Source organism: Primulina eburnea, chromosome 5 (assembly GCF_022965805.1).
Source record: "Primulina eburnea isolate SZY01 chromosome 5, ASM2296580v1, whole genome shotgun sequence".
Taxonomy (NCBI): Eukaryota; Viridiplantae; Streptophyta; class Magnoliopsida; order Lamiales; family Gesneriaceae; genus Primulina; species Primulina eburnea.
Window position 1 is genome coordinate 10,035,292 of NC_133105.1, and position 57,380 is coordinate 10,092,671.

General features: G+C 34.3%; 3 protein-coding genes and 1 long non-coding RNA gene across 6 annotated transcripts; 3 read left to right on the plus strand and 1 right to left on the minus strand.

Annotated features, from left to right (window-relative positions):
- Positions 1–17,050: 17,050 nt before the first annotated feature.
- On the minus strand, positions 17,051–20,439 carry LOC140832968 (uncharacterized). Of its 2 annotated transcripts, none has more exons than XM_073197303.1 (9): positions 20,175–20,439; positions 19,648–19,805; positions 19,170–19,342; positions 18,646–18,739; positions 18,337–18,448; positions 18,144–18,232; positions 17,931–18,016; positions 17,773–17,837; positions 17,051–17,392 (listed from the first exon to the last, which is right to left on the minus strand). In XM_073197303.1, exons 1-9 carry the CDS (start codon positions 20,362–20,364, stop codon positions 17,286–17,288), a joined length of 1,074 nt encoding a protein of 357 aa, XP_073053404.1. In that variant the 5' UTR covers positions 20,365–20,439; the 3' UTR covers positions 17,051–17,285. The 2 variants fall into 2 exon arrangements, with proteins under 2 accessions (XP_073053404.1, XP_073053405.1); XM_073197304.1 differs by having other exon boundaries at positions 19,693–19,805; positions 20,175–20,433.
- Positions 20,440–23,730: 3,291 nt separating this feature from the next.
- LOC140831745 (uncharacterized) lies at positions 23,731–25,398 on the plus strand. The gene is made up of 3 exons (XR_012117923.1): positions 23,731–24,057; positions 24,150–24,173; positions 25,155–25,398. It is a non-coding gene; the product is annotated as an uncharacterized lncRNA (long non-coding RNA).
- An 8,642-nt stretch (positions 25,399–34,040) lies between these two features.
- On the plus strand, positions 34,041–38,579 carry LOC140832969 (probable serine/threonine-protein kinase At1g54610). The gene is made up of 7 exons (XM_073197305.1): positions 34,041–35,107; positions 35,224–35,508; positions 35,632–35,949; positions 36,301–36,528; positions 36,655–36,755; positions 36,963–37,077; positions 37,983–38,579. Exons 1-7 carry the CDS (start codon positions 34,706–34,708, stop codon positions 38,250–38,252), a joined length of 1,719 nt encoding a protein of 572 aa, XP_073053406.1. The 5' UTR covers positions 34,041–34,705; the 3' UTR covers positions 38,253–38,579.
- Positions 38,580–42,098: 3,519 nt separating this feature from the next.
- LOC140832970 (sodium/hydrogen exchanger 1) lies at positions 42,099–48,516 on the plus strand. Of its 2 annotated transcripts, none has more exons than XM_073197307.1 (15): positions 42,099–42,466; positions 42,936–43,238; positions 43,341–43,459; positions 44,539–44,636; positions 44,822–44,878; positions 44,981–45,027; positions 45,106–45,300; positions 45,401–45,447; positions 45,952–46,018; positions 46,140–46,240; positions 46,361–46,462; positions 46,608–46,746; positions 46,833–46,895; positions 47,146–47,229; positions 47,906–48,516. In XM_073197307.1, exons 2-15 carry the CDS (start codon positions 43,065–43,067, stop codon positions 48,257–48,259), a joined length of 1,647 nt encoding a protein of 548 aa, XP_073053408.1. In that variant the 5' UTR covers positions 42,099–42,466; positions 42,936–43,064; the 3' UTR covers positions 48,260–48,516. The 2 variants fall into 2 exon arrangements, with proteins under 2 accessions (XP_073053408.1, XP_073053407.1); XM_073197306.1 differs by having other exon boundaries at positions 42,099–42,397.
- The last annotated feature ends 8,864 nt before the right edge of the window (positions 48,517–57,380 follow it).

The window sequence follows — 57,380 nt, forward strand, 5'->3', positions numbered from 1 at the left end:
GTGCTTATCATGCACCTTCGATCATGATTTCTGCTTTCTTAATCCATTTGCATAAGATTAAGAATCGTTTTGAGAAATTTCATCCTGCTGTTTAATGTAATTATTCCTCTAATTCTTTGGGAAAGATTCTTTGTTTCATTGTATAATTCCAACTCTTGAATCAATATAAGCAGCAAAGTACTCTATTTTATTTTGTTCGTATACCATCTCCACTTGGATGTATATCGAGAATGGACTCGTGGTAATTGTATTTTTCACATTCAATATTCTACCATGAATTTCATTTCGTTCTCGAGTCGTTTCCAAGGTTTGTGTTCCTCGAAAAACTCTAATCCAAGAACCAATTGATCGGGTTCTTTTCCTGAAATTCATTTGATATGATTCTCAAAATCTCTGATGTTTATAATTCATTGGTGGGTTCATATCATTTGTTGTTTCAAATGGTATATGTTATCAAAAAGGAATTGATTTATTTGTCTTATAAAGTCATATAATATTTCGATTTCTCTCTATTTTTCTGAACATCTAATCTTTCCTATTGTTGAAAAGTTGTTTTTTGTCAGTTGGGTTTTCTGGGCATGTGTTTTTCCCCACCCCTGGATTTTTATTCTATCTCCAAGAAAATATAGTCCTTTTTATTTCATTATAAGACTCTGATTTTTTGTAAAATATGTTTGTCTTGGTTCGATATATGTTTTTTATATTAAGATAAACTTGATTTTTTCTAGATAAATTGTTAGAGCAAATTTTTCAAATATTTATGGTATTTCAATAAACTCGTTTATAATAAAAAAAAATTTAATGTGTGTATTATAAAGAGCTTATGAAACCTGATAGATAACAGAATATGTTCTATTACCATATTTCATCGACATTTTTTCTGTTAAGTTTTTATGCGTCGAGTCTCGACTGAAATATTGATCTACTAGGTAGTAAGCGATTCTTGGAAAAATTATTCCTACAATTCTTTATACACAAATATTCTCTGAGATAGTTCCAATATCGAATCTTGGAGATTATCCATTCATTTACTACATATAGCAATACCAATGGATTAATCTATTTCTTCTTTAAAATTAATTTTTATTATAACCTGGAATACTTCAATATGAATTCATGATATGGTTTGTGATACTTTTGGCTTGAGTTTATGTAATTCTTCTTTTTTTTCAAAAGAAATTAATTGCGTCTCCATTCCGTTTTCCGTAAGTTCCATTGGATTGTTATTTCCTTTCTGAAACCCTATAGACTAGATGATACTTTTTTGCTTCTTAGGCCAAGATTTTCTAAGAGCGTATCTACATGTCCCGGAGAGAATCTTTTATGTCTATGTAGGCTATGATTTTCTCTCATGATCTTTTGTATCATGTTATGAGATATAATTGCATGAATAAAGAAACCAGACATATATTTATGTGTTTCACGTCAAAACATTTCGTCTTCAGTAAGATTTTGATTTTGTTTTTCCATCTGACTCTTTTTGACTCAAGATTTCTTCTTCATCTTCATATATACCTCTATATTAGGGAATATCTTCAAACTGATCTACTTGAATCATATATTGATAATAATCGCTTCTTTAATATCTGGAGTTGATACGAAACACCTTCTATAGTTTTATGAGCAGTTGGTTGAAATATAACGTCTTGATCTTGACGACAGTTACAATCTTCAAAACTTTAATTAGTTCTGATGTGAGATCATATGAATTTTTTTTTTGTTGGTGTTCGTCCTGTGATTCGAGATGAATTTGATGCCTGAGATGACATATTATTTCGTGATGATCCATTTCTTTGTCCAGATTTTTAACATCAGAAATTTTTTTATACAATAATTTTATTGTTTTCCAACAAATTTCTTCCATTCTTACCATTTATGGCATAATGATAAGAATTAAGGCTCTTCATTTTCTGCCTGTTTGATTTACTTCTAATAATTGTTAGAAGATTATTTTCTTTAAAATATAAGGAGTAAATTGTTAATACCCCTCAATATTTTGTAGTTTTTTTTTGTAATGTTACCAGATGACACAATTATGCCCTTTTTCTTTAAGAAAATAGGCTCTTCTGACCAGAGTATCTGGATTGTCAGAGACGTATTATTTATTAGCAATTATCATATTGACTTGGCATTTTGGCGAAAAAAGTTATATTGATGTGATTTATTCGATTCCTAGATTTCATTTATATTTAGTGAATAACATAGTATATTCATCTACTAAACATATGTCATGTAATTCAAGACTATATTTTCATTTTTTCTTTTTATCTTGACTATTGAAATAATATATCCATATAACTTGCGTTTTAAACAATGTAGACATTATCCAACTATCTCGCTAATGGATTCTCCGGCTAGGACCGAGTCTTTGGTCTTTGCCGAAGTCATGTTCCTGGCGATTTTAACTGATCTCATAAGACTTATTTCTAAAATTTAACGAATCATTCTTTGTTGAGATCAAGTGTTCCTACTACGATTCTCATAGTCGATGTCAAATCATCTATCAGATTTTTTTTGTTTTTATGTCTAGTACACCAAAATTAATCATATCCCCGTAAGAATGTATCGGTTCTAAAACATTTTTCCCATAGGGTGTTTGTTGCAAAAGAATTTGATTTATTCTTGACCTTTTTCTTGTTGGATGTGCTTCTCCACCAACGTAAAATTCTCTTTGGGTCATCTCATATTTGTATCATAGGATCTCACACTTTTCCTCAGTGGTTTCTTAGAAGGTATCATATTAACTATGAATTGTTCACCATAGTTTTGTTTATTTTCATATCCACGACCTTGATGTATGCAAAAGACTCTGTAAGGTCGTGAAGATCATTGATACCAATACTTTATATGTTTGTCATCAAATTTTTTTTGAGACATTTTGATATGACTAATCATTTTCTAGTCGTTTTTAAATATTTTTGCACCACTTTGACCTTCACCATTTGATGTAACAAGGGTTAAGTACCAAACAAAGGTAGTAACCTTCCTCCCACAATTTTGTTGCTAGAACTGGGTTGGTGTTCTAGGCTTTGGATCCTTGTTTGAATTTCATTCAAGAATTTATTATTGTGTCTTACGGATATCTTTAATTTGTTATGATACATAAGTTGATTATCATAATTCTGTAGAGTATTTTGGATTTATCTCCCTAGTAGGTGGAAAATGTTGCCGAAAGAGGGCGGTCTCGAGCGTTTAGAGGAATCCGAAACTATTTTTAATTATATAGTATTTTGAATCATATTTTACCTTAGTAATCTGTTTTGCCCCTAATTGTTCTTGATATCTAACATTGATTACGTTTCATTTTTTAAAATATTCCGAAACATTGTAATAAAACATAAGAATAATAAATATCGAACGTATATTTGAATCCATAATTTGATAAATATCTTATCCACAGCAAGATAAGTTACTTAATAATAATATTTTATACGCCTGAAATAAAAAAAACTTATGTTTCGATACAATTTTTGTATTGCCCGATTACTCGTACAAATGATTAATATGTTTATGTCATTTGTTATCCGCTTATCGAGTCATTATGACTTATATGAATAATGCCACTAGTGCTCCTTGTATTATGCATATGAACGATACCTATTGACATTGATTGGAGATATTGAAATTGAGATTGAATATGGTTTCTATATTTTATATGGTGTATTGAGAATGAATATGTGTCTAAATAGTGATAGTAAGATGTGTAGATAAAGAAATGAAATAGAAGTTGGTATTCAAATACAGGAAATGAGATGAAAAAAATATGGCAGTTCATACGGTTTTTTGCATAATTTTTTGACTATGAATCACATTGATAGCATGCCAAGTTCATTAGAAATACAAGGAGTAGATATACAACTTTTATGTTTTGAGTTTTGTTCAAATCATTGTGGAAGACAAGCCAAAAGCGCCCCGAAGTGTGTCGTGCGTATCGTCAATTCTTACACTGACACATTTTGGTAGAATGAGCAAAACTCTTTACTTCAATATTCAAATGACCTGAGGCCAATTGGAGATGCAAGCTAAGACATAGGGATACAAATTTTATGTTGACCACTTTTGGAAATTCGGAAGGGAAAAATGAGTTTTCAGGCAGAGAAAGTGGTGCTCAAACGGTACATTAAGATTTGACCGCCCGAAATCCACTGAAGTGTTCCTTTATTCTCGAGCAAAATGGTTAGCGCTCGAGTGGTAAGATGTTACCGCTCGAGCGCCCCATGGCAAAAGTGTGAGTTACATGATTTTTGTGATTGAAATGGATAATGATTGATTGTTTCATCCATTTTCAACATTTCACCATAAAAAATAAAGGAGAAAACAAGGGTTTGTCAAGTTCTTCATTCAATTGTCTTCCACCTCTTCTTCTTCCTCAAATTGAATCTATAATTGAATTATCCACCACAAGAGCATACTAGGGTTGTAAGTATTCATTTATTGAATGTTGATTTTCATATATAGAGGACCATATAGGGTGATTTTCAACCATATGCTTAAGTATAAAGGTAGTGATTGAATTATTGATGTATTTTACAATATAGGACCAATGAACTATATTCCACTTGTGTTCTTACGCTTGAAAAGTAAGTTGGCATGTTCTTGAAGTAAAACATGTGTGATATAATGAGTTTCAAATGTTTCCTATTGATTATTGTTATATGTACTTTGTTAGTACGTTTATGGATGAAAACATAGCATCACATGTCTTTGTTATTTATTATAGATGAAATATAATGAATGTTTAAGAGGTGTGCTATGTCATGAACATGAAAATGGTACGAAATGAATGCAACAGGTTATTATATGATATATGAGCTCGTTGACATCATGGATGGTTTTAAGTCCACCAACCATATTGGCCAATATATGTTCATGGATCGTGGTCTTGTCACTGGGCACCCGGACGGTCATCACATTAGTAGCTATGTAATAAATCAAACACGATAGTAAAGGTCAACTAATGGAGCTCAAGTACAAAAAAGAACATGTTTACATGTTATAGATGGAATTTATGGTATGAAATGATTTAAGAAGTCATTGTTGATCACGACTTTGATATGTATGATCCTTCTATGCATACGTATAAGTGCCAACTTGCTGAGTTTATAAACTCAAGTAGCTCATGTATTATAGGATCATGTAATGAAGATGAGTACAACGCCGGTTCGCCAATGGATGCCTGTGAAGTGTCTTACCTCGACAAGAACCTGGACATGCTATTGTCATGGCTTCCGCATATCTGTATTAAAGTTGATTTTACATTAGAGTTTGAAATAAGCTTTACGTTGTCTATGCATATATGTATAACGGTGAAGGTGTATGTTCGTATATAGAATGGATTGAGAAAAACTATAGACAAAATATTTGTCTTGTGATCATGTTGATGTAGATGTGTTTATGTTTATATAAGCAAGATGTGAAATATATGTTATATGAATTTAATTATTGCTTGGATTATTGGATCCTCCGAAATATAGGGACATCATGTCAAAATTTTTATGAACCATCAAATTATTACCCATAGGTGGGATTGTTCATGATATAAGTATATCTATCAAACTCTATTTTAATTATGAGCGTTATTATCATTGATCACGTCAAGCATAGAAGAAAGGTGTTACAATTTTCAATACATTTTGTTGGGATTTTCTACTAATAATCAAACCAAGGTTATTTTTGGCCTTTTCTTTTTTTTTTTTATCAATGTTTATGCTTTGAAGAGTAAAATGGACAAATCTTTTGAAAGGTAAAGGACTAACTTAGGAACGTCCAAAGTAAAAAGATCGAATTGAGATTTTGTTAAATATTAGAGATTAAATTGATTTTTACCCTGACTTTGTAAGAAAAACATGACACATATTAAAAGAAGTAGCGTGTACAAATTGAAATTGGCGACGACCAAGAAAATTTAGATGCGTACATGACTCTTCCTTTGAAAATAAGGCTCCCATAATAAACTCGTTGATGGCATGAGTTTGCCTATAAACACCATAGATCAATTGAGGTCCCTAAGCATACACACATCATAAAGAAATATTCACCATCTATCGAGAGGGTGGAGTGCTTAGAAGGCGTCAACCGAGAAGAAAATCAGAGAAATCAAAATTTTCAATGGCCGGAGGTAACACTCGATTTAAGCTTCCGCATATTATATCATGTTTATATATACGTGAAAACATGATTTTGAGAAAAATCTCTAACATTTAGTATCAGAGCATTGATACCTCTGCCTTGAAATTTTTTTTATTTGCGTAAAAAGCTTGAAGTTTGGATATGGATTTTAAGAAAGTTTACGTACCTGAAAATTTCTTCGGAAAATTTCTTCACGTTGCACTTCGAAGTTCTCGGATGAGATCTTGAAAATTGTATAAAGTTTCTAAATTTGAAAATTAAAAGAAATTTTTTGAGAGCAAATTTTGAGAAATCCTTCGAAGACGAAGAAGACTTCGAATGCTTGTGATTATCTGTAATGGAATTGAAGCTATATGAAATCAATAATTTCGTGCATGGAATTATTACAAAACAAGACCCACACATTAATTTTCATTATATCAGGCTTTCATTCTTTAAGGCTTTGTCGGGAAAATAATTGATTTGAAATCAAATTGGTGGGTCCCGCAACATTAATAATAACTATTATTATTTTTAAAATAATAATAATAATAATAATTAATTAATTAATGTGTAATTAAGTTATATGTATAATTCGCTATACATATAGCATTTGGTTAAATAATTTGTACACATTGAAATAATTCCAAGTTCAACGTAATTTCTAATACAAGTTTAGAAATTATTTTTGCATGTTAGATAAAATGTCAAATATTATGGATAAGTATTTGATGTGTACATGCAAATTTAATATTAGACTTGCATTTATTTTTGAAGTTTTTTTAATGCAAATTGTATTAAAAAATATTTTGGAAAACCAATATTCACATTGTGTTCATATTAAATTATATTAAGTTGTTTATAATTAAAATGAACACATCAAGTAAGATGTGAATATAATAAAATATTTCAGATATTCACAAATGAACAAATAATCCTCACTTTATCACTACTCTGATAAAAGAGAAAAACTGATGAGGAACCCACATTTTTATGTAAATGTGATCCTCACTTTATCACTACTCTGATTGAAGAGAAAAACTGATGGGAACGTATTTGTTCATATTAAGTAAAAATGTGAATATAAAGTTATTTAATAAAAAAAATTTGGCTTATAAAGATTCACATAAATGTGGATAATTAAGTTGAATAATAATTATAAGGTGACGTAAGAAAACATGATCTGGTGGAGTTCTTCATAGATCGGTTTAAACTGCCTTGACTAGCCACTGGTCTCCCTGATGAACATTGCTCTGTCTAGGAGTTGGGTATTTAAAGGGCCTTAGCACTACCTATCTTTCCTGGGAGCACTCCTGGAAATTGTTGATTGTGTTACTAAATATTATTATATGAATATTTAAGTAAAGCCAAAATTTTTGTCTAGTGATCAGTATGATTTTAAATAATTAAGGTTTAGCCACAACACCCTTAATTATGAGAAATTATACATTAAGTCAGTTAAAGATCACATAAAGGACATTTATAAAATCAAATTTTGTCCAGTGAACCGTATAATTTTAAATTATTAAGGTTTAGCCACAGCACCCTTAATTATGAGAAATTATACATTAAGTCGGTTAAGGATCACATAAAAGACATTATAAAATCAAAATTTATGTCTAGTGAACCGTCTAATTTTAAATAATTAAGGTTTGGCCACAGCACCCTTAATTATGCAAAATTATATATTAAATGGGCTGGGGATCACATGAAATACATATATCAAGAGCATAAATATTTAAAAATTTTGTAATTTAATGTCTTAGTGATTCGTATAATTTTAATTTATTAAAGAATATCTATAGAATCTTTAATTGAATTGAAATTATACATTAATTTTTAATCACATTTAGTTATAACGGACATAAATTACATAAAACTATCATTTTGATAATACTTTGAGATGAATAATTATGAAGAATAAATATTTTATGCATAAAAAATTTAATATTCTAGTGATTCGTATGATTTTAATTAATTGAAGAGTAGGCACAACATCTTTGATTGAATTAAAATTATACATAAATTATGAGAATCACATTTGGTTATAAAGGATATAAATTGTAATTAATTATATTTGAAGATTGAAATTTATCTCACAAGAAATTTCGTTATGTTAAATATAATTAATTAAGATACAATATTGAATTATTTTCTTAATTTATCCACATGAATTAAGAATTGAATATAATTCAATAGTTATATCATTAAGTTGTATGAATCTAATTGAATTAAAAATTCAGTCCACAGACAATTTTTATGTCAGTGATTCATATGTAAATCATGATTTACATGGGTAAAACATGATATATGGTTTATTGTTTCATTTAATAATATTAGCATGTATTCATTAAATTTGCATCATATTGCTATTACTCTGATATTAATTTCTTGAGAATGACTTGATTAGTGGGAGCGATCAAATTCAGAATATTGATCATTATGATTCTCATTCATCCACACAAGTTATATGTATTGATTGCTATTCACAACATCCTTCAATTAAAAAGTGTGTTGTAAAACCAATCATATAAATTCCATAAAAAGTTGGTTCAATTGCCATTCATTTTTAAATGAGTCTTCAAACAAATAAAAGTATCATTAGGCAACATCGAACAACATAAAGAATTATTCTCTAGCGATGATGAATATTTAATATTTCAAGATTAAGAAAACGATATGGATTGAAACATGTCTCACATTAGTGGTATTTCAGTTTTTACAATGTTATCTCTTCATTAAGTTTTGTTGAGAATATTGTGGACCATTATGAATACCAGAAGGTTAGTTAGTGAGAGCATAGTTATTATCAAAGTAATATAAATATTTGACCACTAAAAAGCTGCAAAATGTTTTGGGATACCTTTATGGTATTAAAGTTTTACATGCTTATGTGAGACGAATTGACAATTTAGAAAGTGATTTGCTACTTCCACTATTGAGTCAAAATTCGTCGTTGAAGCACTATTGTGTGGTGTATTTTAAGGAGTTTCATTATGGGCTTAGAATTATGGATTCTATGTCTAAGCCATTAAGATTATATAAGTACAATTCAGTTATGGTTTTTGTGACTAGAGCGGTGGTCGAATTAAGTATATCGACATAATGTATTTTAAACCGTTGGAGAACGTGTTAATAAAGTGGTCATTAAACACGTTAGCACTGAATTGATGATCTTTTAACCTAAAGGCATGCAAATTTCAGATGTTAATGGATCATATGGTACTTACCGATGGATTTGATTTCATAATAAATTTATATTATATACATTTGGTTTTGATAATGAAACACATTCAGTTATGATATTTCTCATATTCAGTTATGTACATATTCAGTTATCTTGAGAAAAATATCAATAAAGTTGGACCTCGAATAAACATTGGATTTATTCATTAAGTTATACAGATTTGAGAGACATAATACATTGTAATACATGGAAGATAATATTCGTTTTAAGATGACTTATCGCCATGATTCATGTATTTTGTTTTCTCCTATGGTAAATGAGATATATGTGTCAAGTGGGAGAATGTAAGAAAAACATGACACATATTAAAAGAAGTAGCGTGTGCAAATTGAAATTGGCGACGACCAAGAAAATTTAGATGCGTACACGACTTTTCCTTTGACAATAAGGCTCCCATAATAAACTCGTTGATGGTATGAGTTTGCCTATAAATACCATAGAGCAATTGAGGTCCCTAAGCATACACACCTCATAAAGAAATATACACCATCTCTCGAGAGGGTGGAGTGCTTAGAAGGCATCAACCGAGAAGAAAATTAGAGAAATCAAAATTTTCAATGGCCGGAGGTAACACTCGATTTAAGCTTCCGCATATTATATCATGTTTATATATACGTGAAAACATGATTTTGAGAAAAATCTCTGACAGACTTTAGATTTAATTGATTCAAGTGGAGACTCTTTGATGAAAAAGGGTTAAGATTACATACTAAGTTGCACCAGCTGCAACACTTTCATCGGATCCCCTCGATGGGAGTTCGCCTCACGTGATCGGAGTAGGGGTGCAATCGAACCGAATCGAGCCGAATAATACAAGAATATTAATATTCGAGCTCGAGCTCGAAACATATATGTAATATTCGTATTCGATTCGAAGTTCGAAAAAATGAAAATTTTTTGTTCGAGCTCGATTCGAAATAAAGTTCGGGCTCGAGTTTGATTCGAATTATTCGAATTTTGATTCGAATAGAATCGAACTGTAGTTCGAAATATCTCCGATTCGAGCTCGATTCGAAATATTCGAGCCATTATTTTGTAATTTGTAATTTTTAACCAATTAATGACAAACACTGTAATGAAAAATAGGTAACTCTATATTTTGGAATCTAAACTTTGGCATTTCAAAGATGAAATGAAAAATTCATCAAACATGCAAAAAGAAAGTAGACAAATTAATTAAAATAACATCATGCAAAAACAAAGTAGACAAATTAATTAAAATAACATCAACTTATGCTGAAATATGCAATTCATAGCAAAAAAGTCAAGTAAATGGTTAAACTATTTTCATATGGAATCCAAATCCACATCATACTCCTAGCAAAAAATCAAGTAACTGGTTAAACAAACTGTATAGAGTTGAGCCACATGTCCCAAGCCAACTCTCAAGTCAAGTACTAGTTTCTTTTACATACCAAAATATACAAAAGTTGTAGAATGATTAAACTACTTTCATATGGAATCCAAATCCAAACCCTATACAGTTGAGCTGCACAGCTTGTCCCAAGCTATCTCCAAGTCAAGTCTGTTGCTTTTATATACCAAAACATACCAAAGTTCTAGGAAATCTAAAAGAAAAGTTCCACATTTCCAAATATTAAAACCTATGCAAAAATCAAAATAGTCATTTTCATGAGCATGACTCTAATCTGCAGCACAAAAACATAAGATGTAAGTAGGGGTGCAATCGAACCGAATCGAGCCGAATAATACAAGAATATTAATATTCGAGCTCGAGCTCGAAACATATGTGTAATATTCGTATTCGATTCAAAGTTCGAAAAAATGAAAATTTTTTGTTCGAGCTCGATTCGAAATAAAGTTCGGGCTCGAGTTTGATTCGAATTATTCGAATTTTGATTCGAATAGAATCGAACTTTAGTTCGAAATATCTCCGATTCGAGCTCGATTCGAAATATTCGAGCCATTATTTTGTAATTTGTAATTTGTAATTTTTAACCAATTAATGACAAACACTGTAATGAAAAATAGGTAACTCTATATTTTGGAATCTAAACTTTGGCATTTCAAAGATGAAATGAAAAATTCATCAAACATGCAAAAAGAAAGTAGACAAATTAATTAAAATAACATCATGCAAAAACAAAGTAGACAAATTAATTAAAATAACATCAACTTATGCTGAAATATGCAATTCATAGTAAAAAAGTCAAGTAAATGGTTAAACTATTTTCATATGGAATCCAAATCCACATCATACTCCTAGCAAAAAATCAAGTAACTGGTTAAACAAACTGTATAGAGTTGAGCCACATGTCCCAAGCCAACTCTCAAGTCAAGTACTAGTTTCTTTTACATACCAAAATATACAAAAGTTGTAGAATGGTTAAACTACTTTCATATGGAATCCAAATCCAAACCCTATACAGTTGAGCTGCACAGCTTGTCCCAAGCTATCTCCAAGTCAAGTCTGTTGCTTTTATATACCAAAACATACCAAAGTTCTAGGAAATCTAAAAGAAAAGTTCCACATTTCCAAATATTAAAACCTATGCAAAAATCAAAATAGTCATTTTCATGAGCATGGCTCTAATCTGCAACACAAAAACATAAGATGTAAGCATATAATGCTTCTTTTGATATCTGAAATCTGCAGCATTTTCAAATACACATGTTAGTAAACTAAAATAATTTAAATTAAGTTAAAACTAATTATAATTTAGACATACAATAGTTTACCTTCCAAAAGTAACTTGTTTTTAAAGCTGTCCATCAACTTAATCCATAGGAAGATTGATTGTCAAAGCTTGCTTTTCAGCCTGCAATAATAATGACAAAGGCATCATTTACCAACTTATTGTAAAAAAAAAAAGAGCATTAGCAAAACTTTATCTCATTACCTTAGTTTTTTTAGTCACCCCATGTCGTTTTCGACACCAATCTCCGCCACACATCAGCATTTCTACTGTTGTAGGAGCTAAAGAAGAACGGTACTTGTCTATCACACGACTCCCGGCACTATATGTTGCCTCTGAAGCTACTGTGGTAATTGGTATTGATAATATATCTCTAGCCATTGTCGACAACACCGGAAATTTGTATGTATTGAGCTTCCACCAACCGAGAGCATCAAATTGCTTATTAGGATGCCTGTGACATCCTTCTTCTAAATACACAGCTAACTCAGATTTTTTAGGTTGTACCATTTCAATTTCGTTTAAATAAGAAGAGAATTCAGACCATCCCTTAGAAAAACTAGGAATTTCCTCACTAATTTGAGTTGACCTACTGCTACTTCCTTGAGATTCAGAATTGGTTCTTGTTCCTTGAAGTTTTTCAGTAGATGCATCTGAATATTCTTTATAAATTGCATACAGAAGCCTCTCAACCTCTTTAATATTACTCTCTGCTTCAAATGAGGTATAAAGTTTAGGAAAACTGAATTCAAGTGCACGCATTTTGCACCTAGGATCTAAAACACAACCAACAACCATTAACAAATTGTATTCACCCCAATATTTATCAAACTTTGCCTTCATTTTTTGCACCATGTTTCTGATAAACTCCTCTTCATCACAAGATCTCTCATCCAAGACTACTTTCACTCGAAAGACTTCATTTAAAAAAAATTGGCAGTAGGATACTCACTTCCAGAAATTATGTTTGTTGCATCATAAAATACTTTCAAGATTGAAAATACTTTAAGCAATTTATCCCAATCATCTTCAGTTGGACAATGAATGTAGCTTGGTTCCCGATCTTTAAATCTTGGAAAAACCTCTTTGAAAGCAATTGCTATTCCCAGCATCTCATAAGTTGAATTCCACCTTGTCTTACAATCATCAACCAATCTTCTTTCATTTAATTTCAATTGCTTCACAATTTCAGCAAATTGAATGAGTCTAGCATCTGTTCTTCTAATGAAATCCACACTCTGACGAATTACATGAACAATCCCCTTGATTTCATTGAGTCCATCTTGAGCTATAAGATTTAAAATATGCGCACAACATCGTACATGAAATAATTTCCCCCCACAAACCAGCTTTTTATTTATTCTCAAGAAATCTTTCTTCATATATTTAATTGCAGCATCATTAGCACTTGCATTATCAACAGAAACTGTAAAAACCTTATTTTCAATTCCCCACTGTCTTGCACATTTTAGAAGAGTATCTGAAATTTGAGGACCACCACGAGGGGGAGGAATATGAAAGAAATTGAGAATACGCTTATTCAATTTCCAAGACGAGTCAATCCAATGACCAGTGATGACCATGTACTCTAATTCTGATTTTTTGATTTCCATAAATCTGTTGTGAGGCTAATCTTTTCTATATTTTTCAGCAAACCATGCAATTTTTTTTTCTCGGCTTCGTATATCACTGAACAACTCTTTTTTGCTGTTGTTCGTGATATACGAGTCCACTCAGGCATTCCACGTCTGCAAAACATATTAAAACCTTCTTCTTCTATTAATGTAAATGGATGTTCATGCATTAGTATCCATGTGGCAGCTGCTTCTTTCATGCGTTCCATGCAAAACTTTCCATCAAGTAACAAAGGTGATATAGTTGTATCTATACTTTCGAAGCCTAACAATAATTGTTGTTGTTTGAGTTTATCATCATGTTTTTTTTTAGACTCCAAGTGACGGACACAACTTTCTAAATGACGTCGTTAGTGTGATGTAGTACCTGACCCTATTTTTGCGAGGAGTTGATGGCAATGTTTGCACTTGTACTTGAACTTATTCTCGCCACCTTTTGGGTCTTCAACCTCAATCATCTCTGACCATACTTCAGATCTCTTTTGTCTCTTTGGCTTATGAAGTTGATCATCATCATCATCATCAATTAGCACATCCTCTTTATCTATTATCTGTTCTTGTGTCTCATTTGAAGCTAACGAAACTTGTACATTAACTGAATTTACTGCTGGAACAGATTCAGTCATACCTGAAAAAGATACAAAATTACAAACAAATTAATTAAGAGAGTATACAAGTAAATTATCATATTTTTCACTGTATTAATTAAGGCGTTATATTTTCCTCCAGCAAAAGTTACAGTTGTTTTCATTCTTCAGAATCTTGGACTATTGAAAAGTAAGAAACAAATAAAATATGGCTTTATGGATAATTTCATACAGAGTTGACATTTTTGATATTGTTTTAAAATGATTTCTCTGTAAAATAATAAAAAAAATTGAAATAACTTTCGGAATCACTATACAAGCATAATTGGGAGTTGGGAATTTCTCACCTGACTGGATTTGTGTAATAAAGATTTTGAATAATAATAATAATAATAATAATAATAATATATTTGAAAATTTTGGTTGTATTATCATACGAGGGCAAAATTAATAATTTTAGCATATAAGGGATTTTAGATACTTTTCCAGCAGACAAGGGATTTTATCAAAATTTAAACATGGGATCTTATACCAATTTTTGGTTTCTTGATATGTGAAGCAGTGAAGGGAAAATTGAGCATGTGAACAAGAATCCTTCAAGTAGGTGTAGAGAAAGAGTTTAAAAAGATTTACAAAATCAAGAGTTGAAAGCAATAACCTTCGAGTACCTTCAATTATAGCTTTTCTTTTGTACCATTCTTTGCTCTTTCTCACACAGAGAAATAAAAAACTCAAACCTTGAAAGGAACAACCAACCATAAAAGTTAAACGAAAAAAAAAAGAAACCAAACCTCAACGAAATCTCGGAAACGTGGAAAACCCGAATCGGTGGACGAACAACGATAGCAAGAACAGAAGAACAAATGAGATCGTAGGAGCTGTCAAGATGAAAGAAAGAAGAGCTGTCAACAAACAACAAACCATCAAAAAATCAACAAGCCCGAAAAAAAAAACACACTTGTTGCAGTTGGTAAGGTGACAAAAACAACATAATGCAAAAAAACCACTCAAGAACTAACAATACCAACGTAAAATAAAACAATAGCAACGAAAAAAAGCAAGAAAAAAGTGCATAACCACAAGAGGCAGGAACACCGGGACAACCGATAGTAGCTGGAAGCTTTGTAAACCGAAGAAACAATCCAGTACACGGGAGTGCGGGACGCCGAGATCTGCGAAGAAGGTAGAACTGAAGAGGTAGAACGAAAAAATCTTTGAAAACGAAGAAGACAACGGATTTGCGAAGAAGATGTGGAATGGAAGACGCTCTGTAGAGGACTAGATGGAGAAAGAACAGAAAACCCTATTCCCCATTCCCCAAGCACGGTACAAACAAAGTCCAAAGTTCAAACTTCAAACTTCAGATTTTTTAGAGACTAACCGGTTCAAGCCCATGGGATGTACGGATATCATCACTGTGGAGTTTTGCATGTCACACACGTGTGTTCCTTTTGACTTGCTAACGGCTCAAATTTTCCACATATTTATTGGGGCTTTCAGTAGATATATTTAATATTAAATAAAGGTTCGCATAATTATTGGGAGTTGGGACTTTCAGTGTATATATATATATCATAATTTTTGGGGATTTGAGTATATATATATATATATATATATATATATATATATATATATATATATATATATATATATATATATATATATATTAAATAAAGGTTCGGGAACTATTCGCGAACTATCGAATATATTAGTTTAGGCTCGAGTTCGGCTCGAAAAAAAATTCGAACATGTTCGAGTTCGGCTCGAGTTCGATAAGTTCGAATACAAATCGAATATTTATCGAACATGCTCGAAAAGCTCGCGAACATGTTCGGTTCGTTTGCACCCCTAGATCGGAGGGCTGTGATACACCGCATATCATGGACCGGGTTTAAGTGGAACGACTGGAAAAGAAAAGGGATGAGCCATTCACTCAATCAACAATCACTTGACAACTTCAGCAAATATTATACGGAAAAGTTTAAAAATTTTCGTATCCTTCGGTTTTATTTTTGTTCTTTTTAATTGTAAAAATGTTTATTTTTTTTTTAGAGATATAATCGAGTGTTCACGTCATTTGAAGAATTTTATTTTTCATCCTGATTATTTTCATCCTTAAGTTCTGATTAACTTGACTTTTTACAATCGAACTATAACTTATGGTCAAATCGAGAAAAACCCGTATCTATAAGTTAGATTAATTTAGTTGTTTTACAATCATTCTTGTTTCGTACATGATACGCTCATACTAAGTAAGAAAATTAATTATACAGTCATATGAAATTTATCTTGATTTCCAAGAAAATGTTTCAATTGCAAATGGACATAAAAGCAGTTTTTTCAACAATTCATTTCTTATTCAAAGTCCAAGACTAGAAAGAAAGAAGCAGAGAGTATTGAGATGTTATTCTGGAAAATTTCAATTATAATACACAAATTCTCAGAGAAACAGAACAAAATGGTACAACATGGAGCCAATGCAAAAATCAATAAATTTAGCACATTCTTGGGTGCTGTAACAATAATCCTTCGGGTAATGGCATTCGCAATTCTTGCGAAAAGTCAAGCACGAAACAACCTATGTAAAATCAACAATATTTTCCCTTTGTTTTTAAATCGTAGGCACATCTGTGATGTAAGAGTATAGAGTTTTAAAGACAGTTGATTTTGTTTACGGAGCTTCTTGCAATTTTGATTTTTTTTCACCAAAACTGTGAATACAATTTGACCAACAATATTCATCTGCAATATGTCTGTATATTGCCGGACCTGATTTCGCTGAACACCCTGGAATGCTTATATTCATGTACAGAGAGGTGGAGAAATTCAATCACATTCCCAATCATTTGGTATATATCAAAGATGCTAAAATGCTTATATTCATGTACATCGAGGTCAGAAATTTAAACAGTTTCTTAAAAATTTGCATGAAAAAAGCAAGTACAATAACAAAAAGTGATATACATGTATGCATTGTCTGGTACAATCAGATCTTTAAGCAATGCTAACTCTAGAAAAATCTCCAAGCAATGAGATTGATGGAAATAGTTACTCAGAGGCTCTCAAGAAACTGTGCAAAGCTGAGATATTTTGGCTCCCATCCTAGCTCAGCACGAGTTTTCGAGTTGTTTAGTTTCTTTCCAAGAGGATCATTTGTTCCTGCAAAATAACAATTGTTACCAAAAGTTGCCACTTTCAGAAAATGAAATTATTCGACATGGGAGATTTTTACCTCGTAAATAAAATTCTGATCATCATAAAACCAATTTTTTAATATTTATTTTAAAAGAAATTACATTTCTCTTCCATGATGCATGCCCATATTACATTTTTAGGGGTATAAACGAAGACATTTTGATGTAATCGTGCATAAAGAGTGAGTGAAAGGCTTGCCTGTTTGTATCTTAGTGGGAATTAAATACAATCGCCGTTTTAAGCTTTGTAGGGCGATTTACATTATTGGGTTGTATGTTATGTGTGTTAAGTCTAATTTTCTTCAAATTTAAACTAGTGACACAATACTAAGAATAAGAGCTTGCCTGTAAAAGCATCAAACTTCTTACTAAACTTCCCACTCTTATTGACCAATTCCATCACTTCCTGCCTGAAAGAAAACAACGCATTTGTAAGGATATCGAGATTTTTTAAATGTTTAAATTCCAGGCATGTACACAAACTCAGGATATAACGAGATAACCTTGATAAAGGGTGATTATCACAGCCAAGAAAAATTCTGCCTCGAAGATTCTTTTTCAAGATGGCAATTGAAAGTGATGCAGCATCCTACAAAAAATACATGAACCGTCACATTCGATTATGTTTCCATACAATTGAAGCATATTACAAACCATAAGTCATATTTATCTAAATGGAAAAGGATGTAAGCGAACATAGCAGCCTGGAATTTCACCGTGTAATGTATTAGATTGAGAATGTGGTCTGGACGAACATCAAGAATCCCTTTTTCCAACCAATATGAATGAGCGCCTCTATCTGCTTTGTGATGCAAGTTAAGGACTTTTTTTTGGCAGCTTGAATCGACGTTTAAAGGTTGAAAACATCTCTTAGACATAACAACAATTACACAAAATCCAAAAAGGATATGTAAAGTCCAGCCAATCTAACAACACATCCTCCTGCCTCCAACACTTCTTTCTCTGCCTTGAGTAAAGTATCAGTTCTCGGGCTCCTCCCTATTGGTACCACTGGAGTATCCTATGAAGTGTAGAGCAAGGAAAAACTATTGAAATATTTCGTAGCACAACATGCATATTTAATGTTGAAAATAATAATACACATTTTAAGAACCTTGTTTTTACTTGTTTGGTGGCTGATTTTTCAACAGAGTAGCTTTTTAAGAAACCGAATTCAAGTGTTACCAGTAGAAAGTTATCATGTGTCAGATTAGATACCTCATCACAAGATCCATTATCACTGCAATCATAAGGAGCAGAGCTTGAAGTAAATACAAAAGATCCTTCACCATTCCAATTTAGAGTCGCTTCCCTGTTTATATGGTGACACAAGGAATCAGATTGTCATCTAGCTTCAATTCTTCCAATGATATAAGGTAGTTCGAGAGCGGATTGTTACAACAGTAAATATATTAAGATTTCTTCTGACGGGTTTAAAAAGTTCCAAACCAAGATAGTTAAAGATTTATAATTAAGTTTTGGAGATGATTTTTCAGGCCATGGAACAGGAGTAATCGAAGTCTAAATTGTGTTATTCCATCGTCTGATCTACAATAACAGACTTCCCACATGCATGAGAAAAATTGGTTCTGATCAAAGAACATCCAAATGATTTGCATGTGTCAAAAACATGCACGAGCCACAAAATTTTCAATTCAAAAGAAAAAAAATTCAAATAGCAAATAGCTTACTGGGCGACAAACTGAAAAATGTGTGCTATGTAAATATGTTTTTACAAGCACCTGACATCACCAGGGTAATCTAGATTTTGATATGGAGGAGCACAGTAAATCACATAAGGGAACTTATGAGCCACTTGGGTTCCCTTCAGAGATGGACTGATCCCCATTTGAATTAACTCGTCGTGATGGTCACTTGTTCTGGTCAGCCCATAAATTTGAGAACCCGGATGTTCCTAACACAATTAAACATTCAGTCATCTGTTAGGTATGCACAGCACATCAATTAGATGACAAATACATCTCAAATACAAATACCACATTAACACTAAAGAGCTTTCAAGGAATGCCGCACCAATATTTTACAAAACATATGTCACCGCAAAATCTTTCATTCAAGACCATCTCCAAAACCAACATCTCTCAGAAAAGAATACCAAAATCTTAGACAAATGATGCAACATCTACTTAAAGATGTGTATTATGAAAACTAGATGTGTACCAACCAAGTTAAATCAAGTTTTAAGGAAATGAAACTAACTCGGCCAAGAGAGCACTCCATATTGTATGTTTTTTCATAAAATACCTTTCGCCATTGCTCGGCCACAATGCGTCCTAGCACACCTGGCCCAACAATCAACAAGTCATTAGCCCCAACCATTCCTGAAGATGAAGCTTCCAATTCTTCGCTTCGTGCACCTTCAACATAGTTGGCACATAAATTAAAATCACATAACGCTACATCATCCACATTCAACTAGATGGCTATACTAACATCTGTACAGCACAATCGTATAACTCCAAAATAAAAAACATGTGTACAAAAAGAATGGATGTATTGAATACCAATGTTCTTAAATATCATATCAGCAACTGAAAATCATCAATCACATAAAGTTTAATATGATACACACGTTATTTTCTTAACCAATTATCCACACTCAGTCCGTGTTACATAAAAACAAGAATCCAAACTTCCAATAACAACTAAAAGCTCGATCGATAACGCAGCAAAGAACCACAGCATCAATTCACCACAAACTGTAAACACAAGCAGGTAGCTCATACCGACGGAGGAAAAGGCGTGGACTTTCACTGAAGGACGAGGGGCCAGCGTAAACGAAGCCGTAGAGTGGGTGACGGGCCCGAAGAAAGGGGAGTTAAAACTTCTGGAACACACAGAATTCTTCCTCCTAGGATTTCGGGTGAGACCCACGATTCCTATGCTACTTAGAATGCACAATTTGGCTGTACCCATCCCCCAAGATCAGATTATTGGTGAGGTTCATTGATGAGATAGCGATTATTTTACTGGTAATTGTTAAGAACCGTAGGTAGCGTAGCAGCAGAGGAGTAGACGTTCAGATAACCAATCGTAGATATCCACGTTGATGGGACTCCAAAAGGACGTTTATACTTTTTTACAACTAGTTATATATATATTTTTTATCATGATCGATCGAGTAAAATGAAATTTGATAGATTATGGAGTGATTAAATTGATATTTAAATTATTGAAATAAAAAAAATAAATATAAAAATGTGTATTCAAATTTAAAAAAAAAAACAAAAATATGATATTAGTATCATATAAGAATAAAATTAGGAGAAAATTTTTATTCCATTCCTGAGTTATTACTATTATATCTTCAATTTTAATGAAATATAATAAATAATGATAATTAATTTTGAAACAAACGTTGTTACCATTGCTAAATAACATATCAAATTATATATATATATATATAATTTTTTATTTATTTTAAATATGTATTAGATTAACATGGATTGTGGAAATAAATATATGATATTGTCTCACAATAGATCTTATTTTATTTACACTTTAGTGATCAAGATATTATTTATGTTTAAAAGACTAGGCAAAAACTTGTGTGAGACGGTCTCACGGGTTATATTTGTGAGACGGATCTCTTATTTGGGTCATCAATGAAAAAGTATTACTTTTTATGCTAAAAGTATTACTTTTTATTGTGAATATGGGTAGGGTTGACCCGTCTCACGGATTAAGATCCGTAAGACGGTCTCACATGAGACCTACTCAAAAGACTAAAGATATGAATAAATTGGTGAAATATATATTATATTTGTAAGGTTTGAAATTAATACACTGTAATTCAAATACATGCGAATTTAGGTAAAATGAAAAATAGCTAATTAATGATTGTAATTGCTAAATTCATTATGTTTGATATGTTTATATGACTTTAAAGTAGTTTTCTACTTAAATGCTTGAAAATGTACTTTTAAAGGTTATTCGAGCTGCGATCGAGGAACAGAGACAGAGTGCTGAAAAATAGAAAATATTTTTATTAAATAATTGTTTTTAATTATATAAAATAAAGTTGATGCTTTTTGTTGTTTTTGAAAATAAGGAATTTTGAGGTGATTTTATGCGCCGAGACGTAATTTTTATCAGTATTCGATTTTCAACAAAAATAAGAAATTTTGACATCTCAGCTAATAATTTCACGAACTTTCCTAAAAGAATTTTTTAAAAATGCACTATTAGGTTTATTTGGCCTATTGTACCATGATAATGGGCCTAGGCTTGCACAATTATTAATTAAGCAAATAAATAAGCCTAAACCCCACCCCATTAAGCTAAAAACTCATGCCTCCCTCACCCATAACCTCACAAGACTCCAAGCACCATCAAACAACATGCACACATGATTATTTTCAAGGGCAAGGCTTCGGTTTTGTGGAGGAAAATTCAGCATAGGGTTCTCATCGATGTTCTTCGCATCATTAACGTATTTTCGTGCGTTATATACACAAAGACACACCATAATTTGTCTTTTCTTATCTATCACGCCCTAATATGTATTTATTTATGATTTTCATGAAAAACAAGAACCCCTTTTTCATTATTTTCGTTTTATGCATAAACATGTGTTTAAAGTTTGATTTTTGTCCAAAAATATGATATATGTTTACCGGAAAGGGATGCCATGATTAAGGATCAATATGGAATGTTTTTACACGAGTTAGGGGTCCTAGGATGCATGTTGATAGGCTTCACATGAATTTAAAACCAGCTGGAACCAAAATAATGTGTTTTGATGTCTTAAAGCTCAGTTGAGGGAACCACGGTGTATGGCTCGACCAGGGTTGGGTTGGGTTGGGACGTGGTTAGGTCAGTAGAGGAGTCCTAGCCACGCTAGGACTCGAGCACAGTGGCTGGGAAGGAGTCCTAGCAAGCTAGGACTCTTCCAAAGGCCTATCGCGTGTTGCAGCTATGGGCTTGGGCTAGTGGCTCGGCCAGGGTGGTTAGGGCTGGGCTAGGCTAGGTCTCTAGGTCTTGAGAGGGTTCACGAGGGGCGAGGCTCAGGGTTGGCTCGAGGGCAACGGTCTTAGTCGAGTTGCAAGAGTCTTAATGCTACAAGGGTTCTCGGCCACAGCTTGCTTCTGGTGTAGGTGGCTTCGACTCGAGCTAGGGTCGAGTCCTAGGGGTCTAGTGGGTCCGATAGGGTTCATAGAAGGTTTGGTAAAGGCTTGGCTCGGTGCGGCTCAAGAGAAAAGGGAGATGGTTCGAGGGTTTGGTTTATGGTTCGAACTTAGGGTTTAAATGGATAAGGTTTGAAACGTGCTTCAACGGGGGCCGAATCATGGTTCACGAGGGTAAATTAAATATAAAAAGTCTATGTTAAAAGTTTGGGAATTTTATATTAAAGTTCGAATTTAATTCGGGATTAAAACACATTACGAACTTAAAATTAAAGAATAAATTAAAATCCATGAATTTAAGCTAAATAAAAATATGAGAAATGTAATTTAAGCTTAAATAATTATTTGGGATGGTCTAAAGTCAACGAAAATAAGAAAAGTTAAAATTTTGAAATTTTACGTCTAGGAGTAAAACAGTCATTTTACACCTGAAAAATAGTAAACATCACAGCAGTCTCCTGAATGCTGTACTATATGTTAATATTATTATTTTAAATGTTTATGAAATTTTATGATGAAATGTTAACGTTAAAAGATATGTTGCATGTTTGGTTTAAAAGAAAAACGATTTATGTATGTTTAATTTTTATAAAGTGATGAGAATATGAAATGTTGAAGGAAGTGAAGTAATTGTGACTAATATGATGATACGATAATACGTAAGCCCAAGGCTCAGTTGATGTGTGAGAGTATCGTAGATATCCACGTCGCCCAGTACTGTGGTTATATGTAGATGGATCCATCGACCCCTATCACGAAAATCACAATTAACGATATGAATTCAATGAAAGTGTTGGGTGGAATAATTGTCCTTGCTTAGTAGAGCGATCGAACCGTGATACTTGAGCTGCTGTGCGGTTTAAAAGATTTGAGTTGCACCAATACTACTAGCTATATCTTTTGGTAAAACGGCTAGCCTGCGGTCCTACAATTGGTATCAGAGCCAAGGTCACAGTTCGATTCTTATTGATGGCAAGGAGTGTAATTATTGGGAGGGATACTGTTGGTGCAATAATTGTCCTTGTACTTGAGCTGCTGTGAGGTTTAAAAGATTTGAGTTGCACCATTACTGTGAGAGCCCAACCCAAATGTGAGAGCCCAGCCCAAGTTATAACACCCAAGCCCAGCCCATTTGTTTTATTAATTAATGAAATAATATAAAATAATGTACAGAAGGTAAAAGAAAGAATCAGAAACTATTTTTATCTCCCGTAACTTCTGTCCGTAAAAGTCAAACGATTTCTTCCACCTTTGACCGCCCGTAACTCCACCGTCTGTCAGCGATTTTCGAAAGTAAATACATATTTGGAATCCTCTCGACAAGGGCTATCCAGTGATACCCATTTTGCAAGGTTTTATCGTGATCTCGTTCGAACCCGTGAACCTTGGCTCGTTCGAATTTTTCTCTTTTGCCTTTATTTCGTGTTATTTCTTGCTTGGACAGCTGATTGTATAGCTGAACTCGAAATTTGAAGCGTTTGAGGTAAAAATTCGGATTTTAGGATTTCGAATTTTGGGTATTTTGATTTATTTGAGTTCCAACAAATAAAATATATGTTGTATTATTGATTTTAGGTGCTATATCGGAGCTAATTAGAGGTATCTAACAGATTTTTGGAATTTATTTGGATTAATTTCGAAAATTCAGATTTAATTATTTGGGAATTTATGAGTTTTGAGATGTTAAATTGTTATTAGGATGCGTTTATAGCATTAGAAATAGAAAATGAAAATTTTGGAAATTCCTAGAAAATATCGAATATTTCAGATTCGGTACGATTGAATTTTTGAAATTTCAAGTTGTCCGGTATTGAGAGATTTAAGTTAAATAAATCGCTATATTTGACTTTGCGATGAGTTTTAGGAATTTTAAAGCCTAAATTATGGATTTTTTGAATTTTAGGCTAAATTAGTGAATATTGGAAAAATAAATTGAACTTGATATGAAATGTATTATTTGCCAAAGGATTGGATTATTCGAGAAATCCTTAAAAAATTTCAGTGGTAAATTAAGGGTTCAGTTGAGGTACGCATGAACTATTTTATTATGACGTCTATAGCGATGTGGAATGACGTTAAGTATTTTGTAATGAGTTGTGGCGTGTTTTATGTGCTTCTGTGAATACGTGATTGTATTCATGCATTTATTTGAGTTGATACTATTGGTGCATAGCATTTCGAGCCTTGACTCCTTTGATTGCTATTGATATTGATCTATCGAGTTGTTGCGTCATCGATGGAGCAGGTGGGTAGGATTAGCATTCCTGATGACTTGCATGAGGGCTGAGCGGGTAGCTCCCGTACCCTCGATGGTACGTGCATGGATGAGTGGCGACTTAATATTGCGTTGCGACGTTCCTGGCACGGGTGGCCACTGTTCTTGTTACTGATGAGTTTCATTTGAACTCCGCTTGGTATCCATTATTTTGTTGTTGCCGACACACATCGTATTGCATTTCATTGCATTTTACTTGATTTTATTTCATGTCAGTTATATTTGTCGTAATATTACTAGTTCGTCGTACTGGGGTCCGACTCTCGTTTCTTTTTATGTTGTGGTTGTTTTTGATGCCATAACAGGTTATCCAGGAGGATTTGACGCGTCAGGTGGAGCGTCAGATAGTGGTGCCCAGTCATCGAGTCATGGTTGAGAGTTCCCAGATATATATATATATATATATATATATATATATATATATATATATATATATATATATACTATATTATGGAGTCATACATTTACCGGGGAGATGCCCCGTGTAGCTGTACTGTTATTTTTACGATGTTTTGAATTGATAGTTGTGTGATCGAGCCTTGCCGGCTCTGCATGAACAGTCATGACCAGTGCGGCTATATGTTGTGAATTGATGTTGTGACTTTATTTCGAGTATATAAATATTATTTGTGAAGTTTTGGATTTTTTTGGGATGTCCTATTTACGAATAGGTCATGCCGAAATTTCTGCAAGCCCAAAATGGAAAATTTTAATCGCTTTCGTTGTTTGCATTAATAAATCCTGGTTGTTTGGTCATTAAATATTAATCAGGTGCACGGGCCCCGACAATTACTACTAGCTATAGCTTGTTGTAAAGCGGCAAGCGCTCGGTCCTACAGAAAGGAATACGTATATTTATATGATGAAAATGAATATGTTATGATGCTATGAAAAATATTTATTTTATGCATGATTATGAAAATGTTATTGTACGTAAAAGTATTTTCACTGCTACATGTGATTGTATACGTATTATTTGTTATCAAGATTATGGTTTGCCGAGTATTTAGACTCATTAGGTGTGATCGATACAGATGAGCATGATGTTGATGTTAGTGGAGGTATTGATGGTTGATCTTGATAGACTAGAGGTGCACATAGCCCAAGGATCAACGCTAGTTTTCCGCATTTATGATTTTAAGTTTACGTTAAAGATTTTTACGTATTTTATTATGCTTTTGAGCGGTTTTGAGAGGTTGTTAGTTTTAGTTTTATTGCTAAGTTAGGATTTGAAAACATTTGACGATTTTATATTGGGACTATTACTTTTGTTTTTTTAAATGTGGTTGGATGTTTTGTTTTAAAACGATGTCAAGATATTTTATATATATGTATTGCATTCGGCCGAAATAAATAGAAGATATATATATATATATATATATATATATATATATATATATATATATATATATATATATATATATATATATATATATAAATATTCTAGTGTATTTTAAAGAAAACGAGTAGTTGATGTTTCAATATTATGTTGTATTTTATTCATAAATTTATGAATAAAAATATAACAAATGATTAATAAATTCTCATCCCAATAGTTAAATATGTGTTTAGTCTCTTTCATATCGATTTTTTTCTGCATTCCGTGAATAATACAATATGTTTTTGCACTCCCTGATACCACATATTTTCTCTCGAATGAAATTCGGTACAAAACATTGAAAATATGAAACAAATATATTATTTCATAATTAAAAGTTTTAGATCTCACACTGATATGATTTTTGAATACCTAAACATGTATAAAAAATTTTGATATTAATGACACGTCTTTTCGGATGAAAATTCGGTACAAACTATTATTTGTATATGATATATTAGTATTAAATATTTCAGACAAGAAACTAATATATGATTTTTGAGTATCTAAACATGTATAGAAAATTTTGATATTAATGACATGTATTTTTTTGGATGAAAATGGATACATAACATTGAAAAGGTTATATTAATATATGTTATTTCAATATAAAGTCTATCAGATCGGGTATTAATAAATCATATTTTAGCACACAAACAAGTGTACAAAGTATCGATTTTAATATAGTTGTTCCAATTTTATACTCAAAATTCATCTTTTGTATCAGATCTAAAACAATTTGTTCTGCAATATTATATATATGTTTCAGTTTCAATGTTTTGTACCGAATTTTATCCAAAAAATTAATTGTGGGCCTAAGAAGTTTAGAAACAATTTTTTTTTGAATCAGAGATGATGTAACCGAGTAAAAATGAGTATGATATGTGTGGGCAATTTCACCGGATCAGATTATGAAAATGATGAGAGATGAGATCACGGCGAGATGCGTCCAAACCGAAGCTTTTTCTCCCGAGAAAAACTGGTCTTATCGTGCAAATACGAAGATAACCACATGAATGGGTGCCGGAGGAATGTCCGGCGTGGTAACTCCAATGCTAAAGTCTGTGTGAGGCTCATTTACTCAAATGACAATTAATTATCAAACAATAATTATTTGATTTAAAACTGCAGTGGAAAAGGGTTTAAATTACTTTAAAACGGAACTCGGGGACTAGAAAAATTTCGGCATGAACTCCCCGTAAGCAGGACATCCCAAAAAACTCAAGAAGCAGTTTAAAAAAAATACATTCCAAATAAAGTCCTTTAAAATAAAAACCGAAGTCAAAGAACCTATAGCCCATGACTAAGCAGAAATTAAAACTTACCAAATACTCACCAGATCATAAGAACCACGGAGTCGACTCAGAACATCACAAAATAACCAAATATCACTACAGATACACGGAGCATCTCTTCGACAAATAAAATACAACACAAGACTGAAACAAACTTCAAGACATACATATAGACTAATTGGGAGATTCCAATGAACAGAAGCAAGCAATCCAACCTCAATCCCGAGCTCCACTGGCGGAACCTCGGCTTGATGCTGCAAAAAGACCCGGGAGATCTACCATGGTGCCCAATAGCAAAAACAATAGCCCTCAGAAAACAACCGAGGTTAGGATTCTGATATGAAACAGTTCAACAATAGCAAAAATAAACATAAATCATGCATTATCATACAATAAAATGTAATATGCAATGTATGACCAACTCAATGATAATCAGGATAACATGAGCCAATAAACGGTACGATAACAATTGGCATAATGCTCGAGCAACAACACACAGAGAAGCTACATCGTCATCTGGCTAAACCGCCCTTCCAAGTATGCGAGGTATACCAGGCTGTGCTGAATAACACCCCTGACTCTGCCTCCATACAGCTGATAGGACACAACAAGATGACACAATAGAAAAAACTTAGATAACACAATCACAGCGCTCACCACAAAAGGATACATTAACCACGGGATTGTTCAATCACATCTATGGTCTCATGTGTATAGGCATATCAGCCACACCATAATCCCGAGATAAATAACAGTGCCAGGTTACAATAGATATCAACAAAGAGCTAACAAGAACGATAAAGCTCAACATGAATGTCATAACAGTATGTCCTATGCTAAATGCAAATAATATGTCACAATAATAAACATATATCACAACGAAGACATTTAACAACTTACAACAGTCAACAAGTCATAGATATGATCAGTGTAACAAAGAATAACAATTAAAACATAATTTATGTTTTACCGTCGTATGTTACTGATTTGTAACATATCTATACCAACTTGACAAATCCAAAGACCGACTTTACTTCAAGATCTTCGGCCTAAACAAAACAACAATAAGCTGATCAAGAAAACTACGTTCTATTGCAATGTCCGATTTGGCACAAAAGAGCATAAAATTCATATCTCGCTCAATTTTAACTCAAATTAATATCCGTCAAATGGAAATTAAACAAAACTCAATTATCTAAGTTTTTTCAGTTGAAACCATCTTCAGAATCTCAGTTGATTAATCTCAAAAATTGCAAGAACTCACTGCAACTCCTGAATTTCGCGGACAGAATCTCCCACACCAAGAAGTTTCAGAAACAAAAGCATAACATTCTCAATTATTACTGGAATTTAACCATTCAAGTCTCATTTCGAAGAAAACACATAGATCTATAACTTTTATTTGAATCAAAATTCCAAATTCCAACTGAACAGAGGTCATATCTCGAAATACAGAAGCATTTCTACTCAGCTCAAATGCAGAATTCGGTTTTGACACATTTTGATAGAAAAATCATATCAAATCTGTTTCTAATCAAAATCCAAATTTTCTAGTGGCTATAAAAAGCTAACTTAAAGCAATACAAAGTTTGTTTAGGCCATTTCTACAAATTCAATTTGTAAAAATCGCAGCAACACAAAAACTACTCACCCAAATACGGGAGAATTCGCGCAGAAAACAGAGCGCCGGAACAGCAGCTTCAATCTACTCGAATCCTTGCTCAAAATTCTTGATTTATTCATCAAATATTAGGATGTTAGGAAGAAAATCCTTCAATAATTTTTGATTTTAGACTTGGGACGGAGGAGATACGACAATTCTACCGCAGCCGCTACACAAATGATCGGAAGAGGGTTGGGTTTACGACAATTCTACCGCAGCCGCTACACAATTCCCTTTTTTTATCTCGTTTGTATTTATTTTGCTCTCGTGTGTTATTTAAACTTTACATGTATTTTGTTTCGTTAAATTTTCTCATATTCAAAATACATATTTTTACACACTTTCTAAAAATTATTTGACATAAATAATTATTTTAATTTACATCTCAATAATTATTCTAATCATGTCAAATTATCAGATAATTAATTACATGGTCTTACAGTCAGTAGGTGAATGAGGAAAAAGTCATGTAGCAAAGAGAAATAATGTATAAGTGGTGTATATTCTAGAGAATAAATGGCGTGGGGAATATATATGTGAATAAATCCATTAATGTAAAAAAACTTGGTATTTACAGAAAGAAAGTCAATAATGACCTTGTTTTCAATGTCAACTTACAAATTCTGACAAGATGGTTGCCCATGCAAACCCACGACCACGTGGTGATGTCCTGCAAATACGAAGATGACAACGTGAATGGGCACCAGAGGGATATCCGATGTGGTCACTTCGATGCTAAAGTCAGCAGGTGAATGAGGAAAAAGCCATGTAGCATATAGAAATGTTGTATAAGTGGTGTATATTATAGAGAATACATGATGCGGGCAAGTTATATGTGAATGAATCCCTTAATGTTAAAAAATCCTATTATTTATAGGAAGAAAGTCAACGATGACCTTTTTTTCAGTGTCCACTTACTAATTATGGCAAGATGATTGTTCATACCCTGCTTTCTGACACCAACTTTTCTGACACGCCAAACTGTCTCTTTTGCTGATTTTGACGGTAATGATTACCAAAATAAGACATGCTTGTGCACTTGAGTGCGGTACTATTATCAAGGTAACCTAGGTAGAGAGTCATCACCCGAGAACTCGTCTGAAAACCCAAGCCTCTGGTAGCCCGAGCAGAAGATTTTGCCCGGCTGTTATCGGATTGGCCCAAAACTATTCATAACCTAATCCATGACATGGGGCCATTCAGAACCCATTACCCGGGCCTCGCGGGAGGTATCACCACTCCCTCTCTAAATAGTCGGGCTAGAGTCTAGCTCGCTGTCACGATCACTCTTTTGTTCCCGGTCATGAAAACTTTTATCGTTTTATATTCTCGGGTTGGTAGGACTGATGTCATGATGACGTTTGTCCTAGAATTTGAACGGCCCAAAATTCTTCGAATTCTGAGAAGGTGAAAAGTGTGAGATGCTTCAAATTTCGAACACGTCCTTTCATATCCCTACACAATTTACAAGATGCATCCTGACCGTCCTTTTATCTTTAGATCAACGGTTGAGATCAATTTGTTTTACCTATATAAAACAATGATCCCTCCCCACTTGTCACTTTTTCGCTCTTGCTTTCTTCGTACCTCCGATGTACTGTGCTTCAGCTCCGGTAATCTGCTATCACTTCCATCACATCTTCAGGCAACTCATAAGTTCCTCCCATTCTCCTTTATTTCTAGAAAGTGTCAGATTTTGATAAGCCACCAAATTCACTCCGTTAAGAAGAAGAAAAATTTTGTCCCTCAACCAATTTGTGGCTCCGAGTGTAAGGTTCCTCAAATTTGAAGCCGCAAGGAATCTCGGGCTGAGTAGAGAGGTTGGGCAAGAAGCCGGTCAAGAATTTGGGAGGGGAAGGGAGGGTGATATAAAAGAACTGACCTTTCCACCCTTTCAACGAAGAAGGAAATCGGCTCTTTGACCGAGCAGACAGGGAAAAGGAGTTATCACCAAAGCGACTTGTAAAAAAATAATAAAAATAATGGGATTAATAAGAAGGTTGTGCATTTTAAAGAGGATATATACCGAGGCCATGATCCGGAAATAGTTTGGGTAAAGCTGATTTATTGGGACCTTGAGGAAGCAAGCTACATTAATGAAAAAAGAAGGGAGGGGAAATATAAGACCACTACGTACCTGGTCTTTGAATAAAGTAAAGAAACCCACCGGGGGCCGATCTGCCCGATCGGAAGGTCCGGGGATTCGAATTTGGAAGGAAGAGGGAATAGAGCCTAATCTTCCTCAGCCTCGAAACATAGGGTACTCTCCATTACCAAAAACCAGGGAGCATCCAGGGCCCCAGGAGGTGGTGAGCTAGGGCTCGGACTTTACCTTTTCCCTTTTTCCGAACTTAGGAGGATGGACCAGAAGCAGAAGGTTTGATTCTTAGTTTTTAGGTTTTGTGGGAAGATGATCGGAAGGACGCTTTATGGGGTTGGGGGGGGGGGGTGATAAGAGGGAGAATCAGAGCGCACCGTCTAAGAATCATAACTAGACGAGCCTCGTGCATTAGCCCCATAAGTGGAGGAGGTGGAATATGACATTTTCTAGAAATAGAGAATGAGAGTAACTTACGAGTTTCCTGAAGATGTGACAGAAGTGATAACAGAGTACTGGAGCTGAAGCACAGTACGTCGGAGGTACGAAGAAAGATGGTGGAGAAAGCGAGAGCGAAAAATTGACAAGTGGGAAGGGTTCATTGTTTCATATAGGTAAAAGAAATTGATCTCAACCGTTGATCTAAAGATAAAAGGACGGTCGTGATGCATATTAGAAATTGTGCAGGGATATGAAAGGACAGGTTCGGAATTCGAAGCATCTCAAACTGTTCACCTTCTCAGAATTCGAAGTGTTTTGGCCCGTTCAAATTCTAGGGCATACGCCATCATGACATCAGTCTTTCGGATACCCGAAAATTATATTTTTTTAAATAAAAAGATAGATATGAGCTTATTTGGAGTGACCCAAATTTTGGTCTTTTAAAATTTGAATCAGAGCGCATCGCGTCAGTCTCGTAACTAAACGAGCCTCGTGCATTAGCCCCAGAAGTGGAGGAGGTGGAATCTGACATTTTCTAGAAATAGAGATTGGGAGGAACTTACGAGTTTCCTGAAGATGCGACAGAAGTGTTAGCAGATTACCGGAGCTGAAGCACAGTGCACTGGAGGTACGAAGAAAGCTTGTGGAGAAAGCGAGAGCGAAAAAGTGACAAGTGGGGATGATTCATTGTTTTATATACATAAAAGAAATTGATCTCAATCGTTGATCTAAAGTAAAAGGACGGTCATGATGCATCTTAGAAATTGTGTAGGGATATGAAAGGACATGTTCGGAATTCGAAAAGCATCTTAGACTGTTCACTTTCTCAGAATTCGAAGCGTTTTAGCCCGTTCCAATTCTATGGCATACGTCATCATGACATCAGTCCTTCATATACTCGAAAATTCAATTTTTTAAATAAAAAAATAGATATGAGCTTATTTTAAGTGACCCAAAAATTTTGGCCTTTTGAAATTTGAATACCCAATTACAGTACTCAATGTTAAAGTTGAAAACTCGAAACCCTTTCTCTCTCCGGTTCAAGTGGGAGGTCGACAAACAACTTCTTTGTCCCCATGTTTCTCAAACGTAAAATAGAAATAATCGATCATTGTTGCCTTGTATAATTATTATTTGAAAAATTTGCAATTGTGGACAATCTTTCATTTGGCCTTGATTTTGGAATGTCAGTCTCATGAAATATTTTGATTTATCTTGTTTAAATACATCATAATAATAATAATAATAATATTATTATTATTATTATTATTATTATTATTTGAAAAAGAGGACTACCCGAACCCTACCTACCCAAGCTTGATAATATCCTGTACTCGACTAGTATGATAGTCACTATAATCGAACCTACCCTACCCTACCCAATATGATAGTATCGGGTACCCGACTAGTCAGGATCGAGTAATAGAAATGCTACCTGAAAAAATCGGATACTAGAACCGAACTACTCAAAACTCGACCCGTGCTCACCCCTACAGCTTTTTCTTTGGCCCAATTATCGATTAGTGTTCTGGGCAGAAAAATTGCTAAGTATGCTTGATAAGAAGGGGATAAATGATAATTTGCCAACTTTAAGAAGGGGATAAATGATAATTTGCCAAAAAGCTGGCAATTGAATGAGAAGAAATAGAGGAAGTTGACAATGTAGGAGATATAAATAATAAAATTATGTCGAGTCCCTCAAGTGGAATGTCAGGACAAAAATTGGAGTAGTAAGAGGAATGAGGGGATCATCCACCGGAAAGGACGGAGAACTCGGATGAGATGGAGGGGGACAGATAAAAAGCATTTTAAGGTGAAATTTATTTTTGAATAGATAAGAGCGGTAAAAGAGAGAGGAGCTTGAAATTTGAAAGCTCGAGCTATCTAAAGAAGGATGCGATGTTTGTGTCCAACTACTCTGATTCTTCAGGCGTACAAGAACTTCGATGAATAATATAAAGAGAAAAATAAATAAATAGTGGACTCATACTAAAAAAAATCAAAGATATTAACATAAATGGAAAACTGATTTTGAACGAGATACAAAATCCATATTGATACATAAACACAAAGTTTAATGTGCATCAAATAAGTCCATGTAACACGAGTATTCATAATCAATATAACCCAAACTCGAAGAACCCAATTTGAGAACTAAATTTTGGATAACCTATTTTTTTAAAAATAAGTCAACACCAGTCAAAACTGCTTATTTTGAATATTTTAAAATATTTTTTTAAAAATTATTTTTTTTACCAAAAAATGATTTTACCATATAGTTTCCAAAAGTTGTGTAAAATTCTTTTGACTCGCACATTCAAGAATTTCATTTCCGTTGAACTATATAAAAAGTTTCCGCATTATTAGAGAAATTCTCACATATCGTAATCAGATTTACTCGATCAAACACTTTCTTCTTCACAAAATCAGGCCCGCCATTTTTTTCCCATCTTCGACTTAAGCAGCGAGCTGAAATTCAGCTTTAGTTCTTTCATCTTTCATAAATCCCACGAGCATACTACAAAAAGGAGGCGCAATAGATCTCATATGAGTGTACTTCCCTTCAAATTTGTTTGCTTTTTGTTGGTTTTGGATTTGTCAGCTCATTGTCGACCGCATAAATTGTGGGATTTAGTTAGTATTTGCTGTATCTGTTTATTTTAGCACAAAAGCTAGGGTTCTTCTGTTATGGTACCTGATTACTACTCTGTTAATAATTTTTTTGATCCAGTTTACTCCTCGGTGCATTTTTGATTAATCAGGCACTTCCCATTTTGTGAAAATCTAGTTTTGCTCGTGTCTTGTTGTTTAATTGATTGAGTTAAGCTAATTTTGATTCGTCTGTGTGGAAGTGTAAATTTTGTGTGCTTTGGATGCGGTGGAGTTTGTTTTGTTTTTCTGGTTAAGGTTATGTTGGTGGGTTTGAATGAGGAACAGATTTGTGCAATGTCGTGAGAAATGAAGGCTTGTCTTGTCAAGAAATGGGGTGTGTTTTTGGGAAAGAGATTTCATCTGGGCCGTCTAGTGGTGCTGTTGTAGATGGAAAGGGGAGGGTTGACGTAGAAGAGAGAGATTCATCTAGGCCACCAGGGAAGAGAGAAAAGCTAGTAGTTGATTCAGTAAGTAAATCTGAGGTTGGTGGTGATGCTGGTGAGGTTCGAAATGGCGAAAATCAGAAGGAGGAGCTGAAGGAGGGGAATGAACGGCGCCCAAAGGGTGAGAGGAGGAGGTCTAAGCAAAATCCAAGGTTAAGTAATCCCCCCAAACACGTCCATGGGGAGCAAGTGGCTGCTGGGTGGCCATCTTGGCTCTCAGCAGTCGCGGGAGAAGCCATCAATGGTTGGACACCACGCCGTGCTGATACATTTGAAAAAATTGAGAAGGCAAGAGGATGTTAATTTTGTTACCATCTTTTCTTTTTTAGTTTGTTCAACAGCTACTTGATGTAATCTGTAATTTTTGCTAAGTCTGTATTTTTTGATATGGTTATTGTGTTTAGATCGGACAAGGTACTTATAGTAATGTGTATAAAGCTAGAGATGCCATAACAGGGAAGATTGTTGCGTTAAAGAAGGTTAGGTTTGACAATTTGGAGCCTGAAAGTGTGCGATTTATGGCTAGGGAGATATTAATTCTACGCCGGTTGGATCATCCCAATGTTGTCAAACTACAAGGATTGGTGACATCAAGAATGTCATGTAGTTTGTACTTGGTGTTTGACTACATGGAGCATGATTTAGCTGGCCTTGCTTCTAGCCCTGGGATCAAGTTTACGGAGACGCAGGTGAGATTCTTGTTTTTCGTCTCTTTGCTTTATTCATTTTGGTAGTGAGTAGTTCCTTGATATATAATTTTGTTTGGTTGTAGAGTCGTTCTCTGATGTTTTCATAGTGTGGTTGATTTATAGGTTAAATGCTACATGCATCAGCTGTTGTCTGGCCTTGAGCACTGCCACAACCGCCATGTATTGCATCGTGATATAAAGGGATCAAACCTTCTTATAGATGATGAAGGCGTACTTAAGATCGCTGATTTTGGATTAGCTTCCACCTTTGACCCAAACAGCAAGCAGCCCATGACTAGTCGTGTGGTAACACTATGGTATAGGCCTCCAGAGCTGCTTCTTGGTGCCACCTATTATGGATTAGGTATTGATTTGTGGAGTGCTGGATGCATTTTAGCCGAGCTATTTGCCGGGAAGCCTATAATGACTGGGCGAACAGAGGTAGATGTCACATGTCATGATTTTAATCTCATGCTTGTGCTGTTTACATATTTTCATACACACACACTCTCTCATGAATTCTTTAGGTAGATTTCATATCCTGAATGGAACCTAGATGGAGAAAAAAGAATAAACAAAATGAGTAATTATGAACTACAATTTACTTCAGCGCTAGAATACGTAATCTGAAATACAAGTGTTTGCGAATGCTAGTTGTTTGATTGTCATTGCTTGGCATTTTGGAGTAGCTATATGTGTTGGTGCTTAGGACAATATTCAGCACCAATATCTCATGTACATGAGATCATAGTTTTGTTGACTTAGCCTGAAAACTGTGTGTTATTCTTGTAGGTGGAGCAGTTGCATCGGATTTTCAAGCTATGTGGTTCACCATCAGAAGAATATTGGAAGAAATCGAAGCTTCCTCATGCAACCATATTCAAGCCCCAACAATCATATAAAAGATGCATAGCACAAACATTTAAAGATTTTCCGCCATCATCATTGCCTCTAATAGATCGTCTACTTGCAATTGATCCAGCTGATCGCCAAACTGCTACGGCTGCATTAGAGAGTGATGTGAGCTCCTCTAATCTTGCAATGAAGTCAAGAATACTCTTTTCTTTGAAATAATATTTCAAGAGTCGCGGTCTAATTTTTTATGGAGCATAATAACAGTAATTTATCCAATTTTCTTGTTTACAGTTTTTCACAACAAAGCCTTATGCTTGTGATCCTTCAGCCCTTCCAAAGTACCCGCCGAGCAAGGAGATTGATGCTAAGCGTCGTGATGAAGAAGCTAGGAGGTATGAAAACATCTATTTTGTTCATATTGATGTTTTTAAGGTTCAAATAAATAAATGAATGCATGTATTTGCATGTGTTGGCATACAGACTTGTTATGCATTGCCATCTAGTAATATGATTTGTGTTTCGTCTGATGGATGGATGAACAGTTGCTTGTGAGCTTCATTGAGTTTCTGTTAAGAATAAATGATTTTTTTCGGCTGCAGGATAAGAGCTGCCGGTAAAACACAAGCGGATGGTGTGAAGAAAACACGTGCACGTGATCGGCAGCGAGCAATTCCGGCACCCGAAGCCAATGCTGAGCTGCAAGCTAATATTGATGTAAGTCAAATAAGATACATAAGCCAGCCTCCCATTTATTGAATTCTTCGTGCTTTTCCTTCACAGGTTTTTGGTTATTCACGATGAATAATTGATTTAAGCCATTCATCTATGTCTGGAATCACTGCTCTCTTTTCTCTATTTCTCTTCATTCTTCTTTTTTTTATTACATTTGCGTTTTAGAATCATCAATTATCTCGTATTCCGTGGTTTGTTATTTTTGTATGAATTCTCATAAATCACGTTTCTGTTGCTCCCATTGGAGTAGAATAATGGGTTGAGTTTCTGATCTTGCTAGCATTTTAGACAGAAAAAGGGAACACGCTCAAAATACTTAAAGATAGCGTCTGGACATTGGGATCACATATTTGTAAGCGAACATTTTACTAAGACCGAAGTGAGAACAAGAGATCATTCAGAACCAAAAAACGAAAAGAATGCACTGAGTTATAATGTATCTGATTTCTTGGGAAATTGTGAGTCATTGTCTGATTCTTGACTTTTAGATGTTTTGGCGTTGTAAATATCTCAAGAAATTGTCGGGTGCTGCTTGGTTTGTCATGCTTTGTAAAATATTTGAGTTACGACTTTGTTGTCTGTTGAAAGCAAGTCACGAGTTTGACTATTAATTTGAGATGTGGCTGGGACAAAATTGTTGAGTCTGTGTGAATCGCTTTACATCTTAGTTAGAACATGAGTTACACTACTAATTATGGCTGTAGGTCTAATGTAGTGGCAGATTATCGGTCTCACAAGAACCATAAGTCGAACTCAAAAAGAAAGGTCCTCAAGCATGAGAATTTTAAGCGATAATGGGTTTGACTAGTTATCTTTTCTTGTCTCGATCAAGTTACTTAAACGAGGTTTATTTGTTATTTATCCAACTCTTGCTTCCCATGAAACAGAGGAGGCGACTAATCACACACGCTAACGCAAAGAGCAAGAGCGAAAAGTTTCCTCCCCCACACCAAGATGGAGGACTCGGTTATCCCTTAGGAACGTCTCACCACATTGATCCATCCTTCGACCCCCCTGACGTGCCTTTCAGTTCTATGAATTTCTCGTACTCCAAAGATCCTATTCAAACTTGGTCTGGCCCATTGGTCGATCCCTCAGCTGCGGTCGCTCCAAGAAGAAAATCAAAGCCATCGAAGAAGGATAATCGGAAGGGATAAGAGTCATATCCAGGATAAAGAGAGATATCTTGTAACATAGAACTGTCCTATAATGCTGTTAGATTCAACACTTCTGGAGGTGAAAAAACTGCGAATTCGTATCTTAAGTTTGAACCAGGAATTTATCGAATTATTTGAGAGGTATAGTAGTAGTATTATCTGTTCTGAATTCTTGTCCATCTTCTTTTCCTTGGGGATCAGGAGGATTATTCTTCAGTATTGTTTATTTTATTTTGTTCTTTTGTGTTCCACTGACTAATTGTAATATTATTGATGACGCATTGCATTTTCCCCCCTTTTCTTAGTTGAAGACTTGGCTTTAGTTTCCTTTTTCTTGTGTAGCCGTGAATGCGATTTATTTTATTAAAAGATGTTAGACGTCGATGCATTTAGGACTTCGATCTAGCAGACTGTGTTTTAAATGGTAAAAAAAAAATATATTTTTGAAAAATCGCTGATAAAATTTAAAATTAATCTGATTATACAGGCTATATATAGGTTTTAAATTCGATTTTTTTTAAAAAAAAATTAAAAATTATTGATGTTTTTTAAATATAATTTAAAAATATAGACATATGTACAAAAAGGATACATATGTAACATATATAATAAACTATAAAATTAGAATTTATTATAAAAATAAAAAATGTAATTGTTTTATACCAAAATCATTATATATTGTCATTTATAAAATACAAATATTTCTGTAAAAAAATTACCTAAGTGTTAAGAACCTACCGTTACCTAAGTGTGAAGAACCTACCATTCCTCCACACCTCAATCTCATCATCAGACGATACGATGAAGAATTACCTGAGTGTCTGAGTGTGAAGAACCTGCCTAGGGGTGGGTATGGTACGGTACGGTATACCGTAACGTAAATATCGGTAGGGAATTTTTCCATACCGATACTGATACCGGAAATTCAGTATACCGCACATTCGGTATACTGAATTTTCGATATGAAAAAAGTTCATTCCGGATAACGGTTTACCGACATTTTTTCGGTATATCGAACTTAATTTTAAAAAAAAGAATAATAAAAAATTATTTTCGGTATTTCGGTATATATACACCGAAATTCCGTACCGATATCGAAAATTTCCGTGCCGAAATTTTCGGTATATCGATTTTTTCGGTAATTTCAATATTTTTTTCGGTACGATTTTTTGTTATTTCGATATTTTTTACCGTCCTACCATATAGTTTACCTAGCTACAAATTCAGTTCAAAATAAAAAACATTAACAAACACGAAATTCAAACAACCACGTATCAACACCAGTATACAAATTCCAATAAAAATTCAACAAAGAATAACATCATAAGTCTGCATATCTGACAACACAAACAATATCGTAATTTCATGAGATACAATAAAATCTAAAGATTCATTCATAATGCAAGCTAATTTATGTCTTCGAGCAATCTTCATAAAAAAGGGCCACCATGTTGGGTCAATTTATGAATGACTTAGTTGCCTTCACAAACAAGTTTTCATATATAGTATCATCCACTATAATATTTTGTAGTGTACAACTCACTCACTGTATTTCCAAAGAGAACACACACTCTCTTAATACAGGAGAACAAAACACCTCACAAATATTATAGAACTAAGCACTCGAATGCTTATAAGATGAGAGAAAACTCAAAGAAGAGATGATTTCAGAATGAAGTGGGAGCTCTATTTATAGAGCCTCCTGTCATTGTGAACACGCGTTTTATACGCGTAAAACAATTCCTCTTCAAATTTGCCTGCAGCCAACCCACGTTTTTAATACATGTATTGACCGGTCCCATTTGAAAACTCTTGTGCATACCGACATCCAGTACAATTCTCAATAAAATCTTTGACTACACGCCAATCTGACCTGAAGCGATTAAATTTCTGACTCATTTGTTCCCGAGTCTACCCAAATTCTGCTTTGAAATTGAATTCCTGACATATTTTTGTCCATGACGCACCAAAATTGTTATTTCTCATCTTATCTCTTATTTCGTATTCTAGCAATGTGTCAATAAACATCTTAACATCTTTCGTACACCAATAGATTCGAGAGGAACCGTGTTTGCCACTTGTTTGTTCACATTCTCCCTCGTTAAAAATGTTATGTACTTGTGTAGCTCTTGGCTATTTCTTATACAAATTCTTCAGCTATTTCATCGAGCCTCCAACAATCTTTAATTAAATTCTAGGGAAAATGCAACAATCTTCTCCATCCAAATGCAAAAATGAACCAGCATAAATTTTTAGTTCAATTACTCAAAAACTATCTATGACCACCAAGCACATTTACACAAACTTTCTCAGAAGTTCGATTGACATTAGAGACAGAGCACCTAAATTGTGCAAGATATGGAAATCAAAACAGAAATTTGCAAAACAGAGTCGTCATTCTAACAGTATATAGAGCTCCAATGATACAAAAATGTGTCCTCGAGAAAATCACATTAGCATCTGATAAAAAACAGTGCAGATGGAATGGTAAAACAATCAAAAACAAACATGAAAATTGGAAAAATAATACGATAGTAACTTATAAGAAATGGATCAAAAAAAAAAAAAAAAAAACATGACTGCATATCAAAAGAAGAGACGAGGTTTATACTCTGCGTGAGTGGAAATGCAATCAAATAGTTCATAGCCTCGCATTCAAAACTGCAAAACCTCCGCAATGACATCAGATGAATTGTAATAAGTACCACCATATTCATGGTGAAGAGCTCTCAAAATCTGGAAAAGAAGGAAAATCCAATCAGATGCTTTGCAAATTCTTAAGCTTTGGTTCAAGAATGAAGTAATGAGGATAAAAAATATGGCTGAATTCATACAAGTGGAACAACTCTTTTGCCAACACTGAAACGTAGGATTCAAATATGTTTAGACAGAATACATTCAAAAAATAAACAAAAAAAATCAAATCGTGCGATTTTTACGTGGATTTACGAACAAGGAAGAAAACAGAAAATCAAATTCTTAATTTCCACATATACCTATAACTTGTATACATCAAAATCCACGAATTACGACGCCGAATTTGGAGTAAAATTGCATTGGCTATGGCTCTTCTCGGACTAAAATTTTTAACTCTAGAATTTTTTAATATTTTAAATTATCAACCCGAGCTAATATCATATTGTTCTAAAATTATACAAAATTTACATATAATTTTTTTTTAAAAGATTGAACCACCCTTGCTAAAGCTTGGATATACATGCATGTGACTCTGCCACTGCTCGCAAGGACTCTCTCGCGTACTTTAACCAGCTAGAGAGAATGTCCTATTTACCATATGATCCGATCCATGACCCATTTGACTCGAGTTTTTTTCTCAAAAAACATCACAGTACCTAACAATTATTCTTCAAAAACTATACTTTAATATCACTTTTTCAATAATTTATAAAAAATATTTTATAACCATCTTATCCAAACATTTTTTTAATAATTTTTTTGACCTGTAAACCACTATTTTTTTAAAGTTGTTGTCTAAACCGAACCTAATCACTTTTTTTTTAATCAACCATTCAAATATCAATTTAATCATTTCATAATTTGTCAAATTTCACTTTAGTCCATCGATAATAATAAAAAAAACTATACACATACATAACGTGTATTGAGTAACTAAGATATATATATATATATATATATATATGTATGTATATATATATATATATATATATATGTATGTATAAAGAGACATATATAGTATATAACGTGCATCATATACAATGACGTGCCTCGACAAGCTCAGTTATGTGCTAAATGACAACCAAACCGAGCTTGTAATAATCAGTTTAACTCATACGCTGTAGTAATTCGTTATTCAAAGAAGTTTCTCGCACAGGTGTAAATTTCATTCGCGGACCCTCCATTTCCTGTCCGTTTCCCACTCTTTCGCTCTCTAGAATTTTCATCTCACTTGCGGGATACTTACGTGACTACAGGAGAAGATATCTGTGGTTGGGGATACTTTGACCCGTGATATTTATTGGGTTTTTTAATAGGATTCTGTTTCTGTCTACAATAACTGTTGCGAGTTATGATGCCTTGAGCAAAGTTGCCGATTCACTTGGATTCGTGAGTTTAGGGAAAAAGAGCGCTGGAAAAGCGATTCTTTCGTTTTTTTCCTTCTTCTGGTAATTGAAGCTTGATTTTCTGAATTTTGTGAAGCGAGATCTACTTGGGCTTTGTGGGTCCAATTTATTGTTAAGTTTGCTCAATTCTTTATGAAGTGTGATGCACTAGGTTATTTGTGTGTTGTGGTGCTTGTGTATGCTGGCATGTAGTTTGCCGGATCTTTTGGTTCGTACATATGTTTTGGTTGCTGATTGAGCTTTTTGTGGTGCATGGATAGATAGCTGTTCATACGAGTGTTAGCATGAACTTTCATCAACGAACCGATTTGCTGAATGGAAGTGATCATGTTTGTTGTGGTGCCCTTTGGCCCTCTATTCAAGATATGCTAGTGCATAGTGGATCTATCTTAAGAAAAAAGTATTCATCTTTATCACTGTTTTGATCTACCTAAGGCACATTATTTTATTTTATTTTTGACTGTGTATGCAGGCGGGGGTGTTTTGTGTGTGTGTCATTTTACTCATACCTGCTGTTTTGGTGAGATTGGAGTTTTTATTTTTCGACCTACTGCTAGAATAATTACCTTTTCTTATGCAGGGACAAAGATAATTGTTACTGGAGAGCCGATTTGAGTTCAGTTTTTGTCAGCATAGGCTCAGAATCGACATCTTTAACAATTTGGCTGAGATTTGCGCTGTACTCTGTTGAATTGGAATATCGGATGAAATGGGGCATGACTTTGGAATTATGCTGTCTACAGTGAATAATTTGTCAACCTCTGATCATGCTTCAGTGATCTCGATTACCTTGTTTGTGACACTCCTGTGTGGATGTATTGTGATCGGGCATTTATTGGAGGAGAATCGTTGGATGAATGAATCTATCACTACCCTTATAATTGTGAGTATATGTGTGTTTTCTGGCGCACATCAGTGACTTGGGTTGTGTTTATATTTGTGTGCTTTGTGTTTTTTTAAGTATCTGAGTTAATTTTATTTATAGGGTCTGTGCACTGGAGTTGTAATTCTACTCATAAGTGGAGGGACAAGCTCAAGGCTTTTGGTGTTCAGTGAGGATCTTTTCTTCATTTATCTGCTTCCGCCAATTATTTTTAATGCAGGGTAAGTCTTGTATTTGCAAAACTATACACTTGTCGAAGCTTGATTTTATCTTTTGGGCTGGGCTTGGGAGGGTTGAAATGAGCTGGTCATGAAAGGAATCTGTTGAATGAGTTGAATTGGGTGGATAAGAAATTTTTCAGGTCAACCTGTTTGTGTTGCTACGTATATTGTCTTACTTTTCCTTTCCCATCAACCACACCACACTATGTGGCGTGGTCTGTGAGTGACCTTGGGATGATGAGACATCCGAGAGGTTGTGAGCTTAGCAAGTGACTGATTGTGTTTCTGTATCTACCCATGTTTGGGCAGTCCTGGCAGTTTCATGTGTTTTCGACCATTTTGTCGTCTCCACGTAGTTTTGGAAGAACAATATTGTCGTGGCTGACGTTGCGGCGATTTCAATCAGAAACTATGTATTTTCTCAAACATTGATGTCCTTTTCTAGTATAAAACATTACTAGCATAATGATGCATAAGATGGTAGGTTCTGTCAAAGCTGACCCAGGAACCGGGAGAGTGAGGTGGTGTGGGAGTGGCGTTTTGATGTATTTTGAAGGGCAAGGTTTAAGTTTAAGAAAGTGTAAATTTTTTAATTTTTTTTATCATGGCTAATTATGTTAGCAAGTTTACCTTGGATTTATTTCACTTTTATGGGCATATTGTTTACCTCTTTTCTGAATATTTTAGGTTAGTTTTCTTCTTTTTTAAACCTTTTAGGTTCGTACTATAGAAACAGTTGCCATGACTGGGCATGTACTGCCAGTCCTCTGGTTGACACATCGGATGAACCAATTCTAATGTATATCTCTCCTTGAAGGCCTGCTTTCCAACTGTTGCACAAAAGGGTAGCACAGGTTCTGTAGCTTTCCAACTTTGTTCCTTTTACAGAGTTGGAGAAAATGCTAGGTCCTATTAAGAATTTTTTTTTATTACAATCGTTGCTTGTATTTCACGTACACCTTGTTTGGGGTCAACTTCTTTTATCATTTCTTTCATTGACGTGAGAGTCCTCGACTCAGTTTTCTTCAACCTTTTATTTCATAACAATAATGTTAACTCACAAGTCTGTTTCTGATCAGGTTCCAGGTTAAAAAGAAACAATTCTTTCGCAATTTCATGACTATTATGCTGTTTGGAGCACTTGGTACCTTGATCTCCTTCATCATCATATCTTTGGGTATGGCCTCCTACTTTTTTGTGCCATGGTAGAATTATTCTTTTCCTCTCAGTTTTAATTGCCATAAGTTTTAAACCCATTTGAGCCATCTCATGCTTGCTCTTCCAACAAGACTAATCTTCTTGTTTGTTTCTTGTGAAGAATTTCGTAGTACGGTAACTTACATCAGTTATATCTTGTGATAGGTGCTATTGCTATCTTCCAGAAAATGGATATTGGGCTAGGAATGGGAGATTATCTTGGTGCACTCTCACTCTATCTCTCTTTCTCTACCCTTCCACGTGTGTGCATGTAGCTGCAGCGTGATTTTATATATCTGTACTAATTGTTTTAGTTCTTTTCAGCAATTGGAGCGATATTTGCTGCCACAGATTCGGTTTGTACATTGCAGGTACATTTTGCGTTTTATTGCTATTGGAGTCTGCCTTGATAACATCCTCACATTGTGACACTTTATCCGACGTTGCAGGTTCTAAATCAGGACGAGACGCCATTGCTGTACAGTTTAGTATTTGGAGAAGGTGTTGTAAATGACGCAACTTCTGTGGTGCTTTTCAATGCAGTCCAGAACTTTGACCTATCTCATATCAGTGGTATTGAAGCTTTGAATCTGATTGGAAACTTTTTTTACTTGTTTATCACAAGCACTCTATTGGGTGTTGCCGTGAGTCCTTCTTCTCTCTTGCTCTCTTTTTGTGGATGCTGGCCCATTTAAATTTCTGATTAAGTTCATTTATGTGGTTTTGACAATGATTTGGCTGCAGGTTGGACTGCTTAGCGCCTACGTCATAAAGAAGCTTTATTTTGGAAGGTTTGCCACGGTTTCCATGAATTTGATTTCTTGTATCAAATCTTTACTTCAATTTGAAATATCGTATTCTAAAGTTTTTGAAGAATTTCTGGCCACAATTGTTTGGTTGGGCTCTTGAGTGAAAGTCAAGTCACAAGTGCCCAGTCATTGTTTGGACATAATGTTTCTCAAAAATTAGAATTCTGGTCACTTTTTGAAACTTTCTATCTTATATTATTTCACATTTTAGATCTAGATCACCTATTTCCAACATGATAGTTATATAATTAATCTGTTTTCTACATTTTCTTATCAATCTTACACTATTCCTCTGTTTTTCACAAAGTTGTTAGATTCTATTTCTTTCTACATATGGCAGCAACGCTTAAAATTTATAGCCAAATGCTATCTCAATAGTATTTTCAAAGATACTACAAAGCTCTTATCAGATTTTTAGAGTTTTATTATGAGATGAAGTCGAATGTGGTCTGTCAATCGTGTCACTGATTCTTTGATTAACTATAGGCATTCCACGGATCGTGAGGTTGCTGTAATGATGCTCATGGCCTACGTTTCATACATGCTGGCTGAGGTAAGTTTCTGGACAATTTGCGTAGCTTTCTGAAAGTGGAATTTTTTTGTGATTCATCTCACGTATTAGACCCTTGAATTGTGAGGCATAATTTCTTTATAGTCCTGACCTGTCTTTTCAGTTATTCTATTTGAGCGGAATCCTCACCGTGTTCTTCTGTGGTATTGTGATGTCACATTACACCTGGCATAATGTCACAGAGAATTCAAGAGTAACCACCAAGTAAGATATTTGAGTATTGTTTACTATGCTATTCGACAAGTTGCGTTTGTTGCTCTTTTTTCCCTGGTTAATTATTTACCAATTCTCATTAATTGATATATATCTGCAACTATAATATAGGCACACCTTTGCCACTTTGTCCTTCCTTGCTGAGGTATTCATATTTCTCTATGTTGGTATGGATGCCCTGGACATTGAGAAGTGGAACGCTGTATCTGACAGGTATGACGTTTGCTTATGTCAGTTAAGTGTAGACACATGCATGCGTGGCGAAATATTAGTTGCCGTGGGATTTTCAAGAGCCATGCTATTGAAATTTGAATACCATGTGCTATCCTCTTATTTTATTGCATTTTTTTCATTTCAGCCCCAAAACATCAGTTTCTGTCAGTGCAACTCTGCTGGGATTGACGATGGTGGGAAGAGCGGCTTTTGTTTTCCCTCTGTCGTTCCTGTCTAACTTGACCAAGAAGTCTCCATCTGAGAAAATCGGGTTTAAGCAGCAAGTATGAGCTCAAGAATTTTTGTTTCAAGAGTACGTTACATTCATTTACTTTGCCTATTCAATCATTTTTCCAACTGTGAATTGTAGATTACGATCTGGTGGGCTGGTCTTATGCGCGGTGCTGTTTCAATGGCCCTTGCTTACAACCAGGTAAACTATCAGCTGTGTCTGCTACAATGAAGATTCTTAGGCTGTTTCTGTTGCTCAACACTTCACAAAACTCGATATGCTTTGAAATATTAAATATATATCAAGTGATTCACTGATATTCCAACACCACATTTCATAGTTATACACAGTTCGTCAGGGACGAATACTGCTTTTCTATTACACTTTTCACTGAGTTAAAGAAAAGCTCAGGGGTTTTATAATGCCTTACTCGTTAGTTCCATTCATGCAGTTTACCAGGGACGGTCACACCCAGTTACGTGGGAATGCGATCTTGATTACCAGTACCATTACAGTTGTGCTGTTCAGCACTGTGGTAAGACATCTTTTGCTTCTATGGACCAGCACATTAGAGTCTATATCAATAATACCATTGATGATTTTGTCTATCCTGCAAACTCGTTTAACTTCATCTTGTCCGATATACCTTCCCCCACAGTTTGTTGAAAGATATTCACAAACTAGTGGCAGATTCCGCAAGAGGAAACAAGTGCACCGCACCCCCATCCACTCCCAAAATATTAAATTATAAACTATTGTTGGGTCAAATTTTGTGAGATTTAATTTTTGTAAAAAATGATTCCTAACATTTATAAAAAAAGTTTGGGTAAGTTCAAAATGCACAATATGCAAAATCATATTTATTTAATTAAATTGGTCTTAGATCCTACCTAATGTTCGACCAACCAGTGCATGCATATCTCGGTTATTTTCCCAAGTTTATATTCCTCAGCTCTTTGGCTTACTCGCGTGGAATGGTGTTTGAGCGTACAATTTTTGTTTCAACAGTCTTTCATGAGCTCGAGCTGTTGAAAAAGGGGTTTGTGACACCCATTAAATGAGACACTGTAGCCAAAATACTGCTAATCACCGCCCCTCTATATTTTGAATTTTCCGTTGCCCTAAAATATTATGTTGATTTTTTATTTAGTTTTTGAATTCCGTTGTATCAAAATTGGATTCCGCTAACATATTCTCCATGTCTATTCCAGGTGTTTGGCTTGATGACGAAGCCTTTGGTTAAATTCTTGATGCCCCCATCGAAACCAATAAGCAGAAGCATCTCATCTCAGCAATCCTTCACTCTACCGCTTCTCATCCAGGATTCTATAACCGACCTGTTTGTTGTAAATGGACAGACTTCAGAAGGTGGCCAGAATATAGCCCGCCCAAGTAGCTTACGGATGCTCTTAACAAGACCGACTCATACTGTCCACTATTATTGGAGAAAATTCGATGATGCTTTCATGCGTCCTGTTTTTGGTGGGCGTGGTTTTGTTCCTTTTGTTCCGGCCTCACCACTAGATCGAAGCATACATGATTTACATGAAGATAGTAAGTACTAATGATACTCAAATAGTATGTGCGCCTCATAGTTTTGTATGGCATAGTATCAGGTTTGAGCTATTGTTTTCATCAACTTTTTCGGGCTTTTTTGATTATATGCGATGGTTGTGGTGTATAGATCCTGATTAATCGTTGTGGCTGCGGCCAAACAGATGTTGCGTGAAGCTTGTCTGCATGCTGTTCACTCCTTAAACGTAAAAAAAAAAAAAAAATTCAGTGTAGTCATAATGTAAATGTTTGTCTTTGGTTTGGGAGAGATCTATGGTTCAGACATATTTGCATTAAGGAAGTGAATTCAAGTTTTTATTTATTTATTTATTTATAAAGAATAAAATTGTTTCTAGAGAGTACATTTTGATAATATTCGACGCAATCAAATGAAATCCAAATGACAGAATTACCCACCCTTCGTGCAGTACATAGATATTTACAACATTGTGGTTTTTGATGTTTTTTTTTTTTTTGTTAAAAAAGAGAATATTAATTATGAAAAATTATAATTTTAGTAATGGAAGTTGATTTGAGTTTTAGTTTTATAAATTGTCAAAATTTGATTTTCATATAATAACTTAAATTATTTTTTTGGTTTTGTTCTTTTTTTTACCCGAAACGATTAAATTCATCGAATATGATTTATTTGATATTGATTTTCTATTACGTGACATATTTGACAAGAGTTAAGCTCATCTTACTTAAATTAAAATTCATCTTATAAAAAAAAACAAAAATAAAGCAAAACAACTTTCAATATTTCAAATTGAGTGGAAACAAATTTGTTGTTTTCCATTATTTTTGTTTATGTATATTTAATGTGTGTGATATAAGTTTTATTCTTGTCACACGTGCCAAATATGATAATATTATTGTCAAATAAGCAATATCAGGTGGAATTAGTAGTTTTGGGGAAAAAAAAGCTAAAATCCAAATTACTAGGTGAAAATCAAATTTTAACGAGTTAAATGACTAAAATTCAAATAAGTCAACTTACATGAATAAAATTGAAAATTCCCTTCACTAAAAAACATTAGTTTTGTAATATAAATATGTTAGTCTTAGATTTTTATATTTTTCCGCCCGAGATAACAGATCATCATAATTTGATGGAGGTTTCTTCACCAAAGATTTAAAGAACTCTCTCTACTCTTCTCAGTCCCTGGGTAAAGGCACTTATCATGATGTCGGGGGTAGTTCCTGATATCTCCAGCGCTGTACCATTGAAATGCTGGATAAATTCTCGCAAGGTTTCAGATTTTGTTGTTTCATCACGAACAGGCTCATATATTTTTTCTTGTGCTTTTTGCTGCTAGCGAATCTGTGAAAGAAAGCAGCGGAAAAATCCTCGAAAGATTGTATGGGTGTTAAACCATTGTTGAGCTGACCTCACCAGCGTGCCCAGAAACACTCTGCACCTGACCCTATCTGAATATTGATGTAACAAGAACGCATTCTCAAATCTCCCCAAGTGTTCCTCGGGGTCAGTATGTCCGTTGTACTCTCCCACATTTGACTGTCGAAAATTTGGAGGAAGCCCTTCTTCCAAAATGGCGAGGGAAAAGGACATTCTTTCTTGGGTGCCGGCGCTCTATTTCCCATCTGCTGCCTCAACATCCGTATTTCCTTCCACATCTCTCTCATCTCCATATTCCCCTCGCTTGGGAGGTGTTGTGTCTCTTCAGCCCTGCTCTGGTGACTCTCAGCATTTTCCTCTGGGTTGCTCCTGCCTCGTCTCAAGACGCGATTTTTCCTGCCTCGTCTCAACATGAGATTGTTCGGGTCCCATCTGAGGATGCGACGATGCTGAGTTAGCCCTTTTTCTCCCTCTCCTGCCTACCATCTCTACGTCTCAACTCAAAGTTCCCACAGACGGCGCCAAGTGATACTCACGGAAAATTTAGGGTCCGATTCCAGCAACTGTCACCAGTCTAGACGCAGGTTTTAAAATTGACCTGAGCCTGAAATCACGAATAAAACCGTTAGAAGGGGGCCGGTGGGTGTCCTGGTGTAGCCCCTCCGACGCTCAAGTCAGAGACTGAGGATATAAGTGGAAAGCAGCTAAGGGTGCTGCTGAAAAACAATATAGTGAATGAATGAATCGTACGCTCAAACATGGTATTTATAGGAGAATACATGGATCTTTCATGGGCCCTCCACCTGGGTTATGGATGGGCCGGGAGTTTAGGTCCGATTTGGATGAGCCCATCCATGGGGTATCAATAGCTTACCACTTACCATAATAAATGCTGCAACGAACCACCTAACATTAACATATTTACAAAACATATGGCAAACATCATATTTGATCCATTTATTCAAAACCAATCGGATCATATCATCATAGTAAATCCAAACTAGCAAGCAAGGCAAGATTTTTGTATTTTGTGAGCAGTTTGGCCTCTGAGTCTGTTTCATCGAGGTATCATCTTGGGGAAGGTAATGAAATTTTTTTCGTCATTTGATTGTGTGGGGACCCGGACGCTAAACATCTTCTTAATCATCGTTGGGATTTAATTATCAGTTCTGATAAACAGGGTCTAAAAATTTTTCTTTTTAAAATAACGTGCGGAAGATAATGGAGTCTCAATATTATACATATCTGTATAAAACTACAATCCAATATAAAGATACAACAATCTTTTAACTAATCTAAGGTTCACTACTAAAGTTCAAGTAATAAAACCAAATCTATCCAAGTCCGGAATCACCACGCTAAACTCGTCTTCTCTCATCATCTTCTCGACCCCGATCTTGTCCCACCTGTTGTCATGCACACATACAAAACAAGACAACAGCCGGATAACTCCGGTGAGAATAAATCCCAGTATAAAACATGGTAAGCATGTATAGACACAATCTAAATCGTAAAACATGCTATCATAAACATATTCAAAGATAATAGATTTCATAATCTATGAAATCAAATCAAAATAAGCATGCAATTCAATTCAGATAACATGCAATTTAAATCAAATCATATAACATGCTATCATAACTGAAAGCAATAAACATTGGTTTCATAGTCTATGAAACCACAGTCATAAACACATGCAGTTCTTGTCAAATCATGTCTAGACTCGACTCCATGCTGACTCTAGGGATCCCGGTGTGAATAAGACGTCACTGTCTGTTACCTACTCTCCCAATCGAGGTAACGTACGTCTTATTCCTAGACTTCGGTCATATCTGTATCGAATAATCTACAATCGGAGGGTGTCTGCTCCTATGTAACGATACACTGAACGTCTAGAGGTATGACTGTCTGTCAAGAATCTCCTATATGAAATGCAATGCATATAAATCTATAAACAAAGCATAATCATATCAAACATAAACATCAATCTAGTATGTGATTTTATTGGGAAACTCAAATGAGATCTGATTTGAGTTATGTCTTCCCGAATATCACATGAATTATACCTTTGTCGTCCCTGTCTGACGAAGACGAAGTCTGGTATTCAACTCTGTCCATATCAAATCTGAAATGACAATATCGAATACGCTGTGTCAGTGAATAATTCAATACACAATCTGTTCTGATCAATACTCAAATCAGTATACAATCTGATCAATATCTGAACAAGATACAATCTAATTCATGTCATCGACATTACAATACAATCTGAATAATTACAGAGTCTGATAAATCTCAATCAATACTGAATCTGATCAATATCAATCAACTGATGTTTCGACGGTATAACAATACAATCTGAATAACCCCGTCAATCTGAACATCACAACTAGAATACTGGAACTCATAATCTGTGTCAATACAATTCATAATCTGAATACTAACACAATTCTGATATAGGATCGCAATCAATATCTTTCAAAAATCATAATAATTACAGAAACGGTCTGTTCTTTAATCTGACTTCAATTCTATAATGTCTACGGTAGTAGAAACATCATATCTGAATCATATTCAGTTCTGACAACATCATATTTCCAAAACATCTCAAAACGTAATAAAACTTACGTCCTGGTATAGCTTGAGTCGAGAGGAACACGCTGCTGCGTTCGGATTCGAATTTTGATACCTGGATTCTTCGAAATCACCAATCGAAAAGGCGTAAGGATTTTCCTTTCAAACCTTCGACCCTTTTCTGAAATTTGGAGAGAAACCACGTGCAATCCTAATATATATACTGCATGCAAGGCTGGGAAACGTGGCATCATTTCTCATGCAACACGCATGACCGCGGGTGCGGTGAGTGTAAGGAGCGCGGGTGCGCTCAAGCGGTGATCCTAGCCATTCTCTCGGCAGCTCAGACCGCGGGTGCGCTTCTTGCAAGACTGCGGGTGCGGTGTCATCAGCGCGGGTGCGCTCCATCTAATACCGCAGGTGCGGTGATGCTACGGAATTTCTTACCAACTTGCTGCCCATGCACCGCGGGTGCGGTTGTGCTAGCACCGCGGGTGCGGTCGTGCTAACTTCTAAATTTTAGTTTTTTGATCATGCCACACCTGGTTTCTCAAGTCTTTCCTTCCCTCATTGCATGACATGCATTCTCATATCTTCCGAGTCTCTCGTTAATGAAGATTGATAATCTTGATTTATCAATTCAATAATTCTCGGGCATTAACAGTGCACCAACAATCTAAAGACCGTCTATACTTCATTTTCTCGTATGGATTCCAATCCAGTAGGCCTTTCTGCTGCAGTTTTAGCTACTGATGCCTCTCACATGAATCTATCTCTAGTGAAATTTTTAGAACACTGCTATATGCATTTCGTGGTCGAGAGAAAGTTTTTTCTTTTGTTCTACATCCCGTTGTTTATTCGGTTAAAACCGCATGAACCAAAAATTTGGTTAACCGAAAACAGTTCAACGATTTAGTTAAAACAACGATTATTTCGGTTCGATTTTTTTGGTTTAAATGAATTATCATTTTTAAATTTTTTAAAATTTATATGTATTATTAATAAACATAAACACAAAAATTTATGATTAAAAAATAAAATAAAATCAGTTTTTAGTTCGGCTAACTAAGCTAAAAAACCTTACTGAATACAGAAAATCCAAAAAACTAAACCCGAACCGAGATAATGGTTTGCTTTATGTTCAAACTGAATTTTTCTTTCAGTTCAGGTGGTTGATCAAACCGTGAACACCCCTAGTTCTACTCATATAAAACCGACCAACAAGAATAGTCCGATATACAAGACTAATTTGGATAGTTAAGAGAACGCTGTCAGGCTAGGCATTGCAAAGCAATCATTCTCCATGATTTGTACAACAAATTTATTTGACATATATTTTATCAAAAAAATATGCATGTGGCATATAGACCTGGCCACGGGCTGCGTTCGGGTCATGAAAATCCCTACCCTTAAGTGACTCGCTCGTGTCCGGTTACGATTTGGGTCACAGAACCGGTGGTCCGAGTCCGGTTTGACCTTTTTCTATTAAAAAACTTTATTGTTCAAATTATTATTTAAATTACAAAAAATTAAAATTAAAAAAAGGACTTGCACTTATATAATAATCAAAATATAGTATAACTATATAAGATGCCTACACATCTTCTTTTGATATAGAAGAATCAAAACTCACATAGTTCGTTTACTTTTACATACGTACTTTTAGGAGTGGCATTGCTCAATCACCCACATTTATTTTTGTCGTTGTTCTGGGATTTTCCCTTGGTTTCATCTTTGTTTTCTTTATCATTTTTAAAATGTTGTGTTCGATTTGCGGCTTTTGACCAATCGTTTAGCAAACCTCATGTTTCCAAATTTTTCGACCTTAAGCTAAAATGTCTTTTATCCAATGTATTTTTCCCGATACTAAAAGATTGTTCCACCACAACCGTTGAAACAAGACAAACTAGATTTTCTTTTTACTATTATAGACAAAATTTGATATACTTGTGTTTTTTTGCAGCCACCATTGTAATATCCTCGTTGACGTTTTGTCCATTCCCTTAATAAAAGTTATGCTTTAGTAAGTTCAGAAGTGATATTACCAATGATAAAAGATTGTGGTTAATGTCGAATAATTTGTCCATCATATTTGGTGTTAAATTCATGATAAATATAATATAATAGAGTTATAATATTAAACAAAATCAATGAGATTGATGGAACTGTTTCCGTAATCGGACCTAAAGAATCATAATATAATGTAAACATTCTTGTAAACTGTCTAATTTTGGTATATGATCTAAAAGAAAAGTATATAAAAATATTTGAGGAATTTAAAAAAAAATATTTTTTCCATTTTGCTTTCATGACATAAATATAATGAACTAAAATATCATCACTAGATTTAATATGTTCACTAAAAATACACGCAATGTTGCAAGAATGTGTTAAAACTAAAGTAGAAGTAGTATAATAAATACCGGATAATTTTTCACTAGCATTTTTTTTTAAATTTCACAAATACTAGTGCATATGTTCTATTGATTCGAAAACAAAAAATATTACGAGCTTAAACATATCGATGGAAAAATATACATATAAATATTTATGTTCAAAAGACGCTATTAACAATTTATAGTTGAATTCCAACAAGTTGGAAAGTCTCGTGCAAAACGTTTAGGTCTCACTATTTGTTTTACAAAGCCTAGTTGTTTCATAATTTTGTGGATGTGTCCATAGATAATGAATTGTGTTTCTAATTTGTTGAATATATGATTCGAAAATTTTTAGTCCATCTTGAACATGACATATGCATAGGGGTGAGCAAAATTTCGGTTAAACCAAATTAACCGACCGAACCGAGCCAATTCGGAAATTCGGTTCGGTTATTTCGGAAATTCGGTTTTCAAAATAAAAAAAATCGGTTATATCGGTTAATTCGGTTCGGTTACGGTTTTCAAAATTTTGAAATCGGTTAACCGAATTAACCGATATAATAAATATTATTATTTAATAAAAAAATTTATTTATCAATAATATTTTAATTTTAAAATCGATATAATATGTATTAATTGTGTTCAAATAAAACTTATACATTTGTAATGTGTGTGATTTTATGTTTTTATACATTTGTGTAAACTATGGTATTAGAAAAAATACATATATAATTAAAGTTAAATCACAATTTTTTTTAAACTAATCTTAACCGATTTTAATTCGGTTCGGTTTTTATCGGTTATGAAAATTGATTCGGTCGGTTCGGTTATGACTAAATATTTCGGTTCGGTTCAGTTATGGCTAATTCGGTTCGGTCGGTAACCGAATTAACCGAATGCTCACCCCTACATACGCACCTAATATAAAAAATTTACCACATAGTGATGATTTATATATTTGAACAAACTCACTAATACTAGAAGTACTTATACTAACATTATGAAAAGAAAATGAAAAACTTGAGAAGTTAGATTATATTCTTTTAAAATAACAAATATAAATTGCGAAATATTTTTGACGTATGTGGTTCATTAAAACATTTATATTCAAACAATCGTTTTTTGAATGTTCCAATAACTATCAATCCAATTATATATAATACTCATATATGAACAAATTTTCAAATGGCGCGTCAAATATCCGAACACAGAAAATTTACTATTTAAACTAGCAAATTATTTAATTAATTTTTTTAATGACTAATTTTTAAAGTGTGCGTTTAAGTGTATTTCGTGTGATATGTCTCTTGAAAAGATTTGCAATTATAGAAAAATAATTTTCAAAAGATAATTTATCAATAAAATTAAAAGAAAGTTGTTCAATCGCACAAAATGTAGTCGTTTCTCTCTAAATTTAGCTTCGGAAAATTTAAAAGTTGAGAATCATTACTTGATTGAGAAGAGAGTATTAGAATTTGAATTTGAGAACGACCAATACCAATTTTTACTAGCTTATTTTTCTCGACATGTCGCATTAAAGTTCCATAACTACTTCCTTGCTGAAATTTGCAACTTTTGAATAATTTTTTTATTGGTCTTGCAAATCACCAAAGAGAAGCATCACCTTTTCGAAATATTTGGTGAAGATAATGGATGTTGGGCACAGCACCGCTTGAGTTTTAAATTTAGACGTCGTTAAATTGCTTATACTTTCTTGACTTTGATGATGATATGCTTCTTGAGCCTGTTATTCTCGTTCTTGATGTTCCTCATCGGAAAAATCAAGATCATAGCCGTCAACATTGAATGAAAAAATATCAATGCTCGAAATCGGGTGGCATGATGTCCTTTCCCTTTCCTTTGCCACCCCTAAAACTTGATCCTGCTCCGGCCATTTGTATAACTATTAAATTGAATGAATTATGAAAATAAATCAACAATGGACAATAAATCAATATTTGAAACTTGATATTTTTAGAATCAAGAAAGAATTGAGAATTAGAGATTGAAAATCGAGAAAAATTGTGTGGAAAAATGAAAGAGGGTGAGAGAGGTATTTATAGGGAAATCAGAACAAAAAAAATAATGTCAGCGGTTGACACGACAGATCATCGTGGCTGTTGATCATCAAAGATCACAAAATGGTGATCGTTAATTTCAAAGTCAATAATAATAGTAATAAAAAATTGTAAAACGGTCAACCTGTCAGATCGACAAACTGTCATTAAATCATGACAGTTGATCTCCAACCGTCAATTGATTAGTTGATCGTGGCCGATGATTTAAAATAAAATAAATTAAAAATAACTGACCCTTGAGGTCGAACACGCCCAATCCAGTGAGTCGACGTGTTTCTGCTCGTAAACCATAATCAGACTGCCTCAAGATGGTTCCGGATCAAAGCCGTTGACTTGGTTAACCAGCACGTTGACACTGGCTTTACAGTTCGGATCTCAACCCTTGGCCAGGTCTTGTGACATATGTTCTACACTAGAGCAAAATTATGTCGTATTTGAGGGGTGTCCGAGTTAGTGAAGTAGGTGAACACTTCATGTGTTCGATTATCCTTTCAACACTTTCTCGGACAAGCCTGTAGCACATAGTTTGCTCTGCATAATGTGATTTATAGGCTATTACGTTAACCCAAATGTTTATCCAGTTTGCACCGAAAAATAGCGGTCGCGAACTCCATCCAACATCATCATAAAAACAAACAAAATTGTGTCGTCGAAAATGCTTGGATCCAGAAGTACACCACCAATGGCATCCTCAAGTTTCCACAAAGTGAAAATGTTGGTCAAAGGACCACATCTGTGTGTT

What these genes read in the sequence shown, in the direction of transcription:
- LOC140832968 (XM_073197303.1), bottom strand. Translation starts at nt 20,364, where the DNA reads ATGGGTACAGCCAAATTGTGCATTCTAAGTAGCATAGGAATCGTGGGT. An exon ending in GATTACCCTGGTGATGTCAG is followed by an intron (nt 18,740 to 19,169) that starts GTGCTTGTAAAA and finishes CCATATAAACAG; the next exon opens with GGAAGCGACTCTAAATTGGA. An exon ending in TCAATCTAATACATTACACG is followed by an intron (nt 18,017 to 18,143) that starts GTGAAATTCCAG and finishes TATTTTTTGTAG; the next exon opens with GATGCTGCATCACTTTCAAT.
- LOC140832969 (XM_073197305.1), top strand. Translation starts at nt 34,706, where the DNA reads ATGGGGTGTGTTTTTGGGAAAGAGATTTCATCTGGGCCGTCTAGTGGT. An exon ending in CGGCTGCATTAGAGAGTGAT is followed by an intron (nt 36,529 to 36,654) that starts GTGAGCTCCTCT and finishes TCTTGTTTACAG; the next exon opens with TTTTTCACAACAAAGCCTTA. An exon ending in AGCTGCAAGCTAATATTGAT is followed by an intron (nt 37,078 to 37,982) that starts GTAAGTCAAATA and finishes CCCATGAAACAG; the next exon opens with AGGAGGCGACTAATCACACA.
- LOC140832970 (XM_073197307.1), top strand. Translation starts at nt 43,065, where the DNA reads ATGGGGCATGACTTTGGAATTATGCTGTCTACAGTGAATAATTTGTCA. An exon ending in ATTCGGTTTGTACATTGCAG is followed by an intron (nt 45,028 to 45,105) that starts GTACATTTTGCG and finishes CCGACGTTGCAG; the next exon opens with GTTCTAAATCAGGACGAGAC. An exon ending in TTGTGCTGTTCAGCACTGTG is followed by an intron (nt 47,230 to 47,905) that starts GTAAGACATCTT and finishes TGTCTATTCCAG; the next exon opens with GTGTTTGGCTTGATGACGAA.